The 72,089-nt window shown below is 41.2% G+C and overlaps 2 long non-coding RNA genes across 2 annotated transcripts in view; both read right to left on the bottom strand.

Moving 5' to 3' along the window:
* The window catches only part of LOC137162883 (uncharacterized), a 5,365-nt gene extending 4,555 nt beyond the window's left edge, over nucleotides 1–810 (bottom strand). Inside the window, exon 1 of the long non-coding RNA XR_010922547.1 lies at nucleotides 721–810. This is a non-coding gene — a long non-coding RNA (uncharacterized lncRNA). The remainder of the gene's footprint in view (nucleotides 1–720) is intronic.
* A 28,938-nt stretch (nucleotides 811–29,748) lies between these two features.
* Nucleotides 29,749–69,690, bottom strand: LOC137162882 (uncharacterized). The gene is made up of 3 exons (XR_010922546.1): nucleotides 69,267–69,690; nucleotides 31,062–31,250; nucleotides 29,749–30,719 (listed from the first exon to the last, which is right to left on the bottom strand). It is a non-coding gene; the product is annotated as an uncharacterized lncRNA (long non-coding RNA).
* Nucleotides 69,691–72,089: the final 2,399 nt, after the last annotated feature.

Below are 72,089 nucleotides of genomic sequence, written 5' to 3'. Positions count from 1 at the left end.
ACCTCCTATAGAAGAAGAAGCAGCAGGCTCTGCCTTTTGTCAGGCCACTCTCTAGGCACTAAAGAAATTAGCAAGCCATGTTTCTCCCGGAGATGATTAATGTTAAATTGAGCTTCTCCTCTTTTGAACTCTTCCTCCATGGAAGACATGACTTACAGGTGCAGCAGGACAGGATCACTGGAGCTCAAAACTACTCCTTAACCCTTTCCTGCTTGGTGGAGGGTTCATACATCCACAGTGACATATCAGAACGCATGCAAGAATAAACTGACCATAGTGCATTAAGAAATGTTTGTAATGATCTTATCTATCTTTATAAGGACAACATTTAATGAAAATAAAGTTGTTAAACTAGCCAATGCAAACAGAAGGTATCTTCCCGCTCAGAGATCTCACCTGGTTCTGACTCCCAGAAGCCGGAGGGAGGGTCAGGTCAGTCAGTCTCTCCTCTCCCCGCCTTTCTGAACTAATGGGTTAATTAGCCTTGTAGCTCTCTCCTGCCCATCCCCAATCTGTCAATTAGGCACAGCTTTGCCCCTCTGTTTGCTCTGGGGTGATTTAATTGAGCCAGAATGCTGGCCCAGCTGCTGTTGCCCAGTGGTGTCACAAGATAGACAAAGCAAATTTGAACAAGTTTTTTTTTAAAGTAAAGATTTGGAACTTGAACAGGCAAATGGCAGTTTTATTTATAAACTGATAGAACTGGTCAAAAAAATCCACCAGTCTCATTGAAGCTTCTTGCATTCAACTTGGTGCTTCTAAAATGGTCTCTTGGGAAACATTAACCCAGACACCTTCCTCACTGCATCTAGAGAAAAAAAAATCTCCACTTAAAAATGTCTATTGTGCTAAAATTGACATATAATGAAACATGATTTTGTAATTTAACCAATCCGGATTTTTGTTTCTTTGCCTGTGTTGTTAATTTTGTGGCTCTCTGGAAAGAAATCGTTTTACTCCTTTCTTAGTATTTCTGAAAGTCCTTACCTTGATCTAATAATCAGAACTGATCCATTACTATCAACCCAAATTCATTATGTCTTTTAATATGTTTTAGTTAATTTAGCATCCATGAAAGGTATCGGTTTAGCAGGCTGGAGATTCATTACCCCACGGTGACCAGATAATGTGCTTCAACTCTCAGATGGAAGGACCACTCCTGTTGATGAGAGAATGCTTTTGTTCCCATGACTATTTATTCCTTAATACCTCTACTGAGGCTACCAATTTGTGTCAATTGTGATGTGTACACCTCTAAACTAGAAATTGAACTGAAATCATTAACTTATTTCCCACAGATCAATGAGCAGATGGGCTAATTTTGTACTGGTACATTAGAGGGGAGAAGCTCTGAATTCCACTGTAAGCCCAGGAACCATTCAGGGTCCAATGTTACCAGGTGCTTTAGATGGACTTTTATGTACAATAGTTCTGAATGGCTTGAATAGCATAAGCACATTTCACTGGAGGGTGGCGTCATTCCAACATTTATTGCATTAAATCTGCACTAACATTGAAGAAGCTGGGTGCAGCAGAGGCAGGGGGATGCGGGGATCTGTGAGGGAGTCAGTTGGACCCAACACATGCTGGAGGAGTTTAGAAGTTGATATAACTTGAACCAGTTGGCTATGGAAGTCGGAGGCAGTTCAGGATAGCCTGAGCAAAACATGCTCTGGCCACTCCCTTTTCCCTGACATGCTCAATACATTGGTGTCAGAAGAATAGAAGCTGGCTACAATGGTTTTACATACACTGGGGACTTCCCCACAAAGAGAAATGTCCTACCTTCATTAAGTCCTTCTGCACTTGCCTGAGAAATAACCCTATAGATGCTATAAGGAGAGCATTAGTTGAAGCTACATTGAATTGGAGTATTGCTCTTCATTTAAATGGGCATGTAATAAAAATAAAGGCCTCTTCCTAACCCATTGAAGTCAGTATGAGCTTTTTCATTGACTTAATGGGAGTATGACTGGGACCTATGATTTCACCGACAACTATTCAAATGTTATCTATTGTTAGAGTTTAGCCATCTTGTTAGAATGTTTCTATAATCATAGACTCATAGAAGATTAGGGTTGGAAGGGACCTCAGGAGGGCATCTAGTCCAACCCCTGCTCAAAACAGGACCAACCCTTACTAAATCATCCCAGCCAGGGCTTTGGCAAGCCGGGCCTTATAAACCTTCGAGGATGGAGATTCCCCCACCTCCCTAAGTAACCCATTCTAGTGCTTCACCACCCTTCTAGTGAAAATTTTTTTCTTGATATCTAACCTTGACCTCCCCCACTGCAACTTGAGACCATTGCTCCTTGTTCTGTCATCTGTAATAATACATAATAATATAAAAGGTTGCAGTTTCCGTTAGTCTCTTATCTTAGAAATCTGCTTAGTACTTCCTGATAGCTGAACAAAGGGGTTATTATGCAATGTGAATACTATCTATAATTGGGATAGATCTATAGTTGGATTACCACTTATGGAGGTTTTCCAATTACATCTAATCAGTTATGCCAATTACTGTCATAATTGTAAATGAATCAGATAAAGCATCCGCAAATGAATCAAACTGGAAGTGGTACAGGTTGCTTTGCTAATTATATTGTGCACAAAATAGCTGACAAGAGATGTCTTCTACATGCTGCTGCTGTGTGTGTGTGGGGAGGGGTCTTTATGCAAATAGTGATTACTATTAATAAAAAAGGGTATTTAAAAAGAAAAACAAATGACATTGGAGAGTGATCAAGAGTGGTTGTTTTAATGTACAGAAAGTTCTCATTGTGTTTTTTAGAAGAGTTAAAAATCATACATTTGTGAAAACACTTTTCAGCTTGGTATCTGAAAACACTGAAGAAATAACTATGGGGCATGTGTACATGGTGCAGAAATGTGCACCAGAGGGATGTGAATTCTAATGCGCACCAACATGTTAAACAGTAACTAATTGATCTGTGTAGATCTGGCTGGTATGCACTAAAAGTTCCCTGCTGCATGTTAACATAGTACAGTTTCAAACAGTCCGGAATGACTCTAACTAGAAGTTTCAGACAATACTATGTTAACATGCACTAGGGAACTTTTGCTGTTTGCCAGCAGGGTTTAGAGTTAGTGTGCATTAGAATTCACACCTTTTTGGTGTGCATTGCTGCACCATATAGACAAGTCCATTTATGAGTCATTTTGAATCCTTTCTAAATCAAATTCCTATTTTTTCATTTTAATTTTTCTGATACCTAGGATAAGTAGGATATAGTGGGGTAGATGGCAGAAACCCTAAATCAGGATGTTGTTATGAATTTATTCCCTAGTCTGTTACAATAAATGAAGAAGATCCTTAGATCATCCCCACCAATATGTCTCACACCTAAAAGATTTTGTTCCTTTTCATTGATTCTTTATTCATAAAGACAAGACTTCTAAAGGAACTGTATGTAGTTTATTTGGGATAGGTGTTTGCTTTAGACAGAATACAAAAAGGCATGGTCTGATCATATGAAAGTCACACACATAGTAAATAATGTCACGAGTAACAGTATTTTAACCAAAATATTCTTGATTTTGCAATTAAACCTGTTTTAAATTATTTAATAACATCTAATAAATTCAACTAATTGAAAACTGCTCTCCCAATGCTGGCTGATTCAATCCCATATCAACAGCAGCAGGAGGAGGAGGGGAGACAGGGCTACTGCTGCTTCTTTTTCAGCATTGCTTGCCTGCTTTAGCCTCTACAGAGGTAGCAGAAGCAGCAGTGATGAATAAAAGTCTTTTAAATCAGCTACCTAAACTCACTGACCTTCTCCCTTGGAAGCCAGGCAAATCAGGATATCTGTAACTTTGCTGCCATTACTGGTGACAAACCTGTAGCTCAGAAAACAAGTTTGTTTGCCATGATGAAGGGTGCCAACTAGCCTCTTTCTTTCTCACCCTCAAATAAATCAGGTTTATTTCACTCAGCTGCCAATACCAAAGACAAAATCTAAAATCAAATTTTCTGCTGGTGTAAATAAGGCATGATTTTAAAGGAATTTTGCCTATTTTCATCATCAGAGAATTTACATAAGAAGGGCCATACTGGATCAGACCAATGGTCCATGTAGCCCAGTATTCTATCTTCCAACAGTGCCAATTCCAGGTGCTTCAGAGGGAATGAACACAACAGGCAGTCATCGAGTGATCCATCTCCTGTCATCCACTACCAGCTTCTGGCAATCAGAGGCTAGGGACACTGGAGGATGGGGTTGCACCCTGACTATTTTAGCTAATTAGTCTGCTAGTATGCAGAAGTGTGGTCTTAAAAGTAGTTAATGGGCCAATTAATTCAATAGAGTTAACCAGGAATAAATATGTCCCATAGCCTTTTCCATTTGTTCGTGTTTTGAAGACTCTAAAAAGGGGAAAAATTGGAAGGAAAGAGAGAGATTGACAAAAAGATGGGAAGAGTTCCAGAATAATTTGACTTGTTCGCAATCTAAATTTGCAAATACTTAAAAATAAAAACACTGAAATTAATATTTAGCACTTATCTACTGCATACAATCTAAGGATCTCAAAGTGCTTCACCAGCCTTAATTATAGGGGGACACTTAATTTCAAAATATTTATTCACAGAATCATAGAAAATTAGGGTTGGAAAAGACCTCAGGAGGTCATCTAGTCCAACCTCCTGCTCAAAGCAGGACCAACCCCAACTAAATCATCCCAGCCAGGGCTTTGTCAAGCCGGGTCTTATTAATTACTTATGATTTTTTCCTGAATTATCATCCAAAATTCCAATAAGGCTTAAGACCTCCTTTGTGCTACGCACTGTTCAGACATATTGGAGGGTTGGTATTTGCCCTGAAGATTTTACTGACTAATCATATAATATAATGTGATAAAACTACTACCGCTAAATTCTCAAAAATAGTCCCTTCATTTCTGCTTATCCCTAACACTTTAATAATTGAAAGTATCTCTTTCCTCTTTCGTTCTTTCTGCATCTTGCTTCATTGTCTTTGGGCATACTTCTGAAAGCCAGTAGTCTGCCAGTGGAATTTTAAAAGCATCCACATACCACAATACAGTACTGCTGGTTGTTAAAAATCTCTTGTTCTTGTTTATTTCCTTATGTTGCTAAGGAAGCCTAGTTCTGTTCTGGGAAAACTTCCTATGGAGCATTTTCAGGAAAGAATGACAAATCCAAGACAACCCTAAATCTACTGTCTTTGTAGACAATATTAAAATATTGACCTTATGTTACCCTACATATCCCTGCAGTTAAAACATAACATCTCTTGGTTAAGTCACACCTTCTACACCAAACTTCCTGCAGCATGCTGTCTGTGGCATCCATGTGCTGAAGACCAGTGCTATCTTGAAAGTGAGGGTATGTTTACATTGCAGGCGCTGCATTGGGCACCATGTATCGATACAGCAGGATCAATTGAGCAAGCAGTGGAGACCTGCTCGATCGATCCCGGAAGTCCTCTCCACCCGACGCAGTAAATCCACCCCCTGGAAAAGAGTAACGCTGGGTAAACTGGGGGGCGTTTCTGTCAACACAGAGCAGTGAAGGTGCTATGGTAAGTGAAAGTTAGTAAGTCGACAGGAAATATGCAAGTTTAAGTATGTAGCTTGCATATCTCCTGTCGATGCCGCCGTCAGTGCAGACCAGACCTCAGTCACAATAGGACAAATTTATTATCTACTTAAAGAGAAAAACTTAAAGCATAGGAATTAAAAAGAGAAAGAACCCGGAGTTTGACAAAACACACATGCAAGCCTGGGCTTGAAGCCTTAGGGAGAAAGGCGCTCACTACAGTCACCTGTTGTGAAATGCAAGAAGAGCAGCCCAGCGCTGCTTCAGAACTGCAGGGGGCCAGGAGCGCCATTGGCGAAGGAGCTCTCTGCCAGCAGCTGTTGGAGATCAAGGGGAATTGACTGCATGGGCCAGACATCATTTGCCTTTCAGTTTTATATGAGCGTTTGGGGTATTCTGGTTAAAGTACAGTTAAATTTTTAGGGCAATAAAATACAATTGGCCTTGCTGAGAAATAGAAAACAAGACATCAACATTGAATGCGCCTAGGGTCTCTGTCACTGAGACTGCTGTCAGGCATAGCTGGTTGAGGGAGCTTGGACGCAGCAAGAAGAGGGAGAGAGAAAAGAAAAGAGAAGAAGAATCCTACAGTCTGCTGAGAGCATTTCTCCGGTGCTTAGGACTCTCCCTCCCTAAATGACTAAGCTGAGACTGCGGCAGAACAGCGGACAGTGTAAAGCTGAGGGTGGCTTTGAGGGACCAGATGGCACAGTGTTGGTGGTGGCAGCTTTGAGGTGACGGCCCAGAGTGACGGGGGCTGGAGCAGAATGAGACAGCATGGGCTAAAGCCACAGAGAAAGCAGCAGCTTACCTCAGGGACTCTTCCTGGCAGTTACAGCTGAAATCTGTTCCACCCCTACGGCAGGAGGTAGAGCCCCCAGAACAACCCTGCCAACACTGGCCTCCCAGAATCCTTTGAATTGTCCAACCCAGGGCAGCTAACTGAAAAGTGTGGAGCTGGGAGGAGAGAAGTGGCCAGAATGCACCAGCCACACACAGTTGCCAGCAGGAGTGAGGTTGGAATTATTGTTAAGGCCTCCTGGGGCATTGGAGTCTTACAGCACAGAATTTGTTAATTTATTAACTGCTGGTTTTCCCAAGTTTATTCTTTTGTCCCCCTTGACCTCCTCCTCTCACTTAATAAAGTTCCCTTTGTTTTTAACTCCTGGACTCAGGGTTTGCAAGGGTTGAAGTATTGTCCATCAGGACACCCCAGGCGGTATATATAATTTCCTACATTTCTAGCTGGGGTGGGGGCTTGAGCTGGTGTTAGCTAAGTCTTTAAAGAAATCCTAGAAAACTGAAACCTTTTTGCTGCTGTCAACAGCTGGTAAAAAGGTTACATACAGTAGAATATTTTATTTGGAGCGAACTCTTGGTCCCCATTGAAGTCAATGGCAAAACTTCCATTTTCTTAACTTAGGTATCTCACTTTCATCTGACCTTTTTCACCAGAGAATGATGCAGTCTGTTTCTCTCTAGATAGTCAATGATATAAACAGCCGGAGAACTTCCTGTAATTGTCCTGATTTCAAATGCTGTTGCCCCTGGTAACTCAGTCCCTGACACACAACCAGCATCATGTCATGATGGATAGTCACTCTTACTTGTCATCATTAGAGCCTAAATAAATAAAATAAAATAGATTCTGTAAAAACCATTTTGGCTAACTACTTTCTTAAGTATCCTTCACCTTACTGAAGACAATATTTAGCTAAATGTATTGTTTCTACCACCTTTTTGTGCCTCCCCCTTTCCCCCCCCCCATATGAGATTGTATGGGGAAGGGAGAAGGATGCTGATGTAATCCACTGTTCCTAGGGCAGTCCTGGCACCCAAGAAAATAGCAGAAAGAGGGGAAAAGAGGGCTATAAAAATAAGTGATGACAGGGGTCAGCACTAATTAATATGGGGGGCACAGCAGTGACATTAATTGATTTTGGGGCAAAGGGAAGGGGAATAAGTGAGAGAAAAACACCTGGGATGAGTGAGGAGCAGAATGTGAATGAGAGGAGGAAGGAGAATAGGACCTTGTGAGAGTATGTCCAGTCTCCATGGAAGCTGAAGCAGAGACTTCAATTTCAGCTTTAGTGAGTCCGAAAACTAAGATCACCTTGGCCAGTAAGTAGTTATCAGTATTACTATGGCCTGCTCTTGCTTTACTTTCTGGACCACCTGCCCTGGGAGCGGGAAGGGTGGAAAGCCATACAGGAGTTCCTGCAGCCATCTGTATGATAAGGACCAATGGAGTTGGGGGTTCTATCTCCCCGGTAAAGTATTTTGGTCTCTTCACATTTGTATAATTCATGAACAGGTGGGCTGAAAGGAGACCTAACATCTTCACAATTAGGTCAAAACCCTCTTGATTCAGGCATCTCTAGAGGTGTTGACCCTGCGCCTTCTGAATCAGTCAACCTTTTGGTTCAAGTCCCCTTTTATGTGGATCATTCTAAAGGAAAGCAGAACTATTCTGCCCACCTCACTGTTTCTATTGCTTCTGCATGTACTGCTGGGCTCTTTGTTCCCCCTTGGTTGCTCACATATGCGCTTGCAGCTGTGTTGTCTGACTGAACCAGGATGTGGCTGGAACTGTCGCAGAGCCAGCTTGACCACTCTCAGCTTAAGAAGTTTTATTCTGTGAGCGCTTTCTTCTGTGTTTCAGAGGCCTTGAGCCATTTGGGTCCCCAGTGCACTCCCCAGTCTTCCAGGCTATTGTCAGTTGTGAGGACTATTGGGTCTGGAAAATATGGGCATGCATCTGCAGACATTGCCTTGCAGTCTCACCACCGTTTTATGGAGCTGAGCAACTATGTTGGGACCAATATTGAGCTTTCATGTATTCCAGGTACATGGATGAAGATGAAGGCCTGTCTTGTCACCCAGGTGAATGTATGTCTGTGGTAGGTAGCCCTTAAGATCAAGAATTACAGCAATATTCAGGTTACTCCTACTCCCAAGGGACCAGTCACTTACCACAGGTCAGTTGTGCCTTAGATCTCACACTAAGGACAGCACTTGTAGCCAATTCTATAATAAACTATACAACGGTTTACTAAATAGGAAAAGGAAACTAGAGAGTTATTTACAAGGGTAAGCATGCAAATATGGCCAGACGAATGAGTTACAGTCTTTGGTTTTAAAAGGTAATAGAGACTTCTCTATCCATTTGTCCTTCAGGATTAAGCCAGGCTAAGCAGCTGGGGCTCTCTTGCTTATGCATAGAAAACTCTCTTCCTCCCCCACACCTTCAGAGTCCCAGCAACATAGAGATCCTTAGTTCATTTTGTTTGGGGTTTTTATCCTGCCACGTGCTCTCGGCTACAAACTCAGTTGATGAGAAGAGTCCACTCACATGACTCATCTTCACCAGGAGGAACACAGAACAATAATAAGAGTCTTTAGTTCTTTTGCTGACAAATCCTTAATCCTTAGGGCGTTTCTAGTTGTAAAATCCAACCATAGCCTGGCTGATATTGATGGGTCTCCCCTTCAATGAGGGACATAATTTCTGTAGACACTAATTAATGTCCCTCTGCCACATGGCAATTCATAGAGTCACACAGGCTCACATTGCACCTGCTCAGATATTATATTACAATATGGAATACAGATATTACAGATAAGACTAATGCGTGCAATAATTCACAAGAATTCAAGAGATTCAAACACTTTCTTATAACTCTAATACCTATTCTATCAATATTAACCCACAAATGAGCCAAACAGATTTCAGCTATGTTTCTGACAGTGATCAGCTGAGACACAGGGACTTTGGCACGAGTTGGCAAATGGTATACCAGGATCACACCTTTGTCTTCTAAACTGAAGAACATGTTATCAAATGTTCTTTTCTATAGACTATGATCCCATAGACTATGATCAAGTCACCCCTTAATTTTCTCTTTGGTTAGCTAAATAGATTAAGATCCTTGAGTCTATCACTGAAAGGCATGTTTTCAATCCTTTAATCATTCTTATGGCTCTTCTCTGAACTGCCTCCAATTTATCAACATCCTTCTTGAACCGTGAGCACCAGAACTGGACATAGTACACCAGTAGTGGTCACATGAGTGCCAAATATAACCTTCCTACTTGTACTTGAAATTCTTATTTTTATACATCCAATGATCACATTAACCTTTTGAGCCACAGTATTGCACTAGGAGCTCATGTTCAGCTGATTATCCATTATGACCCTCAAGACTTTTTCAATGTCATTGCTTCTCAGGATAGTGTCCTCCATCCTATAAATATGGACTATATTCTTATTTCCTAATTGTATGACTTTACATTTGACCATATTAAAATGCATTAGTTTGCTTGTGCCCAGTTTACCAAGCAATCCAGATTGTTTTGTATCTGTGACCTGTCCTCTTCATTATTTACCACTTCCCCAATCTTTGTGTCCCCTTCAAACTTTATCAATAATTATTTTATGTTTTCTTCCAGGTCATTGATAAAAATATTTAATAGTGTAGGGCCAAGAACTGATCCACACGCAATCCAACTAGAAACGTACATGCTCGATAATGATTCCCCACTGACAATTATATTTAAAGATCTGTCAGTGAGCCAGTTTTTAAACCATTTAATATGTGCCATGTTAGTTTTTTTAGCCAAAATATTGTGCATATTTCTTGTTTCCGGCTGGAAAGTTTCCTTCAATTTGCTTTTTAACCCTTCAGAAAGGATTCATTTCTTTTTCTTACAGTGGATCAATGTCAACAAAAGAAACCAATTTTAGAATACACAGTGGATGTCACAGAAGTTTCTTTTCATTTGTCAACTTTTAAATTGCTGAAGCTCCGTTAGTGACCCATGAAACAAAATGATTCTGTCCTCTAGCAGCCTTTGATTAGCAGAGCCTTTGAAAATGAATTCAAGATCATAAGCAGAATGAAGAAACCTTAACTTACTATATGTCCGTTTCCCTGACAGACAGCAGATGCCTGCTATTGTATCTTTTATCTGTACTGCTTGTTGATGTGCTGAGCCCGGACAAACAGGATGCCCAGTATTGCTTCTTTATATTTTTTAGGCAAAAATGAAAAAAAATAAGATAGCAACTCTGTGAGGATGCCCATTTTTCTTATTTAATATGTTGCTACCAAACTGTGAATTTCAAAGGGGCTTACCTTTTTTTTTGCACACCCTTAATTAAGAGATTTTTTTAAAGTTTAGTTACAAATTCTGGATTTTTTTAAGGAAGTGATGTTTCTGGGAATCCCCTTTATTATTATCATTTGCCACCCACACGACCTCAGCATGATCATTTAATTCACCATTCCCACTGGAGCCCTTCAACACATGGCTGCTTCTATGATATATCTCTTTCTCTCCACACTTTGTCTTCTTACATTGCTCAGTCTTCATCTGTGTTTGGCAAGCCCTTAACACATTTTGAAATCTAAATAACAAACTACACAAGAGAAAACAAGGTAAAAAGAATGTTAGGGTTTCAAAGTTAAGCACTCAAAAGTTAGGAAATGCCTGTGCAACCTTTCTTCAGCCTCCTTGTGTATATGCATTATAAAACTACCTGTAGTTACATAGTCACATGCTATTTTTTCCACAGTACTCCGCCTCATTCATGATCAAAACAATACATTTTCCCCTAAGCTCATTCTGGAAATGTCTAAGCCATTTTTGCTAAAACTTTCAAAATTAAAAAAATTAAAAAAAAAAAAAAAATCAGCCTTTGGCAGTTACCAACCATGGTGTTAAACTTCAGATTTTATGGTCAATATTCACGTTACTCTATACACTGTGGAAGTAGAGAAAGTAATGGACTTGCTTGAAGTAAAAGCTTTGCCCCTGCAGTAGAGTGAAACCCAAAGTTTGTTTGTGCTCTTACTACAACAAACACAATATTGCTTTGTAACCTCAAATTTCCTTCAGTTTTTCAATCAGATCCAAAAGTTTTAGTAACCTATTGCATTTTGTACTGTAGTGCCAAAGAATGTCCCTTGTTTCACTTCACTAGTAGTTTGAAAAATTTGCACTACCTGCTATGGAGGATAACACCAAATTTATTTACTGGATGTTGTTTTGGTTTATGGTGAATGTCTGGAACGAAAATCCTGGGATGCTAATGTTAAAGTAACAAAGCTAAAACAATCTCTAAACACATTTAAAGAGATAGCAACTGGTTTGGCAATACATGTTTTGAAATCCAATTGTTACAGAACTGGGATAGTAGAAGGAATTGCATGTATGGTTTGTTTAAATTCATTGATTTTGTTTTTCATTTAACTGATTTTTTAAACAAGTGAAAGCAAATAATGAATGATTTCAGCTCAGCTGGACAATTCCGCAGCATTGCTGAAAAACGTGGAAAAAATAGAAGCCCTAAAACAAGCTAAACCACAGAGCAGAGCTGAAACAGAGCCTGACAATGTTTTTTAAACTTCTCACCACAGCCTGAATTCCATTAGCATGAGATTTGGAAGGGCACATCTGTTATTCTTTAAGGAACTAAAACAGTTGGCTACCCTCCTAGCTTTTGAACAAAGTGTTCAGAGCTCACATGGCAACACTTTGCTGCATATAATGAATCTGTTTAATTTAAATTATTTTACTAAAGTTAAAAAGGGAAAGAATAATGATTGAGAAGGATCTGTGTAGGATCTGCTGTACTTTGCATTTTTTGCAAAGTCTGTCTCCCATGTATTTTCTTCATCCATCATCTAGAGCTATGCTTTGGTTACTGGAAGCAGTACAAACATGTGGAAGTGCTGTAGATAAAAATGCAATGTCTGGAGATTAGTCTAGCTTCCTGTTTTACTAAGTTTTACATATGAATGGACAGTTACTGAATATCTCTGTAAAATGCTATGTTTAAAAGAGGGCTGCCCTCAATGGATTGCTAGACAGCGACTGAAAACGTGAATCAAACATTCCTAGTCTACACCACATTTCTATTGAACTGCTGTTGCAGGATGTACAGCAGGATCATGTTTTACTGTTGCATGAGAGTTTAGTCTAAAACTTCCCCAAACTCATAAAATCGAATGTACTTGGGGGATGATATCTGTAGAGACAAATGAGAGGTTAACAGAAACCAGCCTTGTTTGAAGTTATCCACAAAGCACTGTACCACAAAAACCACAATAATAAATCTTATGTGAAGAAAGATTGGAAAGACGTAAGGCTGTGGTTCATACATTAGCTGAAAAATGTATGTGTATCTATATATGTGTAAGCCAGTGATCTGAATGAGCTCTCTCCTTTAATCTATTCATGAACTGGGGGAAAAGACCTCAGGAGCAGACTGTATTTGCAGAGACACACCTACTTTTAAGTGATCAACACACATACCTGCTTTGCCAAACTGATCAGTTTTGGCTGTTTTGGATTAAAGTTCATTTAAGTGTTGGATGAAGGGGTAATGAAATGCTATTATCCTTGTTGTATGACTGAAGAGCAGTAGAACTGTACTTAATATGCCCTCAATGAGGACACAATTTCTTGTACATGGTAAGTTGCAGGACTGCTTCTAGCAGGGCAAGCTTTTGTACTAGATATGGACTGACTGCAGTGTCCTTTTTGGAGAGCTATATCAGATGTGTTCATATATGGTTCAGCATTGTCCCTTAAAATTATTTGTACTGGTTCACCTTTCAAAAGCCCAGTATCACCAAATATTCCATTGAATTCTTCCACCTTTCTCACTAGGACCATCAAGATTGCTACACTGCAGCTCAGAAGGCTATTGTTCTGTGACCCTTTGATCATATACACTCTGAATGGCTCATGCAAGTCCAAGTACTTCCAGGGCTAGTCTGACAATTTTCCCTGGTCCTTGAAATGTCCGGAGAAAATATGCTCTTTTGTAAACCACATTTCTCTGAGGTATAAAGTATGCATCCAACATAGTCAGAAACTCTGGCATAGTATCTTATGGCTGTCAGAGTCAAAGGGTTTAAAGATATGCTCTGCCTGTTTCCCCAGAGCATATTTTAAAAAAACCTGTCTGTATGTCTTCAGTGTCCTTATGGAGTTTTGTAGCAATTCGAAATTCTTGCAAAATACGGCTTCCAGTCTGTGCCTTGTGAAAGTTTGTCAAAGCTGAAGTTCTCTGGGACACTGAAGGGTGGCATGTTGATAAGATCCTGCAACCTTTGTTCTTTCTGTCTGGAGCCTTAGTTCCTGTTTTCCTTTTGTTTCTGTTTTCCTCTGGCCCTAGTTTACTTCTGACACCATGCCACTTACACCTTGTACATGGTAGATTGCAGGGCTGCTACTAGCAGGTCAGGCTTCTGTATCAGATATGAATCGACTACAGAGCTTCCTTCTCAGAGAGATATGCCAGAGATGCATCTTCCATAAGATCCTTTCATGCTCTGCCCGCCCTGGCTGAGGTTGGCTTAAATATGGTATATCACAGACAGTGCCACCTAGTGGCTGAACTGTATAATACAACCTTCTCAGTTGCAGTGTGGCAGCACCATCCACTATACTAGGAGAAGGAAGTTGAACGGGGGGGCTCTGTGCCCGTGGGGCCTATTTCCGATTCCTCCTCAAGGCATGTCACCTTGCAAAATTCCTCTGGATTGTGTCCATTACACTTCCCTGTACACTTTCGAGGATCAGTGGGCACTGTCTGGGATTCTTTGCTTGGTGTCTCCCTCCCTGAACCTGCCACCTTGAATCCCTGATTTTATCCTTGTGACCTTCACTCTTGTTCCTATTTCATTTGTTGTCCCCCAGAATTAATTGATGCTTGGGTCAAGTGGCTCCTCCCCTCAAGCTTTAGTAACGAGCGGGACCACACCCACCCATATGTACATCAGTAGGTGCAGTGTGGCAGACATAATGAGCCTACTGAGAAAAATGGAAGAACTCGATGGAGGATTTGATGATACTGGACTTTTGAAAGGAGATCCAGTACAAATAAACTTAGAGAGGCAATACTGAACCATATACTGTACAAACACCTCTACCAAACAGACCTTGAAAGACACTAGCTGCAGATTTATGTGAATTCAGAGGACATCATTACCTTGTCATAGTGGACTACTTTTCCAGGTGTCTAGAAATAATGTACTTGAAAGACATAATATACCACAGTTATCAAGAAACTCAAGTGCATTGTTGCTTATTTCAGAGTTCCAGAACAACTTGTGATTGACAGCGAAGACTATTCTCTGCAGCAGAATTTAAGTCATTCTATACAAAATATGATTTTGATCACATTACCCATAAGCAAATAGAGAGGCTGAGAGGGCGGCACAGACAGCCAGGAAAATCCTACAGTAGGAAGAGCCATTCCTTGCTCTTATGAGCTACAGATCAATACCAATAGCAGCCACTGGATATAGTTGAGCACAGCTCTTGATGGGATGACCACTCAGAACTACTGTTCCAGCTTTGAAAACAAAATTATCTCCAAGGTGGCCAAACATGAAGAGAGTAGCCAAATGTGCTAACAAGGCAAAAACAGTTTACAAACATCTTTACCACAGAAGACACCCAGGTCTAGAATCTGGTGACTGCATTTATGTCAAACTGGATAGATAAAAAGGATGGATAACTCCAGCTGTAATAAAGAAAAGGAATTCAGCACCCAAATCATATGTAATTGAGATTGACAGTGGAGAATTCAGCAGAAACTGTTTGTTCCTCCAAAAGAACAATCAACAGAGGTAAGTCTACACATGGCAGATACAGAACAGGAAGACGACAACTGAAGGATTCCAAACTGAGTACAGCCAGTTGTTGCAGCTAATAGACAGCCAGATGACCAAGTTGTTATGTGTTTGGGTCATGTAATTAGAAAACCAGTGTGATTCAGACACACTTGACAGACTGATCTGTATTGACTCTCAAAGACAGCGCAACACTGTCATTGTACATTTTGTAAATGGTAGGAATGTAGAACTTAAAAGGGAAGACGTCATGGGCTGGTAAACTGCATTATGCTGTTTAGCCATTATGTGGTGCTGTGTGTAATATACGTTACTTAATCTAACCTCTGCCATACCCGGCAGAACATGAAAGGATTTTATGGAAGACACAGTTCTGGTGTCTCTCTTTGAGAAGGAAGCTCTGTAATCAGTTTGTATCTGATACAGAAGCCTGACCTGCTAGTGGCAGACCTGCAACCTACCATGTACATGACAGGGTCACCCTAAATTAAAGGACACTTGCCTAGCATGGGGTAAGTGAAGTCAAACACAGTGAGAAGTCAGAGGGTGTGGGACAGATGTTCCTACCTGGTGATGTAGATTCTGTTTAAAGAATTTCAGGTGCCATTTGACCCTCCCCCTCCCGTGTTTAAAGACAGAGTTAGAGTTCTTGTTTCTTCTCCGTGATCACTAGAGCAAAAATAATTGCTAAGCTGATCTGGGGAGCTGGGCTTATACCTGGTGTGGGGACAATGCTATGGTGAAAGACAGTGTAGAACAGGCAGCGGCAGTGAGGCTACCTGCTACCCAGGGAGATCACTAAGAGCTGAAATCACTAAGGAGTGGTCTAGATGGTGGAACCTGAGAACACAGAGGCAAATAGCAGTGAGGTGTGGTGGCCGTAGTGGCAGCAGTAGAGGCGGAGGCATTAACTCAAACCACTCCTCCTCCTAGACTCTGGAACAGCACTGGCCTTGGACAACAACTGTGCATGGGGTGGAGGGAAAAGGGGAGTGCCACGTTAAAGGGACATTTGTCTGTTGGACTTTTACAGCGCAAGATGGGAAGCTGAGGCAAAGGACTGGATTGCCGAAGACCCTGTGGGGCAAGTGTTTACTTATTGTTTGCATACTTCTGAGTCAATGTTGCAGTGTTTTTGCAAATTAATGCCATGTTCCCTCTCCTCTTAATATAGGTTTTCTTTTGGTATACACAGACTCAGTGCTTGTGACTGGGGACGTATTGTCTCTAAGGTCATGTCTATATTTGGATCTAGGGATGAGATATGTCAGCTCGTGTAGACATATGGTAGCTTTCATTGAGTTAGCTCACTAAAAATAGTCATGTGGACATGGTAGCATGGATAGTGGTGGCATAAGCTAGCTGCCCTGAGTTCATACGCCAGGAGTCCAGGTGGGGTTTGTATTTGATGCTGTGCTGCTGCTCATGCTGTCGTGGCTACACTAGGGCTTTTTTTTTTTTTGGCATGCTAACTAGATAAGAGCTAGGACAAGTGTGTCTACACAAGCTGGGAATCACACCCCTATGTCCAAGTGTAGATGTAGCCTTAAAGGCACCTAGGGGTGTTGTTTTCATTTTTCCAGATTTCTGGGTTCTGTTTTGTAATGTTAAGAGGAATGCCTAGATATTGAACCTGGCCCTTGTTCCTGCTGACACCCCCTCGCAGAAGGGTTACAAGTGTATGGCTATGTATTAACCATAGACAGATATATATAGAGATACAAACTGTATGTATACACACCATATGTTTCTGTTTGAAAAGTATTAAAAATTTAAAGTAAAGTATAAAGAGAGTGGATAGGTGATAGGCTGAGTATCTTAAGGATTCAGCTTGCACACTCAAAATATTCTGCAATAATTCAAGTCGTGTACTATCCTCGTAACTAATGCAGTCTGTAACATTAAAAAAAATAAAGACTACAGGATCATATCATTCATCATATCATATGATTACATAAAAGGATTCAGGATATGACGAAAGACTAACTGGCATTCTCTAAACCTCTAAAAAGCCTCTTTCATCATTTCTTTATTAAACATAGTACTTCCACTTGTTTGCACTGTTTCCAGTAAGCAAAGCATAACTATAGATGATAGATAAAGCATAACTATAGATGATAGATAAAGCATATCTCACAGAGATGAATGCTGCAAAAGTGCCCATATAACAGAGCCGATATAGATGCTTCCAAGTCATCATCATTCATTCCCTTTTTTCTCCTTCAGAAAAATCATTGAAGTTACCATGTACGTCATGTTTGTTACTGTAGTATAAGTGGATATAAATATTAGTATACTATTTTTACCATGGCATAAGTGGCTCTACTAAACAGAAGGATAGGGTTACTATTTCTGGAGTGTCACCTGCACATTTGAGTCTTTAATTTATTTATTAAAGAAAATACGTAAATGTGGACCTACTTAAGGTGCAAGTCTTTACTTATATTACAATTACAGATGAGCAGGTGTATGACTGGGTATTCTACAGCAGCTTGGTGAAGAGATTATTAAGGAGAAATAATCTTTGTATCTGATCACCCTTTGGCCAGCATCAATTGTGTGTGTATTTTCTTCCTTCATGCAATGGAAATTTAAAAAAAATCATAATTTAGTTCCCTTACCATCATAATGCATATTGGTCACAAAAGTATTTCACACACTATTTAAAGTAAACCCTCCAATTATAAAAATACTGTAATCATAAATGTACAAAGATATAATTAGAGCAGTTCTGTCTATTTTAGGCAGAACAAAACTTGACTGAAAAATTTCAAGAGTGATTGCACCCTTTAATAATAGACACTAATAGATTTTTTTGGTAAGAACCCTGTAATTAAAAGCTAAAAAAATGAGATATTAGCATGGATGGACTGGGCTCAGGGCTGGAAACCAGGAATTCTGCAGTTCTAATACCATTTCTGTCACTGATTTACTGCGTCTGGAATGAGTCATTTAACAGCTCTGTCCAAATTGTTCGGTCTCTAACTTAATTCACAGGTGCATCATTAGGGCTGATGTTTGTATAGTGCAAAGTACTAGACAGTTGTTATGTATTAATTAGCACACCGTTTTGAGTTTACAAAGAGTGTCTCTGCACTCTGCCCAGATGTTGAATTGTAAACTGTAACATTACAGGATTTTTAATTAATTTGCTGACAGTTTCCCAAATGTAGGTTCTTATAGCCCCATGAGTTTACTCAATAAAAGATAAACAGGTAAGAATTACTTCTTGGGGCAGATCCCTGTCTAGAGTAAATTGACATAGCTTCATTGAAGTCAAGGGATGTGTGAGCAGCCTTCCACAGATTCCCACCCCCTCTCTTCCCTTCAAGTGGAGATACAGGGTTTACTCTAGTCTCCAAGGACAGTAATCCTTGTGTGTTCTAGGAAGGGTGTCATTGGTGGTGAGGAATGAGAAAGCATAAAGAGGGTCCTTTTACAGTATTCAGTACAAAAATAGCTTACACATTATCAGTGGGAGAGTTCAAGGAGGTAAATGGTTTGATGTGTATATGGGAATTCTAAGTGGTCTCACTCTCCCATTCACCCTGATTGCTACTGAAGGAGACTCATCTCAATAGGATCCTTTCATCTCTCTCCCTATCAGCTGTAACTGCACTTTCTGGCCCACATGGGACATTCAAGCTGTAGCTTGTCAGTCCCACACCCTCCAACTCTTCACTGAAGTGCTAGGGATGCATTGGCTCCTGTGATATCATCCTCACCTCTGTAGCCATGGAGGAGGGCACAGCATGGAAGGCCCAATAATGCTGCACTCTGGACCAGGCTTTGGCCCATTGTTTATTTTCAGCAAACAATAATAACTAAATGATTGGCTCGCTGTAGTGCCTTATCTGACTGGAAACCACATCACTAGAATGTTACAGTAGTTGGTATCTCTCTGAATGGTTATTATTGGCCAGTTGATTTTTTTGTTACTTTGCGCCAAAGCGCTATGACATAATACGTTATATCACAAACCATTCCTTAAGTGGAAAAATATGACTGGGGGAACTGGTGGGGAAGATGCTGTAAAACTAACACGTGTGCAAACTTCTGAACATCTGGTTATATTCAGGAGGCCTCAAATGCTATGGGTGACTGACTGTTCAATTTATTTCTAAATAGTTCAGCAAAACTTGTAAGAGAAACCAAATGGATTTTCCTTCCAAGAGAGTTCAGAAAACTAAGAGGAGATTCCATTTCTCCTTTGATCGCAACATCACATGGCAGACTGATCACCTATGGGAAAACTCCCAGAGAAATTATTTTATGAAAAACCTATAGGATTTCACGGATGATTTTCAACTCATCGTCATTGAGGCTCCTAAAGCAGCATAAGGCAGTGATAAGACCCCTAACTAGAAGTCAAGAGACCTGCTTTCTGGTCTTGTCACTGACTGACCACACCTTTCGCACAATAATGCTTACTTAACTTTGGCCCCAGTTTAGCAAGATTACTGAAGCACATGTCTAACTGTAAGCACACAAGCAGCCCCAATTCAATAGGACTATTCACATGCTCAAAATTAGTCACAGTCTTAAGTACCCTTGCTGAATCAATAAGTTTGAGAGCTACAGATTAAGGCTATGTCTACATTGCAAGTGAAGGTGTGCTTGTACCATGGGCAGGCATACCTGCTCTAGCTTTAAATTTAGCTAGTGTGAGTAACAAGAGTAGAGAAGGAGTAGCAGCACGGCCTTCAACTCAGGATAGCAACCAAAGTACATAAGCAGGGTTTCCTGTGGACTTGTACTTGGATTGCTAGTGTGCGCTGACGTCCGTGCCACCTCCTATCGTTACTTGTGCTAGCTACATTGAAGCTAGAGCAGGTATGCCTACCCGTGCTACAAACATGCCTTCACTTGCAGTGCAAAAATACTGCAAGAGTGCTATTTTATAGTGCTGTGAATTTCACAATTGGCTTGTCAACTCCATTCTCACCTGAGCTCTGACTTTTGGAATTAGTGTTGCCACTACTAAATGTTTTCATTCTGAGCTTCCCCTCTGTCCTACCACTGAAGCTCTCCTCTTTGGGAGGCTAGAAGGCTAGCCAGAAGATTTATAACCATTCCTGGGAAAGTATTGGTATCCCCAAGATGCATTTAAGTCTTTCATACGTAACCATGGATCTCTCATGCATTGTTTATCTGTTGCCATTCTCTGTCACCTGCTGAAGCAGATTTGATCGGTCAGTTACAACCAGAAGCATCCAATTAAACCATTGTGCTACTACTGTGACATCGTCTCTTATGTGTTGATGGACCAAGTACTAAGAAATATGGGTTTTGTCTGAAGATGTGTTACAAGTGACTCAATGGAAAGGCTACAACTGTGTGGCGGGGGGGGGGGGGGGGGAGAATGGAGAATGCTTGGTTTATTTCATTCTACTGCACTTATAGTGTACTCTTTAAAGAGAGAAATTTGTATTGATAAACATTCATTCAAAATATATATTTTACAGTTTTGGTTCTCCTGGGCTTTTAAAGTATGCAGACAAGATGGTTGACAGTATCGATACCTACCAAGTATTAAATAGATTAATGGATCTATTTGAATAATTAATAATAATAATACAAAAACTTGCTGAAAAATCGGCTTCAGGACTTTGTGTAGGAATGAGAAGTGTGTCACAGAGCACCATCGGGGTAATACATGAATATTTTAATTACAACTGTATCATATTTTCCAAGTGCCAAATTAATCCAGGGCACTGTCTAACAGAGGTCAGGCTGGACCATATTATTAATCTCAATATCAATACGTATCTGTGAGAGTGATTTTGTATTATTTTTATATGTAAATAATGAGTACAGTGGTAGAAAAACAAAGCTATTATCCTATTATCATGATGCTAATATAATTTACTGTGTTTTATTATATCCTGAGCATGTCTTTTTAAGGGAGAAAAATGGATTACAGAATCTTAACTGTGATGTCAGTAGAAAACATGAGCGTTCACATGGGTCACCACTATCTATCTGTGAAAATTTTACTGCTTATTTGGTTTATTTGTGGCCTAATGGATAGCAGATAGATGTGGGACTCTGAAGACCTAGGTTTTAGTCCTAACTCTGCCCTTGGTCTGCTCAGGAACCTTGGGCAAGTCTCTGTGCCTCAGTTCCGCCCCCCCCCCCCCGCCACTCAATAAAAATCGGGCTAACAATACTAACCTCCTTTGTAAGATCGACTGATATAAGAGGTAGATATTATTCTCAACATTCACCTTGTCCCCTCTTTTTGTCCAATTTCATTGTCTGAAAGAACCTTCCGTACTCCCAAGCCACTCATTTAAATCTTCCTGGTGTGCATTTACTTTCTCTATTACATCTTAGAGGTACTTTGTCTCACGCTTTCCAAGCAATGTGATTATGTTTCTAAAATTGTGTTTAAAAAAAATTACCTCTGGGTTTAAAGCAGCACAAGAGTATGTAATCAGCTCAGTGTGCTTTTGACAGATGTTTAAAGCGATTTTATGCTACCTGGCTCCCTTGGGTCTGGTTCCTGAGGTGCCAGGATACATTAGTTACAATTTAGGTATTCTTACCATGTGTTGCATTGTTTGTCATCAGATAATCAACCTCTGTACCCTACATTTAAAAAAGAAACCCAACCATTTGTGTAGGTGAGGTTTGTGCTTGTGAAAGGTGTCACACTGACAGCAGTGGAGAATGGAGTCCTCGGTTTACGCACAGAGAGAAGAATATTAACGGTCTCATGTTGCTTTGCCCCTAACCTGGGTCCTTAGCCCACAAAGTACTTAAAATGTGCTTGGTTTTAAACATGTGAGGAGTTCGACTGTATCCAGTCACACTGCTTGAAGCCAATGGGACTAATCAGATGCTTAAAGTGAAGAAGATGCTGAAGTGTTCTGCTGAACTGGGCTCTAGTGGTCATCTCTGATGAGCAGAGGATAATTTGGTCTCTAAATCCATTTTATACATGGCTAGAAATTCAAGTCATCTGTGCTTTGGACAGCTGTACTCTAGTAACTGGACTAAACACACCAACCACATCAGTGTGGTGATGACTTTTATTCACTACCATCCTAGGCTGGATTTTGAGCTGGTAGCCTAGAAGGCTCAGTGTTCCCCAGTCATCTGCTGAATCATCCATTCCCCCCCCCTCATCTTTAGCCATAAAAGAAATTTTTAATCCATGCCCTTTACTGAAATAAAAGTAAAATGAAGGGAATTAAATGCATGTACATTAGTACACTGAGTCAAGGAATCACTATAGCAACATTGTTTTTCTTCACAACATTAAATGGCATATGAGCAATCATAATCAGAAAGTTCCCCTAAAGAAGGAAGCAGTAAGAAATCAGCTTGGGTGATTATACCAATGAACTTATTAAAATACAAATATAATAACTTGCAAAGGAATTGGAAATAAGATTAGCAGCCTTAATTTAGCATTTAGATAACTCAAAGACCCAAAGGAGTATTTTGATTATTTGAGAGCAGATGCTACGAGGCATAGTCTACTACCCCTGTTTTCTTGGAGCCAGGTTTTGTCAAAATGGATGGCATTTGTTTTCTGTGCCTATAGCAGAGATTAATATTGTTTTCTCCCACCTTTGAAGATGTATGTTGATAATACCAAAAATAAGTTGCCAATAATTATTTTAGGAATATTCATCATGGGAAGATAAACTTACAAAATATCTATTTAACACCCCTCAGACCTCACAGTGTCTACCTGGGAAAAAAAATGTTTGAGCTCAGTGGAGGGGGAAGGGCCCTATATGACCAAGTCTACACCACCAACTTTTCCTGGCATAGTTTTGTCAGTCAGGGATGTGATACAGTGTGATCCTTGATTGACATACCTAGGCCAGCAAAGCATCTAGTGTAGCTGTAGTTATACTGGAAAAACTGCACTTTTGGTGATACAGCTTTTTGGTGGTTTGTTTGAGTTCCTTTTGTTTTGTTTATTTATATTTTATTGAAAATGTTGGTACTTTAACAAAAAAGGGGAGAATAGAAAAAAGAGAAAAGAACAAAAATGTAAAGGATTGGAAAAGGAAAAGAAGAAGAGGGTGGAAAGTGATATTTCAATTGCCATCTACTAGCAATTAAATATATCTAAAAAGCTAGACCCAATTTTTTAAAATTTGTCTAAGGTGCCTCTTCTCCATTATCTGTTCTTTAGTTGAGTGTGCTGAAACAAGTTATATTGGCAAATGTGCAGTTTGGCTGGTTAAAGCTGTGTGTACGTTAGGAGTGCATTGCCAGTATGGTATACCGGTATACTCCTGGTGTAGACCTGGCCCATGACAGGGTATTGAAGGCATCACTGGGAGGAGGAAGACACATTGTCATGGATCCAGGGAAAGCATGAGCGGATCAGAAGCCTTAGTTACAGCATTCTTCATTCCAAGCCCTTCCAATAATAAACCCCATTGAATTCCCTTTCTTTTGAGGATGGTGTGGGCCCCTTAGTGCTGATGTACTTCAGTCTTCAGGCTGTGTTGTTCTAAGGGTTCTACTCTCCTCTGGATTTAGCAGAAGCAACTAAGGTGGTTGGGGACTGCATGGGCCTCTAATTATAACCACTGCAAACCTTCATGCTGTGAGGAAGAGTTTGTGAGACCTCTGTGGGCACTGGTTTTCTAGATGCTTCTTGAAGCTCAACAGCACTAGCGTGGTGCATCCCACCAGTGTGACTATTCACAAGCAGTATTATTGAAGAACCACAGTTACTGGTAAGTAATCTTTTTCCTCAAAATTATTCAGAAAATAATTAACTCAGCCTATTAAATAATGTATTAAACCCAGACCACAGCAATAGTAATCATTTAAATTAAAACTGACAACATTAAAAAAAGAGCTGCTCACAGCAGTAAAAATGAGGAATTTTGAAAACTAAATCAGGAAGAAATAATTAAAAGAACTACTTCAATAAGATAATTTATCTAATCACCTTGTCAGCAACTATGAAAGTGTAGTTAAATTAAATGAAGCCTCCATAAGAGACAGGGGACAATAACTGAAAATGAGATAGAACGTCACTTTGCAGGAATTCAGAGACACCAAAACAGGCAGAGTGTTCTCAGAGGAGTGGTCTCATTTCTTGCAGCTCTCTGCCAATGTTCTCAGGAACATGGGTATAAATTAGAGCACATTGCAGAAGAGGCAGCTATATAGCAAGGATGCAAACTTCATATTTTTGGAATGATTGTGACAAATGTGGGGATGCTCAGTGGTGTCGGTTGATCTGTGCCCAAAATATGATTTATGCATTGGATTTCTGAGATGTGTTGGACTGTCAGGGGGAGAAGACAGTTATAGAACACTGCCCTGAGTACCAAGGCCAGCAACTGGAAATAATTAAGGCTGAAAGGGGCCAATTGCCAAACAATGGAGCAATCATCACCGGGGCATGCTCCTAGATGGCTTAAACCCAGTCAGGCCTGTTTGGTAATAAGTGGCTGGACACACAGGGTGTTGTACCCAGATCTGAGTCTATTGGTGAGAAAGATATCACCCCAAGACAGGTGAAGGCATGATTCCAAAGACCTGAAGGGGCACACGCAGAGATCAGAAAAGGCATGGCTAAACCCGAATAACTGTAACAGTTATCAAAAAGATATGCTGATGTTTATTGACAGAAAAAAGGAGTCTTGCTCTGTCTCTGTACATCCAACCCCTCCACCTGTCCATTAAGCCCATTCCATCCTGAATACTAAGTTACTTTTCTCCTGTCCTCATTCACTCTCCATGTCCCCCTTTCTTCTCTTATTTTCTGCAGTGTACAGTCTTGTAGACTAAATCCCCTGGAAAACAAGCCAGGACCCCACCTGTATCTCCAACTACTGTCCCAATCTCCCACCTTCCTCCCTTCACCTCTAAGTTTCTTGCACAGGCTATTTACAGCAGCTGCCCAAACTTCTTCTCTGATAACTCCCTCCATTCAAGATTTCAGATCTCCACTCCACTGAAACGTCTCTCACCAAGGTCACCAATTACCTCTTCCTGGTCTCTACTCCAACCTCCTCCCTTGTTCTTTCTTCAGCCTTCAACGTTGCTAATCACCCCCATCCTTTTTTTACACTCTGTCTTTCTCCTGTCTTTCTGACCTCTCTGGTGACTTCTTCTCTCACCTTCTGACTACTGGATTCTCGCTTGGACCCGTGTAAGTCCCTCCTCTACTCCCTCAACACTGTCAGTGTGCATGGCTACAACTATCATTTGTACACTGATGACTCACAAGTCTAACTTTTTACACCCAACCACTCTCCACAACCATCGAGTCCTGTGTATCTATCTTGGACTTATTCTGGTTAGCCTACTACCAATTCAGGTTCTGAACAAACAAATTCGAATTTCTCATTTTCCTTCTCAATCCTCTTTGCTTCTTTCTTTTTCTGTAGGAGTGGACTACACAATCAATCATTCTCCTTGCTCACAATGTTAAGGAGGTGCCAAAGAGGATCCTATCTTCCTCTTCACGTCCACGCTGTTACCAAATCTTGCCACTTCCTTCTCCACAACGAAACAAAAATTCAATATTTGTTTCATATCCTGACAACTAACGCACTTGTCAGTGCCCTGATAATCTCCCACTTTGATTACTGCAACATCTTCCTCTCAAAATCTGACTGTCAAAATTATCTTCCTTGGTTGTCAAACAGATCACATCAGGCCCCTCTTCAGATACTTCCATTTGTTTCCCCCTTGTCTGTCATGTCAAGTTTAAACTTTAGTCATCACCTTCAAGGTTCCGCACAGCTCACCCTGAGCCTATAGATCAGCTCTTATTTCTTAGGTCCTTCCTTTGGCCTCTTCGCTTTGTTAATTATACCAGTTCTGTTTGAGATGGGATTATGTTAACATGAACCAAGGAACTTTTAGATCACGCCTGCATAGTCCACACAGAGCAGTCACAGTGCAACACTTTACCATGTGCTGCAACTCTCATCCCCATAGTAGTACTGTAGAGCCATGTAGACAAGCTATAAGAGTAAGAAGCATTACAGGGATACTATAATTATCACAGAGCCAAGCATTATAAACCTGGAAATTCAGAGTTCTGGATACACTGAAAAGAAAACCAAACATCCGTTAAGGTATGGAAATGGATACTTAAGGCATCCAAACAACCTTAACTTTGCTCAGGAGTGACCCCATGAGGAGAAAAATATGAAAAACCCTATTGTATATTTAAAAGTCAGTTTAATCAGGGATGACAAACAATAAAAATGCCTTAATCATAATCACAAGGTCATTGCATGGGGTCATTACAGAGCAGAGTGAAGATTGTTAATTCCCATACCTGGCTAGTTTAGAAATTAAACCCTCTCATTTTACCAAGTGCACTAGATATCATCTCATGCCCATCGCCAATAGTTGGGCTCTGCAATCATATAGCTCATCCCATCATCATCTGGGAGCGGGGCATGCACAAGGGGGGCAAGCAGGGACATGGCCCCCCCAGTAATCATCAGGGACACAGAAATCCTCTGACCCAGGGTCAGTGGGGGGAGAGCAAGCTCCTGCCGGGGCTGAGACGGGAAGAACAAACTTCTCCCAAGTAGGGAGGCAGGGGGAGAAGAGCAAGCTCCTTACAGGGAGATAAGGGGAAAGAGTGAGGTCCTCCCAGGACCTGGGGTGGGACAGGGAAAGAGCAAATCCCTCCAAAAGGGGGCACATTTAAACTCCTGCGCACCCCTCTCTCTGAGGAAGACTTTGTTTCTACCAAGCGGTGTACAAAGGGGGCAACCAAAATGCTCCTTTGATTTTGTAAAAATCCAGTGATTACATAAGCATTCTAAACCTGATTCTTCCATAGAATTACTTAGAATTGACACCACTGCAAGTGGAAAAAAAGAATGATGTCCATCTGTCTACACCTAGCAAGATCATCTGAAGCTAGTAGCACAAATTAATCCTTCGGTGAGAGAATTGGAACAACATAATGTACCTGGCAGATTGTACAGTTGATGAAAAGTTTAAAAGATTGTTTTAAAAAGAATTTGTTCTCAGTAAGATACTACCAGTATTAGTGGAATTCCCACACCAAATATAGGGAATACCTGATCAAACCAGTCAGGATAGGGAGACTCAGAAAACTAATTGGCTCCCTGTACTCATTATATGCACTACTGCATAAATCTGAGAGAAAAGGGAAAAGAGAACATCTCAGCTCTGCACAACATCCTATTAGCACAAAGGCCAGCACTGTGATGTCAGTGATGAGATCAGCACTATACCTGAGTGGAAGATAAGCCTAGCATCTTTCCAGCAGGGACTCCTGAGTGTTCACATCAGGAACAGAGCCACTTGGTGTAGTCTCCTGGCCATAGAGACGCATAGGGGAATGTGAGGGAGAGAGAAAAAAGAAACAAACAGAAAGAGGTTCCAGAGGAAACAGGCTGAGAAAAGAAGAGGAACCTAGACAAGTCCCTGAGAACAGGCAGAGTAAGTGCCCATTCTTCTTGTGCTGTGCAATTAACACAGTGAAGGACAAAAGTGCATGGAGGTACGTGATCAGGGGAACGGATTGGGGAAATTCTAAATCAGCAAGACAATGAAACTTTGTATAAATGCCAGTAATGTGGTGATGAGATTGATATTGTGACAGGGCATGGACACTGAGTTGGCTGCTAGAATAGGATTGCAGAACTCCCAGATCTTAACACCATTGACCTCCAGCATAACAGAGCAAACAAGCTCATTCAGAACTGAATATTTTAAAAGCTAAAGCAAGGCCAAAATAAACTATCCACTGGGGAAGAGATCAGAAATCAAAACAAGACAGATCACCCCTTACCCAAAAATTCTCACTAGCTGATCCTTCACAACCATGAGATATGGAAAACAAATCAGAGCCCTACAAAATATAAAACTAGTGATTACAAGCTGGAAGAAAGGGAATTGTAGGTAGGAGGCAGCGTCTCCCACCTAGCAGTTATAGCTCACGGCGGCAATAACACCCAACAGTTTGCCTATGGCAGCAACTTTACCTAGTGGGTGCTGCTTTCTAAGGCAGCTCTGCCTAAGGAGTCAAGTTCCTGGCAGCAATCCTGCCTAGTGGGTTCAGTTCACAGAGAGCAGTTCTGCCTCATGGGACACAAAATAGAGTGGAAAACCAAAGATGAATGATTGTGCAGCACTGAAATGCCCTCCTTTATCCCATTAGTTTCACAGAGATGTCATTATGTCAGCAAAAATGCCAGCATTGTAAAGTTAGCACAGAGGTCAGCACAGTACCTGATAGGGAGATGAGGGTTGGCCTGCCTTAACAGACTAGTACAAGCCCTGCTAGCCCAAGTCAGTTGACCCAGGCTAGGAGGCACACCCACTTGCTCCAAAATGGAGTGTAGTCATACCCTGACACACTCAGGGAAAAGTCTGGCAGAGAGAGAAGAAACTTAACAGGCATCATAAGAAGCAAAGACAGAACCCAGAAAAGACTCATGACACAGGGTAAAGGAATAAGCTCCGGGAAATCCCTAAAGCCAGGGAGACTATGAAGATTGGTCCCATGGCTGAGAGCTGGAAACATGGTCCTGTGAGCTCCAGGGTGTTAGGAAATTAAGGTCTGGGATTTTTAATTGTGCTGAAAGGCCAAAAATGATATAAGGTATTAAAGAAGTGCTTTATCTGCTATGATTTAGAGGGAACATTAAAAGCTTTTCCAACACAAGAATGATACAACACTGACGTCCACTTCTACTCAATAAAACTTTACCAACCAACCAAAAATACAAAGGAAGGAATAAAATGAAAAACTCAAGAACAAAAACCCTTCCCCCAAGCACAGTGTTGACCCAGAAAAGGGAGAAGTGCCAGAGACTCCATGAAGTCTTTTAGGATCCTGGCTGTTACTACTGATTTTACATAGAAGACATTCAGATTCTGTGGGGAAGGGAGTTTGGTGCAGAGGGTGCAGGTGTCCCATTAAGTTTGGCTTAAATAGTATAGACGCAGGATATGTTGAGGACTTGACTGAGTCTGAAAATGTTCTATTGAACCTCTGCATTGCACTGGAGAATCCCCCTTTCTCCTTTTAAATGGGAATTAAATGAGGTCACCTTCCAAAACATGGAGAGTTTTCTTTTCTCCCAACCAAGCTATCAGATAATTCTGGGGGAGTGAAAGGCTTAGGTCCTAGCAAAGTCTAAGACCACAGGAGACATTTGGCAGAACATTTCCATAGAAATTCCAATAGCAAGAGTTAAATTAGCACATGCTTAAAACAATATTTCTTATTGAATTCATTCACACTCAATGTTCTCTTAATGCACAAAATCCTGCAAATAAGACTAGTGGGTAAAGGATGAGCTCTGGGGGTAAAATATCCTCACTCCACATAAGATAACAGTTCACCATCTGGCAAACATTCAGTCTGTACCAAGAGGTTGACAGTAAGAGGGGGAAAAGAGTATACCCCTGTAAACAGCCATGTCTGGTCATTCAGAGCATTTGACAGGGGAGAGGCCATGCTGTAAAATGTTATGTTCATGGCATACAAACAAAAATTAGATTAAGTAACATCATAACGTACTCTTGCTGGAAGATTGCAACAACACTATTTATTTCTTCAAATTCAGAACAATAACACACAAGACCCCAAAAATAGAGGGTTTTTTACTTTTAAAACACTTTAAAAAATTAGTTCAGAAACACAAAGCAAGAAAATAAATTACAAATTCAAAATTACAAGTTTCCAATCCTCAACAGTACAAAGTGCATTTCCAATAGCTCATCGTTGAATAAATAGATTCAAATTGCTTATAAAAAAAGAGTACAATATCTAAACTCCAAATGAAGGCATAAAACCATTAAAAATCTAACCCACCCTCCCGCCAAAAAACCCAAAATCCTACCAAAGAAGAACTCCAGTATTAAACACAGTCTAATTTTTTAAATGGCCATCTTTGCTTGACCCAAAATAAAGTTTGCAAGACATCCCACAGAACTATTTGTGAACCTATACTTAACAGTAAAATTATAGTAGGAGAAAAGCCAAAAAAATACCCTTAAGTAAAAGAAATAATGGCTGTACCCTGGAACAAGAAAGAACCATATGAAAAACAAACAAACAGTCTCCTTTATGTTACAAAAAAAGACAACACGAACACCTCTGGAGTCACATGATGCACAAACACATTCATAAAGAATTCTCCACTGGAGATCACCCATCCTCTTCACAATTGGAGGCTTGTATACAGTTCACCAGGCTGGGCGGATGGAATCCACCACCAGAAACAGTCTTCTCCATGCCATACTCGGATAATCAATAAGCATTCGAAAATGACAAATCTTTACCCCAAGCATATACAATGACTTATGGCTTAAGCTATTCAAAGTAAATTCAGAAGACCCATTGAAGACAAGTCTGGCAGCTTGCATGCCAACATCTCAATCCACAGCAAGAGCTACAGGCAAGAAAATAGAAACGCTAAGATAGTCAGGAATGGCTCGCTCAAGGAGGCAACTGTCCAGACCGGCAATACTGCCCCTAGAAAGGGCTGATTCCACCTCTGATAAAAAGAGAGAAACAGTGAACGGAATGAAAATCAAGTTTGTCAGCCAAGATATCCAACTGAGACCCATGTGAAAGTTGCAAAATCAATTCAATTAGTTAGTTTTGTTACACCTTTTGCAATAAGGGAAGAGACAAGAGAAGACTAGGAATCCTTACAGCAGGGTAATAAACCAGGGATTCAGAGAGCAGCCCTGGGAACTCCAACCACCTATCCTGCAGCCTCAGCTTAAACAAATCTCCAAGCATTAAAAAGGCTTTGATAAAAAATGGGTAACACCTCAAAACTGAGGCACCCAGGGTCCAACAAAAGTTCCCAATTAAAACCCAAACCCCTTACCTGCCAAAGAAAAGCAAAGGTCAGTTGCTTCCAAGGAACAGGTTCATCCACAAACAGCTGCTGTAGAGATTGTAACCGAAAAGTAGCAACTCTGCTCAAAAGATCAATGAGACCTTGTCCCTCTTCCACCCTGCCTCAGCCAATGATGAGCATCCCAAAAGATGTCCAAAGGAACCTTCTGAACTTTTTCTAAAGAGAGTGGAGAGGATCCGAATCAAAACGCTTATGCCACAACATAGAGGCAATTAAATTATTAATGACTAACACCCACCCTCAGAAGAAGAGTGGAGGCAATCCTTCCCTCCAACTTTTCCATAACTCCCTCCCGATTTTAACCAAAATATCACCCACTCCTAGCATAATTCCCAATGCATTGAAGCCAGTTTAGCTCCACAACATCCCCCTGACAAAGTCGGGGGCCAGGCGACCACCCAAGCCCCCAGCAAGAGTGTGTGTCACTCTTTCTCCATTTTATGTGAGCTGAGGAAGCCTGCTCAAGAGTGCTGACATTCAGTCAAAATCTGGACATCACAATCATAAGTAATAAACAAAGTTGCATCATCAGCACATGCAGAGACTTGCACCAGAGTACAAGGTGGAACAGGAAGAGAAAAGCCAGAAAGGTGCTTTTACAACATGCATAACAGAGACTCAATAGAAAGAGCATACAATAACCGAGACAGGAAACAACACTATACACACCACCATTCACCCTAAATACATTATATATCATTATACAGTAACTGAATGCAGAAGACAAACCTGGGCACAAAACCAAAAGTACAGAAGGGTGCAAAACAAATATCTATGAGCTACACAATCAAAAGCCTTCTCTTGATCAAGGGAAATCAACCTAATGTGAAAATCAAACATTTTTTTAAAGGTCAAAATTATATTCTATTGTAGGAGAAGGTTTAAAAAAAAAATTGACCTGTTGGAGATGCAATAGGTCTGAACAGGGTCCATGACTGAACCAATTTGCCAAGGTCTTTGAAAAAAGTTTATAGTCTGAGCAAAGCTGGGACCCAGGTCTCCAATTCTTCACCTCCCCAAAATCCCTCTTCTTAGACAACAGGGTAAGAACTGCTTGACGACAGAATGGCAATGCCTACTCTAATGCTCTCCTGAAAAATTTGGAGCAGGTCAGGTCTAAAAAGGGTCCAAATGACCTTATAAAACTCAGTAGCCAAACAATTAATACAGGTGCCTTCCCTGAAGCAAAGCCATTTAGGGCAGAAGTCAATTCTGAGAGTGTCAGGTCCTGTTCAAGTCTGTCCACATATAATATTGAGATCCTAGGAAGATCCTCAAGGAGCCACTGAACCGCATAAGGACACAGGCTCTGCTGTCTACAGGTCTGAGGGGGAAAAAAATACACGGGAAATTTCCTAATCCCCGTGGGATCTGAAAGCACTTGACCTGAAAATGTCTTGAAGAGATTAATCATGTATCAATTTATAAGATGTATTGCTGACAAAAACATTTAATATTATCTTTACCCACCTCCCTTCATTTTCTCAAGGAGGGAAAAAACATCCTCTGGGGCAACCCAGGCTCTCCAAAAATAATTGAAAGAGTCCTGAAAGTGAGCATCTTGTAAAAGGTGAGTGTTAAAATGCTAGTATGGACAAAGGTCTTGAATAGAAGGAAGAGACGATGCAAAGAAGACGCAACCATGATCTGAAATCTCAGTCAGGACAATACAACTAAAAAGCAAATGAGACAAATGATGAGTAGATACATAAAAACAGGCCATAGAGAAAGAGCTGGCATTAGCACTTAGCTAGGTGTACTACTGCGCATAAGGGTGAAAATGTTGCCACACATCAGTCAGGTCAGAAGCCTATAAGCAGGGCAGGCAGTGGATGCAGTTCCAAATGATTCCTATCCAGTCTCTTACAAACAGTACCATTAAAGTCACCCCACATAATTCAAATATCTCTTGTCAAACAATCTGTCAAAAGAGCACCCAAACTCAAAAATACACACCCTCTTTCTCTGCACTAACATAGACATTAATAAAAAAAAAAAAAAAAAAGAGGATATTGCTCAAAAGTAGCTCTAACTGTCAATAAATGGCTTGGAACAACTTCCTGCCCAGCAACCAAATTAGGCTTCACCTGTCCACAAAAAGAATGACAACCCCTGCGCTTGCAGTGGAACCATAACTCAGAAGAACCTTGTGAAATGCTGTACCCAATGTACACCCTTATAGAGTGATTTGTGTAGCGTTCATGTTCACTCTTGTAGTGTAACTGTGTATTGTCTAATGGAAAGTATGCCATGTAAGGTGTTTTTGGAATGCTCATGACATACTGCACATTAATGTTATGGTAGAATGTTTCCTGCAATGTCATACATACGTGCAGTTATGAAACTCAGCAATGTCATATCCCCAAACATGTGGACAAGCACAAAGCTGTGGTTCCATGCCCAGCAGAGGCATGTATAAAGGAACAATGGACTGGCCCACGCACCTTTGAGCACTTTGGCTTAAGAGGGAAAAATCCATTGCCAGACATGGACGATCACCTTACCCTGGGGGAGGGGGAAGAGAAGGAGGGAGGAAACTTGTTGAAAAGAAAGAAGCATCTTTGTCTCAGGGCTCTCCCCTAGAATCTATCTTCCAAGCAACATCAAAGACTGGCAACTACCCACGGGGGGAACCTGGTTGCAAGACGCATCGCAACCAGCCTGCGTGGTAAACTGACATCATAGATTGAAAGAGACTGAAATATTAATCTTAGTTTAGGATACGAGTTATCTTTTAGTAAATTGTGATTAACTCCTTGACTCATTATTAATCTTTTGATTTATGTTAATCTGACTTAGATTCACTTAAAATCTTGCTGTAATCAATCAACTTGTTTGTTTTATCTAAAACAGTGCACATGGATTGAGTGTGTGCAGAGACCTCACTTAGAGTGACAGAGCTGGTGCATATCAATTTATTTGATAAATTGATGGACAAATATAAATGAGCTTGCAGGGTGCAGTGTACAGCACTAAACCCTGCAAGACAGCAGTTCTCGGGGTTGCATCTGGGACTGGGGGTGTTTGCCGGGGGTCTATCCCATGAGTGGCTGGTCAGAAGCGCTCCTTCTCTAGATCAGGGACTGGATTACTCACAGGAGGCTGGGCGTGGGCTGACCCAGGAGTGGGTGGTTCAAACAGCAAAGCAGGATAAATTGGGGTCCAGGAATGAGGAATTGGGGTGACACAGCTACACAGATTGGAGGGGGAGAGGGAATGACACAAACCTCCCCTCTCTAATCAGCAAGTCAATCAGTTTGGTTACTTGCACCTGTGTGTGTTTCTTGCAAAAATGAAATGTCCACCTTTTTCTGGGACAAGTACTCAAAAAGAGCCATGCATTTTTTAATGTCTCTGCACCCATGCACAATCAGAGAGCCACATACAAAATATCCACCAGACCAGTACTCAGAAAATTTTTTTTAAAAGGACATATTGAAACTCACACCCTCCCAAAAAAACCCATCAAACAAAAACACCAACTTCTGCTATATCAATTAACCCCCAACGTTTCAATTGGTCAAAGAGACATGCACTTTGGCCATCAGCTTTTTTCAATCTATACTGCTTCTGTCTGTCAAACTCAGACATGGAGACAGGGCTAATAGCATCCTGAGTAGACAACAAAAATAGATTAAGGTCAGAAAACCAACCTGTCACCTCTACTCTACATTTCCCCTTCCTCTCATCCCAAAACCTGCCCATAGCATCTGGGGTGTATCCCCCTTCAGGGAGTTTAGAACCCAAAGATTTGAGTTTGTCACCTCCCACACTCTCAGACTTAAAGTCACTACTGACCTCTTGGGGTGCGAGCAAATTAAGAGAGATTGGAGGGAGAGGGTTGCTGGGACCAAGAGGGCAAAACTGCTACCTGAGAATTCTCCATGCCCACAACCAAAGCACCATTCTCAGCAGCAACCTCCACAGTGCTTCCCAACTGCACTGACGAAACTAGCCTGCTTTGTAGCACCCTCAGAAACTGGAGCCCCCTCTGCCTTCAATGTCCATTCTTTACTTTGGGCTTTGCCGGCAAGCCAAGATCCTCAGCAAAGGCCATGGAGACCATAGCAACGGGTTCAGCCTCCATTTTGCCTCAGGATCAAGCTGAGAGGCCATTGAATCAGGAGCCCCAGAACCAGTAATGGTATCTCCCCCAGCTTATAAAGGGGACTCTAACCCACCAGAACCAACATCCCCAGAGACTTTTGGATCCTGTTGGGACCCAATATCTGCCACAGCCACCACACCCTGTGCTTTACCCTCAGAAAGTCTCACATTCCTAGGCACAGGGTCACCATTTTAAGGGGAAGCCTGTCTCTTTTTAGGGCACTGATTAACCAAATGTGTCTGACTTCCATAACAAAAACAGGCTATATCCTCAGCAGCAGCAAACACAAACCACTCCCCAGTCCTGTACTTCAGGGAAACTTGAAACTTTGGAAGCATTTAATATAAGTTTAATATAATACACATCTACAAACAAAATGACAAGACATGCTGAACCTCTGGGGCTTTACAGCCCAATGGCATCGTCATAATAGGGTTCGTGATCTGACCATAACTCGAGCAGCTGGCTAGAGACCTGGCATTTCCTAAAAAAGAGGAACATTTGAGACAGCGACTTTAACAGCAGGCACTGAGAGAAGCACTACAGGGACAAAGACACCCTCCCAACAATCCCCTCCATAACCACCTGCTCAACAAAGTTAAGTGTGGCAACAAACACAAACACAAAAACAGCTGCTTTGTGAAAAATGTTCAAAAGATTATTTTCGTTCCAGTGTGGAATGAAAGATATGAGAACCTCAAAAGTTGTAATGAAATGGAATCATCATCTGGACAGCTCTAATTTTTGTAACACAATCAATTCCACATCATCTGAAGCTTCCTGCTTTAGTGTGTTTGTATACAATATTTTGGCTCTTTGTGCCATTGTCTTGGGCCCCGGCAGGTATATGAATATGCTCAGAAGAGCACTGCCAAAGGCTTGGGGACAATTTATTAAACTTCTCACTTACATCAGAGCTAAATTTGACCCTAGTATTTACAACTTATCTGTCCAAAGCCCATATAATCTCAAGGCATAGCCAAGATGCATGAGCCTGTTAAGCTTACTTGCCGGCGACTACAATAATCGTGTTAGGTCTCTGCTATGAGACCTTTTAACTGCTGAGTGTTTTCCTATTTTATAGTGTTTTCTGATGGGCAAGAGCCCATGAATCCTCACCTGGAAATCTCTGTAGCCTATATGGATAGTGAGACTGACTCATCTGGGAAATCTTGGACAGCACAGTGATGTCCAGAGCTAAGAATCTCAGAGCTGACAAATAGCTTAACTTATATAACCTTTCTGCCAGGTTGAGATGGCAGCAGCAAGGGCCAGGTTCAATATCTAACGGTTCCACTTCACAGTACAACACAGAACCAGCGTGAGCTCTCACCTAGTAATCTGGGAAAACTAAACACCACCCCTGGGTGCCTCTAAGAGGCAATACTTCCTTTCTCACTAGCACAGTGTCTGTGTACAGAAAAATAAAACGTTTAATAAAAAGGAAAGAGACCCCAGAATTAACTTGTGAAAACTCCACAACCATGACTCAAATCATGTAACCATAAGCACGCACCCACCCCACAGTACATTGGGTAGCGTCCTTTGTGTCAGTTTCCCACCTTGCGGTGTGAAAGTCCAATGCATTAATGTCTCCTTAACACACCACTTCCCTTTCCCATTCACATTTGATTGTCCTTGTTCAGCAAAGACCCAGAAACCAGAAGTGTGTTCATATGGACTCACCTCCCACCCCTGAAAGGTGGGATAGGGGTGGGGGCATCGAGCAATGTCTCTAATGCTGCTGCACACCTCTGCGATTGGCTTAGTGGTGCTGCTGTTATCTCTGCCACTGTTTTCTCTGCCACCATTGGTTGCTTGTTGCTGCTTTCTCTAGTCCCACTATTATATTTTCTGCCACTTGCTGCTCACTGCCATTTCTGTGGTTCCACTACTTAGCCGAAAATCACCAAAAGCTGGGCTCTCAGTGATTTCACTGGGTAGTAGGAAACCTCACTGCTCGTGCAGCCTCTGCATTGTCTTTCACTGCAACACTGTCCCCACGCCATGTTTTCAACTTAGGCCCCTAGACCCTGCCTCTGAGTGATTCAGCTCTGGTAATCACTGAACAGAAGCAATGGACTCTACGTTGACTTAAATCATCTCGGTCTTTAAAACACTGGAAAGGTAAGGGACAAATAGTGTCCAGGACTCTTTAAGCAGAGACTAAGAGACTACACCACTATGTAGGAACACCTATGTACAGTTCTGCTGCCCTTCAGTCATACAATAAGGATAACATTTTGTTACCCCTGCATTCAAAGTGAATTGTAATCCAAAACCAGTGAAAATTGATTTTGGCAAAGCAGCTCATCTGCTTGCCTAGGCTGAGTAAGTGTGTCTACACAAATAAGGTCTGCTCCTGAAGTCTTTTCCCGCCAATTCATCACTAGATGTCAGGGGAGAGCTCATTCAGACCTTGCTTACACTTATGCACATTCATGTCATACCATAACTCAGTGACCCCCAAACTTTTTACATTGTGCCCACCCTTACCCCTAGGTACCAGTTGGGGCTGGGAGTGGGGGCCGTGGTCAGGGCCAGGAGCTGAGGCGTAGAGCAGGGGTTGCAGTTGGGGCTGAGGCTGGGAATGGGGTGGGGCTGAGGATGCAGCAGCCAGGAACCCTGAAGGCCGCAATGGTCAGCGGCTGAGGCTGGGTGCTGGAGGCTGAGGATGGGTACCAAAGCCCAAGGCCGGGTACCAAAGCCCAAGGCCGAGGCCAGGTGCTGAGATTGAGGCTACGGCTGGGCACCATGGATAGGTGCCACAGCTGGGCCAGATGCTGAGGATGAGGCCGATGCCGTGGCCGGGCGCTGGGGGGCTAAGACTGCGTCTGGGAGTCGGCACCACGGCTGAGCCAGGGGCTGCAGGGATATGGGCCAGGAACTGAGTGACCATGACTGGATGCTGCTGAGAGCAGAGGCCAGGTGATGAGGCCATGGCAGTCGATTGGGAGCCAAGGCCGGATGGGTGCTGGGGTTAGGGCCATGGCTGGGGGTGGCAGGACTGGACCAGAGATCAGGGCAGAGCAGCACATCCTCCCCCTTGGTGGCTGGCCTGGGCCCTACCATGCCCTCTGAACGTTCCCCCCCCCCCACAGTTTGGGGACCTCTGCCATAACTTGATTTGTCTTAACTTTCCTGGGTTCCCCATTGTGGATATAGTCAGAGAGGACATTTAAGCAGCATTTTTCATATCCAACTGTTTTTTAAAAAGGTTTCTTATCATCTGCTACAATTCAAATGTATCTTCTTGGCAGCCCACAGTAGCTGCGGTTACCTGTGATTACTTTCCTTCACTCAAGAGTTTTAATCACAAATATCAAGAACAGGGACTGAGGGAGAAGGTGCTGTCAAAGCATTTGGCACAAGAGATTATGTCTGAGAAGTGGTGGCATTTGCACTATAATGTAGGATGTTCAATTAAACCCATCAGCAATCTAGGACAAATGCATTCTAAACCCTTAACAAAATAGGCATAAAAGTTATAGCATCATCAAGTATGTAGGCTGAAGCCCAGCCAGCCATGTCAGAAAACAGGTGTTGATCCTAATCTTGTGTGTTATAATATGAGCAAATGTGCCACCAGTCATTAATCCAACACTGATCTGGATTAACTTTCAAAAAATAGAAACAGCCCCTGTGGCAAAATAAGGAGAGTTTAATGGAAGGGTTTAAAAATCAAGCAGACTGATGTTAAAAGCAGAAGAGGCATTATTATGAGTAGGCTCTGTGAAGAGGATTCAAAAACAGTTCCACTGGAACTGGGCCTGGACTCGTCAGGGTCCTATATAGGCCTTCCCCCCCTTTCCCCCCCACCCTCATGCTTTTTCCTTCACTTGACCTCAACTGACATTATCTGCATTCCTGAGCTCTTGCTCATTATGTTTACCTGATAAAGCTCAAACTTTCACAGATATGACCTTTCACCGGATTTATTTCAGCGTTTGAGATATTGGTTAGATCTTTCACTACCTCACAGAGGGACTACCTCACAGTCACTTCAAGCCTAGCAATTTGTTCATGAAATTTGGTGGGTGAAATATTAAAGTCTACTATGATTTCTACCACGAACACCAAAAAAAGCAAGAGTGTGGCTCAAAAGTGGAAGCTGCAGCAGGCCTGTGAAAAAGATCAGAAAAGTGCAAGTGGTCTACACAATTTCTTGAAACGTAAGAGTTCAACTATATTCCATGGCTGGTTCTGCTACTCACACTTCTGAGCCTTCCTTAGCTAGTGGAGGCATTGATTTGGATTTGTCCAACTTATTGGGTGCTAGAGTCTGATCTGGGACAGAAAGTTGCCCATTGGTTGCTAGTGAAATTGCTATGGACATGAATGCTGAAAGCAGTTTGATTATTGAAAACATGAGGCAGAATTTTGACTTTGACAAGGCAGATCTGGCTACTTGGCCACAATTGATTAATTCTGTTTGGTGTTTTGCTAGAAAATGGTCCTGGTAATTTAGAACCATAAAACTGTATTCACAAACTTCTTCCACTTTAACATGCGAGTATGCCAACATGAATGTTTGACAGAACATGAGAAGGCAGTTGCACACTGGATGGAATCTGCAGAATGGCTGAAAAAGGGTTGTGCAATAGACAAAAGGTATGCAAACCTGCCATTGGATCCAGAAGGATATGTGGCACAATATTCTGCATCATATCTTGGCTATTTTGATCTTCTTAGATGGGAGGTATTCAGCTTTCAGAGGCTTCTACAAGAAATCGGACAGTCCTTGTAATTTTTTGGGTTTACTTGAATTGCTTGCATGATACGACAGGTGTGTTGTGACATCCTGTGGAAGCTATTCAGACTGATACCACAAAGGTCACATATGTATCAAACTGAATTCAAAATGAATTATTCGTAGGGTCACAAAAAATTAGGTCAGACTATTGTTGACAAAGTTAGGAAAGCTAAATATTTCTATTATGTTTGATTGCACTCAAAACCTCTCCTGAATGGGACATTTGTCTCAGGGCTTAGTATATGTTGAGGTTTCAAAAGACCGTTTAGATATTGCTGGTGGCTGGGCATAAAGCTATGACAAAAGAACTGACATGGCTGCAGCATACAAAGGTGTTTAAAATCAAATTCAGCAGGCAAATAAATACAAATCTTTCATCCCCTGTATTGCTCATTCACTGAATCTTGTTGGAGAAATGCTGCAATGGTTGTTCCTCAAGATGTTCTGGTTTTTCAGAATTGTTCAGAGATTGTATACCCTGATTTCCACTTCTACTGGTCAGTGGGATGTGCTGAAAAAGCATATTAGTATTACATTAAAATGCCAAAGCGTGCCAAATTTGTCAGCAAGGGTAAAGGCAATCTGTCCACTACAAAATCAGATTGAGGGTGCTTTGATGTGTGAAGACCTGATCTCATCTAAAACAATCTTACACCAGAACTTAAGTGGGAAGCTGATCGTTTGCAACTGAACATCAGATTTTTTTTTTTTATTTTGTTTTGGTTGAGATATGATATAGTATCTTATAAAAAATTAACATTGTAAACAAAAAATTGCAGAGTCCCAAATCTTGACATTCAAAATGGCTTGTGGTTTACTTGGTAGCCTTCGAGATGCTATATAGTAATTATGAACTTCTGGGTTAACTGCATGTAAAGAAGCTTCAAAGACTAAATGTTAGGAATATCCACGCAGTTCAAAGACAAAGGATCACAAAGGAGGAAAGTAACGCCGGGTGAACTTGCAAAGGACGAAGGTAATCGGATCCAAAAAAGTTTTTGAATGTAAGGTTTTCAATCCTGTTTTAGACACAGTGTTCACACAACTGAACAATTGGATGCATAAGTATAGTAGAGCTGGAGAAAAGTTTGCTTTCTTTGGATGGGTGAGTAACTTAGAAGTCGCAGAAGCAAAGACTTAAAGAAGCACAAACTTGAAACTGCTTGAAACTTAACAAGCAGCTACCCTAAGGATTTAAACTCAGAGATTTGAGAGTCAGATTGAGTTTTATATCAGTTTTTGCAAGTGAATTGTTAAGGATGACTTGGAAACAAAGGTGCCTATTGATCTCCTTCACTACATTCACAAAAGGTCTTTAGATATGAGTTTCCCATCACAGAAACAGCATTGCATATTTTTTGCTGTCTTCCTGTGAACATGATTGCTAATAAAAGGAATTTTAGCATGCAAAAATTAATCAGGACCAATCTAACAATGCCCATTGGGCAAGAAAGTTAAGTGATCTGTCAGTTATTTCAGCAGAGAACTCAGAAGTAAGGTTGAAAGACTCGGATTAGCTAGTTAATGAGATTGCTTTAGGAAAAAGCTAGGAAAATCCCTTTGAAAGAGTACTAAGTGGTGACTCCAGGACTGTTGTTTTTCTCAGGGGGCAGATTTTTGGCAATGGGAGGGGGGGAAGCTTGAGTCAGTCTCTGAACTGGGCCCAGATCTGATCATGACATCTTAGAGATCTGATTTCAGTGACACCACTATAAATCCAGCATAACTCCACTGATAGCAATGGAATTATTCCATATCATTGGTCCAATTTTAAAAGGGACAGTAAGAATCCCACCCCCACAAAATTGTCTGTCAGCAGGGACAGCTCTGTCTTTGCTCTCTCCCAGCCCATAACTTCAATCATTCTATGGGTGGGAGAGAAATTAAGTAGTAGATTGAGAAGCAGGGACAACTTGTCTGATGTCGCTTTGCACAGCAGTGCTCTACATATTTCCTCTTCCTGTAAACTTCCAGGGCTCCCAAGCATCTGCTGAGATCCCAGAAGCAGCTTTAATAATTATGAAGGCAGTCAGACAGGCAGCATAAAGTGTTGCTCATTTCCTACCTCTAGGGGACATTATGTCCACTGTCTGACCAGAGACCTGAGTTCTGTAGGTCACTGGCCTGGATTGTTTTCTGACTTAGGCCCCTCTTCATCTTCCATTGCTGTCTGGAAGCCTGACTGTAGAATAAAAAAAGAGGAGCCTAATAAGTCAGGGAATGTGCTGAGATCTTTGGAAAAGGAGATTCAAATCCTGACTTCCTATAGGATAGAGGAGCTGGTGAATATAGAGGGAAACAGAAAGAAGGCAGAGTAGAAGGAGGTGAAGACAGGGAAGCAAAGGAGGACCTAGAATTCTCCCTTCTAATCAAGTTGTCAATAGGCCTCATCTACCCTACTGAATTGACTGTGTTAGCACTTTCCCTCCCCATTATGTTTCTTACCCTTGGATGTGTGTGTACACACACACACACACACACACACACACACACACACACACACCCCCATCTGTGATTTCCATTTCATGCATCTGACGAAGTGGGCTGCAGCCCACGAAAGCTTATGTCCACAGAAATGTATTAGTCTTTAAGGTGCTACCAGACTCTCGTTTTTGCTGTATACGGACTAACATGGCTACCCCTTTGAAACTTTTAACCATTCTTGAAAATTGTGTGGAAGTTCATTGGATTTGTTTCAGTCAAAATTGATTTTTTTGGGGCCAAGCACAGCAATGTGCTAAATTCAACTTGATGACTTTTGTTTGTGTGTAACTTTTAAAACACCACATCTGATCAATTCCAAGGTGCTCTAGTTATCAATGGGCAGAACCTTATTGATTTTGGTGAAAACTAGAAAAATCAGGAGGGGAAAAGGAGGCAGTCCTTGGCATCTGATGAGCATCCTCAGCCATCTTTGTAATTGACTCTCAAAAAATGAGTTGATGACACAACTACGCTTCTGTTTTCAGAACTGCAGTGTTCCGCTACCAGAGCCTTTCCCTGTTGGAGTCTTTCACTGTGGTGGGGAAAGGCTCTGGCACAGGATATTACAGTACTAAAAATAGCAGTGTAGATGTGGGAGAGACATTTATACCCATGCTAGTTGGATGTGCACTATCTATATGCCATTGAAAGCATAGACCTATTTTAGAAAACAAAAAACTACTTCTGTGTGTCGGGTTAGGCCCCAAGGGTCAGATCTGTAAGTGCCATAACATGGAGGAAGAATGAAGATTTGCATTATATAAGTCAAATGCAATGGTGGGAGATTGTTTTTTTCATGTTATGGGGAAAAGAGGTAAATCGCATTAAAATCTAATATTTCGTATAGCTATGCATAGCATTCTCACAGTGCAACTCCACATTTCCATTTCAAAGAGCCATGCTTTGCCACTGTATTTATAATCCAGTGCACTGCATCATCTTTGGGTACTAGCCACATTTTAAAATAGAACATGTACTCCATTACAAACCTGTGGGGCATGGTGCTAGAGCAATACCTCTGTACAAAAAGAGGAAAAATGATGAAAGCCCTGGAGTGCATGCAAATTAGTAAGTCTGCTGAACTTAGACTCCTTTTAACATTTCATGCTGATCTGGATCTAAAGCAGGGAGAACTGAATACCTTCAGTACTCTAGAAAACTCTTGACTCTGAAGTTCAGCACAGTGCATCACAGATAACTAGAGTAATCACAATCCCACTGTATAAAAAGTCCGTTCTTCCAGGCATAAGATATTTGCCACTAATTACCAGTTATAGTAAGAAGCACAGAGACTGTTTTTATCCCTGACAGATTCTTCTGACAGATGTTCTTTTTCTCTTTATTAGTAACTGCCACCCCGTTGCCCAGTTTTCAAGTTGCTGAGATTTCCCCCAAGACAAAAATTTTGACAAAATGTCTAAGGGCCTATTCCATCACTCAGTGAAACCAAGGGAAAGATTCCCATTGATATGGGTATTGGACAGGACCCCCATTGCTTCAGTAAGCAAGCAGAGGTTTAATGTCATCTGTCATCCGTTCTGCAGCAAGACTTTTTATCCCCAACTTTTTATCTGAGGCAGTCACGTCATTTAAAGTAAATGACAGGTGTGTGTGACATGGACAGCTGAAGGTTGCCTCAAAAGAGGAAATTCAGGATGGTGCTGCATAACAGGGAAATGTGACACTAAGCACCCCTGTATTCACACTCTACTCACTATCGTTATAATCTGTATCTAAACAGTGTCCTGAAGTACATCATTGGAAAACTCACACAATGATACTAATAACAAGTGAGTAACATAGGTGCAAGGAACTGGGGCAAAGTTATGGATATAAACTGAAATTATAATTCTTAAAATGTATTTCCAGTCAAACAGGAGTTATCCTACCTAAACAAAAGGAATGGAATTTCTCCACCAGGCAGTTATTTCCAAAATATTTTGAAAGACAATGATAATTCATTTACATATCAGATAAAAAAAGCTATCAAGATAACAAAGTGGGGGGAAGAGACAACATGGTTGTATCCCAGTGGGGAGGAGAAATGTAATCTGAGATATAAAGAAGGGTGGGTGGGGAAGGGCCAAACCTCAAATAAGCAATTGACTCAACTGGTTGAATACAATATTAGCGTATCATGTAAGCTCTTTAGTGATTAATATCATTGTGAAATGTCCGTATTAAAACGCTATAGGAGGAATTATGAATCCTCATTGATATTATGTTTTAAATTGTGTGGCCAAACAAAGGAAGGAACAGTTCTAGACCAGACTGGGGAAAAGGGGCAGTTATTTACCTGTCTCCTATGTAAATGAAGCATGGCAGAATCAAAACAATGGAAGCCTTATTTACATATAGGGAGAGAAAAAACAGCATGACATCAATTTCCTGGTGGACACAGCAAGCTGAGTACACAGGAGGGCTTCCTATCTCCTGAAGCAAGGTCATTGGACTTTGGGAGATATAAGCAAGGACAGAAAGCCACTTTAGGCATTCATCACTAGACAGGGAACAGAGCTCTTGTGAGCTGAGAAAGATAAGTCCTTCAACCAAGGGGGAAAAGGGTTGAAGTCTCTGGAACTGAAAATAGGGGAGAAACCTGCTCAGGCAGAGTATTCACTTAAGATGACAAGAAAAGCTAGCATCTTGTACCTTTATGAAGGGTCCTGACTGAGGCAAAGTTAGACATGAGTGGGAAGAAGAATGGCTGGTGAAAGAAACCATCTTGAACACCACCTGTATCTTGCTAGATTAAGTTTTAGACTTTGAGATGCGTGTTTTCATTTTCTTATAACCTTTTCAATCTTTATTTCTTTTACTTAGCAATACTAAACCCAAGTCTTCTTATTAATAATTTTTTATTTTTACTATAAACCAACTCCATGAACTGTTTAAATGAAAGGGTACAATTACCCCAGTCAAGTTAATCAGCTGCGATTTGGTTTTGCCTCTTTACAGGAGCAACAAATCTTATTTCTCTGAGCTGTCCAGGACAGGGCTGGCCATTTCAAAACAACGCATTTTGGGAAAAGACAGATGGGGAGAATGTGGAGTCATTTTACAGTTGTTAACTCAGGCTGGTGGAGACCTGTGGGAGCCTGTGATATTGCAGCCAGGCTCCAGAGCATTGGATCAGGGCTGCCCAATACGTAGACAGAGTGCCTGCTTGTCGCTGGCTGTGGGCGTCCCGGGCACAGAGCCACAGTCACAAGGACAATGAGGCAGTCGGGTTTGCAGGGTAAGAAGTGACAAATCTTCACTGGTCTGGATTGCACCCCAGAATATGACAGGAATGGTTTGTTTGTTTTTTAAACTGTCCCTTTGGCCTATGTTTCTAATGGAAACCATTTTAAAAATACTCCCAGTTGCTCACAAAGGAACTACAGACCAAGAATTATTTGCAGAACTATTTAGTAAATAATTACGAGAAACAAAATCAGTATGAGAAAAATCAATCTGTGCCCAGACAAATCATAAGTAGACACATTTTGCTGAATACATTTGGTATCAATTATTCAGCCAGCTGCACTAGAAAGTTAGTTTTGGTAGACTATTGGCATTGGAAGGACAATAGAACATACCCCTTGCTTTTTCGTGAGGCCTGTGTGTCTGTCAGCAACTAAGCTGGCAGATGCTAAGAGACCACCTAGACTCTTTCCTGTATTTTAAAATATGAGATTTTAAACTTCACACCAGACCTAGATGCTTCTATATTCCTTCCTGTATAAAGATAGATGATACAGTGCAAAACAGCTCTGCTGGTTGCTCTGTTATGCAGCTCTCTGTGTAATAGAAAGTTCTCCCTTTCTATTTGCACTTATTCTCCATTTTGTCTCTACTCACTTGACCTTCATTTTGTAATTAACACCAACCAATAAAAATTAACACCCAGTGTTAGGTCATTAGGGTCCATAAAATGTCCAAGATACAGAACGTTACAGGCTACATTTTGAGAGGGCTTTTTATAAATATGTGCAAATACCAGCTCACACATTGGTGATACATGCATACGTTGTACATGCCTAAACTGGTGCAATTTTTGCTCTCTGTACTGATAATTCTTACCTAATAAAATTGTTGATTCGATGGCTGGAGGGAGGAAATAAGCATCCATATCAGAGAAATAAGTTTAAGCAAAGAGGTTTTAATTAGGCCCTCTGGGAGCTCATTGCTTGCTTGCCAGACAGGTTTCCTTCATTTCCTAGTGCTTTAATTATAAAGCATTCAGGGTGTTGATTGTTTCCCCCAAAGCCTAATTTAGCCTATATTTAGTATAACATTTATTTAAACATAAAATTTGCACCAGAAGTGCTGTATTACCGATGCATGGATTAAAAACCTGCTACCAGAGGGTTTATAAACTGAAAATACATAAATACATACAAGTGAAAAATATTTATTGCTTAACTTTTTTTTTTTTTTTAAATGTCTGGAGGGGCTAGTCACCCTACTTACTACACAGGCACAGGCAGAAGAATTAAGGCAAACATTTGAGAAGTAACTCTGTATGTTCTGATTTCTTTGAAATTTTACTAAAGAATAAAATAAAATAGCATCCATGTAGTCTTTTGCATTATCAATATGTTTTACAAACATTATCTAAATTAATTCTAACATGCCTGGATTGGTAGCATCAGCTTCAATTTTGGCAACAAAGATCTGTCTAAGCCGATCTGCCAAACTTCTAAAACAACCATTCTCATAGTATTTAATTGCCCCTCTGGGAATGACTTCCACAACAGCTCAAAAAGTTAATATTCTCCCTAAATTTACATCAGAGTGAACAAAGTGCATCTAAGTTGTATTAATATAATTCACATACAGTTCACTATACTCCACTTAATCAGATGCACTAATCAGGGAATCTGTTTAAATGGGCAGCATCCCAGAGAACCAATTTAGCCTAAAGAAAGTGAATGGTATTGACTGCTGCATAATCAGGATAGTACTGACAAACATTTCTTCTTAATGGGTATCATTCAGCTGGTGACAATGGCTTAGGTCATGTTTAGCCAGATGGTAAATAAGCATGAAATTCTAAATTTCTGTTTAATATAGAAGTAGTCAAATAAAGAGTAAAATAAGAAATGAAAGTAAAACAAGTGAATATCATTTTTATTCTTTCATGTTTATTAAATAGAATTGTTTGCTTTGAGTCATTGACCACTTTTAAAATTACTTCAAAGACTATGAGAGGTTATTGATGGATGCCAGCTATATCTGTCAGCATTCCAACAGTATACAGTTCACTGACTCAAATTTGAGATGAATGAGTGTTTTACTTGCAAATTACCTCAGTGAAGTGGATACTAAATAACTGGATCAACAAAATAATATGCATTTGTGCTGCTTTCTTACCAATGGTTTAAAACATTTGGAAAAAACGGAAGCTAAAGAAGTGTTTGATTAAAAAATGTACATGTGCAGCTATATGGTGCCCAGAAAAGGAGTATTCACAAAACAATCACAGTCTTCAAGGTTAGCATGCAAAGGGCTGGAGGAGGGAGTGAGGGTTACAGAATCAGTGCCTTTGGAAATAGAGGATTTTGAAGCTCTACGGGCAACTGTGAGGGTAAGTTGTTTGTTTGTATTCTTGACTTAAACCTTGCTCTGCATTGCATTGATTTTTACTGGGAGTTTTGTCAGTTTTGTAGTAGGAGGAGAATTGAACCTATAGAAAAGCATTTTCAGATATTAAAAGAATTTGTATAGTATAATATTTTAATGCATATTACAAATGACATATACACATCAGATACTAGATGTGAGATTCATGTGGAAAATTGCAGTGCCATAGGAAAATTGATATCATGCACCACTTTTGCTTCCTCACCTGCCTTCTGCCCTCTAAATCATCCAAGGGATTTACTCTAATATTCCAGGTACCTGAGCAGCTTTAAACTGTTACCTCTTTTTAAAAACTCCAAAACTGCTAAAGAAACATTTTTCTCCTTCTCCCCCATACTTCCCTAAAAAAAAAAAAAATTACACCTTCTGCCCCATGCACAGGACAGGCAAAATTCAGACCTATGTACAGTTTTTCTATAAATAAAATGTCATTACTTCAAATTTGATTTCTTATAGGCCATTTATACATTCAAAAGGGAGGTGAAACAGTTACTTAATGTAACTGTGGTTCTTTGAGATGTGATGCAGGTGTGTATGCCACTTAAGTCTGTGTGCGCCCAGAGTATTGGGGCTAGATAATTTTGCCTAGAGGAGGAGTGCTTGTGGCCTTAGCCCCTCTCCTGGCTATATGAAGCGGCACTGCCCCAAGCCCCCTCAATTCCTTCGCACTGGATGTCCAGAAACTTGACTCCAGTACAGAGGGATGGAGTGTGGGTCATGGAATACATGCCTGCATCACATTTTGAAAAACCACAATTACAGTAATTGTTTTTTCTGTGAGTAGATGCAGCCATGTGTTCCACTGAGGTGACTCATGAACGGGACCCACAGGAGGTGGGGCTTGGAGTCTATTTAAAACAAAGGCTGCAGGACTGTCTTCCCAAAGTTTGTATCTGCTCTGATAATGGCATAGTGGTTTGTAAACATGTGTCAATGACCCCATGGCAGCTCTGCAAATATCCAATATTGAGAAGTCACTTCAGAAGGCTGTTGATGTAGCTTGTGTTCTCGCAGAATGAATTTGCAACAGTAGAGGGGGTGTAGATGAAACAGTTTCACATGCAGTCTTGCTGCAGGGATTATCCACTTAGGAGATGTTCATGAGGAGGCCTCCTGTCCCTTCATACGGTCTACATAGGATATAAAACACAAGGCAGAGTCTGAAAGGATTTAGTCCTGTCCAGATAGGAGGCCGGACATCTGACATCCAGTGTGTGTAGATGCTGCTCCTCTGGAGATGATTGTGGTTTAGAATAAAGACCACAGGCAAATATGCCACTGGCTTCAAATGAAACTGAGAGACCATTTTAGAAATAAATTTCAGATGTGGCCGCAATGTCACTTTGTCTTAGGAGAATTGCATATAAGGAAACTCTGCCATCAAAGCCTATAACTCACACACTCCTTGCCAAAGTTACCACCACAACATATGCAGTTTTTTGACATGAGAGGAAAGGGGCAGGATGCCAGAGGCTCGAATGGAGGTACCAGCAGAGCTGCTAAGACTGTTAAGATCCTAAAAGGGAACTGGTTCCTGCACTGGCAGAGATGCAGGATTCCTTTTCCGAATCTTGCCACGACAGCATTGAAAAAAAAACACCGACTTTCCATAAATGGAGGGATGAAAGAGTAAGATTGCCACTACATGCTCCCTCAATGAGCGGAACACAAGGCCTGATGACTGAAGATGTGGCAAATACTCCAAGATGTTTTGGATAGTAGCCAGCATTGGCTGAACACTGTGGTCCAATGACCACATTGAAAAACACTTCCACTTTGCTGAATAGACCATCCTGGTAAAGGATTTTCTACTATGAGTAGAACCTGGTGGACAGCCGCCAAACATCACTGTTGCTCCTCATTCAGCCATGGAGCAGCCATGGCACGAGAACACAGGAACGCAGGAAGCTGAACACAGGACGCAAAGTTTGACCATGATTCTGTGAGAGCAGCTTAGGATGGGGAAGAAAGGATATGGGAAGCTGAATCAACAGCACAAGAAGGTCAGAAGCCAGCACTGCACACTAGCTGCTCCAAAAACTTCAGTGCCATAAAGTGTGCTGTGTAAAAATAAATTTACTCCAAAAAAATAGTAGAAACAGTGTATGAATTAAAAGGTACTTCCTGTTTACATCAGTTATAAGTATGAAAAAACATAAGATCAGATCAAATGCTGAAATACAACCCAATCCCTCCAACCCTTTAATTCTGGAATTCACAAAAATGTTAATGAGGCTTTATAATCGAACAGCAGTCCTGTCACATGTCAGTAATCGCTTCCCTTCTCAAAATAGTAGAAATAAGAGAATTTCAGTCTCATTGCATTGTTTTTAGTAAAATAGTCTTTCCAAATCCTTGTGTTCTCAGTGTCTGGAAAAGTATGGTATAGATTCCCCAGTTGTTTTGCGTGCTATATTGGTGTGAAATGTTGAGAATGAAAATAAAAATGCTTAAAATGTACATATTTGAGTCTGCAGAACCTTCACAAACATGCACTAATTTACGTCAGCTAAGCATTTTACTGAACATCTGTACGCCTGCAAACAGTTTTGTACAGCTTTTTACTGTGCATTTCAAAATTTGAGCTGGAATTAGACACTCCAGCCCCAAATCCTGCAAAACAGCTCAATTTGGGTGGAACTCTTCCCATTCAGAGGACATATTTGCATCTAGTGACCATAACAGGCCTTATTGTTGAAGTCACCAGCCACAGTTTCTGCTTCCCTGACTGGCTGAGCCTACCATTCCTGGTGAAGAGGATTAGTCAGCAGACGCTATTAGACTGTCTCAGTGGAAATGCTGCATTTTGTGTGTTCTCTTTGATTGAGTCAGAAAAACATTAGTGAATTAATTATTGAAGTAATGTTTAAGAGCCTCAATCATGGATCAGGATCCCGTTGTGCTAGGCAGTGACCAAACAGAACAACAAACAAATAAACAAACAAACACAGCTTGTGCCCCAAAAAGCTTAGTGTGCTATGGTCATTTTAATGGGATTTAGAAACCTATACTGAGCATAGGCAGAAAGGAGAGGTGAGTCTTTCCTAGTGATGGGGTGTACCAAATCTGCACTGGAGAGGCAAGGGTTAATGAACTGCACTGGGCCCAACAGGCCGCCCCCTAGCCCCTTCAGGGAATGCTCCCAGTGGAGGGAGCTGCTCCTTTTTGAATGCTCAACTCTGGGCTGACTGACGAGGAGAGAGGGTCAGTGCAACAGTCTCCTGCCAAGAAGCCGCTGGAAACCCAAGCTGTTTGAGTCAAGCCTCCTAGCCAAGCCGCGGGAAGCCAGTCAACCGTGGGAACTGAAGGGGATGATTCGCTGTTTCCAGTGGAGGAGACTCCAGAGATGAATCAGAGAGAACACAAGAGGGACCTCACGTCCAACCCCGAGATGATGCTGGAGGGACTGGAATGAATAGGAAAAGGGAACACACTTGGGGTTATCAGGACCTGAACCCTGTGTCAGGGTACAGTTTCAAAGGTCCCTGGCTCGGAACCAGATGGAGTAGGGTGGGCCTGGTTTCCCTATCCTCCCATCACTCACCAGTTGGTGGCACTATCCTGTGATATTGCCACTAGGTAAAGCAATCACTCGACTCTCACTGTTAAGCAATATATCCCAGAGCATCACCATTAGGTGGTGATGTTGGCCTGGAGCACACTGCCTATAAGCAGGGCTGGCTATCAGGCTGATCACTCTCCCACACAGCTGCCAGAACTACAAATCATGGCGACATGCACCCACCACTCTGACCACTAACGGAAAGAAGCCCAACTGTAAAGGAGGAGGAACAAAGGGAAAGGGAGGCAGATGGGCAACAGCTCCATGTTAGGCTGCCTCTGAGAAACCAACAAGGAGACAAAAGGAGACTGTCAGCCCTGGACTTCAAGGGCTGATAAACTCTTAACTTAAATGGAGTCTATGGACTGATCTAATTGCAGACAAATTGCAGGGCACTAGTTAGGAAAAAGCTGGGGGCTCTGGAGAGATTGCACCAAGAGCAGTTGACAATGCAGAACTAGAAGTGGTATTGACTTTAACTGTCCCTGTAGAAAATGGAAGCTTTTAAAAAAAAAAAAAAAAAAAAAAAATCTCCCCCCCCCCCCCGTCTTCTTTTGTATAGACAAGAGCAATGGAGGTGAATTAGCTCCTGCAATGGCTGGCTGATGCACAAGAGCAACAGAGACAGCAACAACTGTTCAAACGGGTGGTATCACATCAGAAATAGTTGTTACAATGGACAGCAGAATTTGTACCCAGCTATTATTCCTCAGGGTCACCCCTGTGGGCAATGCATCTACCATAATTCAGGGAACCACCATGATCCCGATGCTCCCCAAGATGATAGATGACCCAGAGCAATTCTTGGTAACTTTTGAAAGAGTGGCCGTGGCCTGTCAAAGGCATCCAGCCCCAGGGGCAATTCAGCTTGCTAAACTTCTCATTGGGAAAGCCCCAGCAGCATATCAGTGACTTAACAGTGCAGCAGCCCAAAACTATGAACAAGTGAAGGTGGCCATATTGGACCAACTAATGCTTTCTTCACGAGTGCTTACCCCTGTCCTCCAAAGCCTAGCCACTGGCAATTGCCCAAAGACTTAAGGACTTCTGCGCATGGTGGGGAAAGTCAGAATTTTAAATAGGACCCCAGATAGTAAAACTCATAGTTATGGAGTAATCTGTATAGATTTTTCCATCTGCAGATTGAGACTGGGTTTGGAGACTCTGGCCAGTAACTGTAGCTGATGCCACCCACCTCAAGGAGGACTATATTGCCATTCAAGCTGTCTGGGAACCCTCTGCCATGGAAGTAACTGCTCCATCTACATTGAAGAAGGAAACAGACTGAGAATCCAAAGCTGGTGGGGGCCCATGTTGGGTAAACCCCAAAAGAATACAGGCAGCTGACTGGTCGGCAGGCTGAATAGGTGACAGGTGGCCATTTCAGGGTCTGATTTACCTGAGACAGCAGGCCCATGGCTTTAAGTGCCCCACCAGCCCCTAGCCTACATGGAAACAAGGGTCTAGTGAAGCTCAGAAAGAGAATGATCCAGCCACTAGAAGACAAGAGACAGATTCGATAGCCTGTTACTCCTGTGGAAAACAGGTACACAGATTCACAACTGCTCCTACAAGGAGTGTAATTTTAGGCAAGTCTGGACAGGAAAGACTAGAGCACAAAAAAAGGCCCACAGAAACTGTTCATTCCAGTAGAGGTGAATGGTCAAAAGAACAGGCCCTTGTAGACTTGGGGTGTGGTCAGGCATTTCTCTGGGATTGGATAGTAAAAATGTAAGGAAGTGCATGAAAAGGGAAATCCCCATTAAATGCATCCATGGAGATGTTTTATGGTACCCCAGCATGGCAATAAAATTGACTGTTGATGAGAGCCAAGACCAGATGAAAATATGCGTGGCTCTGGATCTCCTCTACCCTGTGATATTAGGCTGAGACTGGAAATATTTTTCTGAACACTTACAGAAGCTTCCCTTAATGTGGGAGCCTGAGGAAGACACCCGAGAATAAATGTTAGGGGTCTTATTCTGTTTCAAAGACCCTGATGTACTTACCTCCCAGCCCAAGAGGAAAGAGCCCCAGAGAGAAAAAGTGGATTGAAAAGAAAGAGTGGAGAGAGAGAGAGAGAGGCATAACCCCTCTGTAGGTACAGCCTCTCTAGTCAATACAAGCAATGCAGAAGGTGCCAGAGAAGTGCCTTCCACCGGCCCAAATAAAGTACCCCCTCTGCAACTGGACCTGGAGAAGCTCATATTTCCGTGTGGATCAAAGAAATGAGACTTTGAGCCAGGCTTTGAATAAGTAGCAATGATAGATGACAAAGAAGTGGATCCCCTGAGGGCATGGCAGTACCCCCTTTTTGCCCTTAAGACAGACTTGTTATAGCATTTGAAATAGGACAAGCAGGCACAGAAGAAACGGATGCAACTACTAGTGCCCTGTGTATATCATCGTGAGCTCCTACATCTAGCACATGCAACTCCATGTGTGGGACATCTTGAGAAAGATAGACAATGTAGGATCCAGGCCTAATATTTTTGGCCAGGGGTCCTTAAAGAAGTCAAGAATCTGGGCTTCATGTCCTAAATGCTAGCTGGTGTTCCCTAAGGGAGGCCCCACGAGTACCCCTTCCCTTGGTGGAGAACCCCTTTGAACATATAGGAATTGACCTTATAGGCCCCCTAGAGAAGAGTGCCTCCAGACACCAGCATATACTTGTTATTGTGGACTATGCTATCTTATGGAAGCCATACTATGCTGGTCAACTAATGCCAAGACTATTGTTAATGAGCTGTTGAGTAGGCATTCCCAAAGAAGTCCTGACAGACCAAGGGACAAATTTCACATCCCAGCTGATGAGAGATGTCTGGGAACGACTCAAAGTCAAAGCACTAGCATCTGCAGATCAATGGCCTAGTAGAAATATTCAATAAGACACCAAGACATTCAAGAGGCTGCTCAAGAAATTCATTACCAAGGATCCTCAACATTAGGACCAACTGCTCCTGGCCCTACTCTTTGCCATAAGGGAAGTACCACAAGCCTCAACAGGGTTTTCACCATTTAAACTTCTACACGGGAAACAGCACCATTAGACCTGGTACAGGAAACATGGGGAAAGCCAGGGGCCAAGAGCTGAAAACATAATGCAATACGTTTTAAAGATACCTGAGAGGATGGAGGCTATGGGGGCACAAACTAGTAATAATATTATGGCTTTTCAGCTGGGTGAATGTTCTATTACTACTTCCAAATTCTGAATCTAAGATACTGGCCAAGTGGCAAGGCCCTTATGAGGTGGTAAAGAAGGTAGGAACCATGGACTACTTTATCACACAACCAGGGAACAAAACAATGAACAAATTTACCATGTAAGTTTGCTGAAGCTCTGGAAAGCTAGGGAAAACATCAAACCATATCTTGAGGAACTGGAACGGATTCTCCAAATTAATGACTGCCTAAAAGAAAGCTCAGTACCCCTGAGAGAGAACCTAAACCAGAAACAAAGGAAACAGGCACTCCAACTGGTAGCTGCTTTTCTAAAGGTATTCTCAGCTCTCCCTGGGAAGATGTCCTTGACCCACCATCAAATTAATATGGAACTAAGTAAAGTAATACAGGAAGAGCTCCAACCAATCCCCAACACACGGAGGGGGACTGTCAAGGAAAAGATAAGGATTAGGTTAGAACTCTGGGTAAGAGAGGAATCTCAAAGTGACTGGAGGATTCTTATTGTGCTTGTTCCAAAGCTGGATGGATCACTATGTTTCTGTATAGGCTTCATAAAGATGAATGCAATTTCAAAATTTGATATCTACCCCATGCTGTGGGTAGATGAACTCTTAGACCAGTTGGGACAAGCCTAGTACATCACCACTCTGGATTTGATGAATTGGCACTGGCAGATCCCCTTAATGCTGGATTCCAAGGAGAAGACTGCATTTTCTACATTGCTTGGCCCATTTCATGCTAAGACACTACCCTTTGTGTTACATGGGGTGGCAGCTACTTTTCAACATGTGATTGACCAACAGCATAGTCAATATGTGGCAACATAATCAATACTTGGACAATGTAATCATCAGTAGCAAGAATCAGGATTCCTACCTGGAAAAAATAGCCAACATTCTCCAATCACTGACGGAAGCCAGTGTGATGGTGGTAAACCAGGTGCTAGTTCTTGTCAAGGTTGTATGCATCAGCAGATCACTGACAGATTCATAGCTAGAAAACCAGACCAGCTCACCTGTATGTTAGTATTGTTCAAGATGGCTGCTGAACTTGTAAGAATGTGTTTGGTGTTTAGACTATAAAATCCTTATAAGTTGTTGCATGCATTAATCTTACTTGTGATGTCTGTATCCCATGCTATAAGGTCATATGCAAATTTTGCCTTATAATTGTAAAAAATGCCTGATCTGAACTTGTGAACCTAGGCAGGAAAAGTGGTTCCCCTGCCCATCAAGAACTATCAAGAACTAAATGGGCCACTGTGGAACATCATAACACAAAGGCTTGCGAAAAGGTATACTCGGCAATAGAAAAGAAATGCATGGCTGCCAAGTGGGCAAAAGAGAGCCTATGGCGCTACCTCCTCAGGAATGAGTTCACATTAGTTACTGATTGTGCCCCCGTGAGCTAGCTGAATGTCATGAAGACAAACCAGAGGATCATGATATGGTACCTGTCATTACATCCTGAACACAACACCAGGCAAGAAATTTCCACAAAGCCAATCTTCTGTCAAGAAAAGCAGCCTTCACCAGTCAATGCCAGACCTTGGTCTTGAGGGGAAAGATATGTAACAGGGTTTACAAACCTCATACTGAGCATAGGCAGAAGAGAGAGGAGAGTCTTCCTGTAAGCAGGGAAATCAGGCTGATCACACCCCTGCACAGCTGCCAGAACTGCCAGTCATGGAAACATGCACCCACAGCTGTGACTAATAAAGAAAAAAGCCCAACTCTGAAGAAGGGGGAACAGAGAGGGAACAGGAGGCAGAGGGGCAATAGCTTCTTGCCAGGCTGCCTCTGAGAAACCAAGAGGGAAACAAAAGGAAACTGTAAGCCTTGGAGCTTAAGGGCTGAGATATTCAATTTAAGTTAAGAGTTTATGAAATGATCTAATTGCAGACAAATTGAAGGGGAGCAGTTAGGAAAAAGCTGGGACTGTTAGAGAGACTGCACAAAGAACTGTTGACAATGATGTTTTAACTGTTTTACATTTCTCCAATATTCTCTTTATCCACTACTAATGAGAGAAGTATTCACACAATTCAGTTCCAAATAGCTGTGTACATTTTAATGTGTAACTTCCCATAATACACACAACTACAGGAGAGGGAGTTTGACCATCAGTGTTGACATTCTTACTGCATTTTTATTTCCAAAGGGAGAAAGATTATTTATGACACTAAGTCAGATTTGTTCACTTGAATTTGTTGGGTTTATTCCAAAATTTTGAGTGAAAAGTACTATTAAAAGACTGAGAAAATGATTAAATCATGAAGGAAATCTGTTCAATTTGCTACATTACAGTTAAACTCTAATTGACTAGAATCAGCTTTCCAATATATATAAAAAGCCTAAACTTGTAAGGGAAAAAAAATAAGTGCTAAAATTTTGAATAAAATCTTTATTTTATTATAGCAGATGAAATTAGATGAATGGCATTAAGAGGGACTACGTAACATACTAGAAAAATAATGTGATATCTATTGTATTTCACTATTTTTCAGTAGACTAAAGCATAAATACTGTTTGATGGATTTAACCTTCTTTCAGTAATAAAAAACGAGGGCTCTCTGCTGTACAGGATTAGTTCACAATTTCTCCAATTCTTATGCTGAGAGGCACTTACTTGTGCAGGTAGACCTACCAAAGCTACTGTTAACGGGTTCTGTTCAAGCAGAACAGGGATTTCTCTTTCTTTAAAGGACAAAATTTGACTATTCCATGACCTGTAAGGCTGAGAGGCTAGGGACATTTTATTACTTGATCAGGAAAAGTGACTCCAAGCAGTGTTTGCTTGGCTGTTTTGCCAGCAGTAGAAAACTTCCTATACATTAAGTATCAGCCAGTGGGAAAGGTTCTGCCTTAATCTTCCCATGTTCACTCAGAAGATAATTATTTTCTCCCTAGGGCAATGAGCACTTTTCAAAAACAAATCCAGAAATGATGTTTCAGCCCAGAGATTAAGCAAACCGTTCTCAGATTTTTAAACAAGGGGGAATCTACTATATTTGGAAGACACAGACAGTGCAGATGGATCAAATTAATTTTCTCTTAATGGCCATGTGTTCTCTTATTTTTAAGTATATTAGTATATGATACAAATACATATCTATGCACATTATGGCCTTAAAGTTGCATTCATTGTGCAATCAAGTCTCCCATTGAATCCCTGGTGCACAAGGAATTCAGTGTCAGGCCCAGAGTACTATGTGCATCCCAATAGAACTATTCAACCCTTAGCACATATGTGATGCTGTATGATTAAAATGTGACATTGAATAATTACAGTATGACCATGCATATCATTACTACCACTGTTATATACTTGCAACAAATCTTATACAAAGTATGTCATGTAAGAGTAGAAAGGGGGCATGGCCTACCTCAGAGGAAGACAGGGAGAAATCCTTGCCCACCTCCTAGTGGACAGAGCCAGGACACCCGCATCTGCTGTGCCGGAATCAGAAGGGAGGGACAGGAAGGGGAAGTATAAAAGGTGAGCCCTCTAGCTAGTTGGGCTAGAACTGCTGGAGGAGAAGGACATCTCTCCTCCGTTGCAGGTGCCCAAGCCTGACTGCTGCAGCACCAAGATCCTGGAGATGCAGCCGGAGCTGCCTGCCACCTGGGACACTGAGAAGCTGCCTGCTGCCGGGGATGCCAAGGAGCTGTTAGGGTTACTGCTTGATGGTTATCTGGGAGAGACAGACGATGACCTGAGGTCCAGGCACCCCAGGGAAGGGAGGTAGGAAGTAGCCTAGGGGAATCAGATAATAGTCTGGTTGGGCTGTGGTCTGATATGAAGTCAGCGTGCTTTGGCTGGGACCCCGCTGACCCAGTGGAAGAACCCTCCACCACTGTTAGGGCCCTGGGCTGGGACCCAGTGGAGTACAGTGAGGCTGGGTCCCCCTACCTCCTCCCCTGCTGCTGACCTCACCCTTGGGATGGTAGCTACCTCATCACCGGGGCCCGAGGCTGCTCACCAGCCCTGTCCCCTGCCACAGGGGTACAAACCCAGCTTGGTTCCACCCGAGGGCCAGAGCTTATGAATGCTAATTCCCTCCTTTGAGCTTTTGTCCCCACAGGAGCACTATAGCAAGGGGACATGACCTCCTTCACAGACAGGGTGGGGTGACCCAACGCCTTACAGTAAGGTACCAATGGAAAAAGTTATGATTTGCGGAGTATGATTATCCTGTTTACATGCATGTATCATCTTTGTGTTTGAAGTTATAAATATGACTTTCCATCTGGATTTCAAATGTGTTTGCTCCTGGGATAACAGTTCGTATCTAGTCTACCTCCATTGTGAATGAACAATGCCAGTTGATGGCCTATCAAAGAACATTTATCTCTCAAAATGGGCCATAGAAGGAGCTTATCCCCATCCGATGAGCCTTCCTGTGGATTTTTTAGCCAGAATATGGGTAAAATGGGTAATATTCAAAAATGGTAATATGCCTCCATTTTGTCTTCATTTTTTGCTTCATTTCTCTGGACTGGATTTCTAACAAGGAACCTCTAAACAAGGATTGATTTAAGTTCAGCATTATTGTGGGCACAAGAACAAATGGATCTAAACTGGCCATCAGGAAGTTTAGACGTGAAATTAGACGCAGGTTTCTAACCATCAGAGGAGTGAAGTTCTAGGACAGCCTTCCAAAGGGAGCAGTGGGGGCAAGAAACCTAGCTGGCTTCAAGACTGAGCTTGATAAATTTATGGAGGGGATGGTATGATGGGACAGCCTAATCTGGCAATTGACTGATCTTTGACTACTAGCGATAAATATGACCAATGGCCTATGATGGGATGTTAGATGGGGTGGATTCTGAGTTACTACAGAGAATTCTTTCTGGGTGTCTGGCTGGTGAATCTTGCCCACCTGCTCAGGGGGTAACTGACCGCCATATCTGAGGTCAGGAAGGACCTTTCCCCCAGGGCAGATTGGCATAGGCCTTTTTTTTGGGGGGGGGGGGGGGGATTCGCCTTCCTCTGCAGCATGGATCATTTGCTAGTGGATTCTCTGTACCTTGAAGTCTTTAAATCATTATTTGAGGACTTCAATAACTCAGTCTTAGATTAGGGGTCTATTACAGGAGTGGATGAGTGAAGTTCTGTGGCCTGCATTGTGCAGGAGGTCATACTAGAATGTCAATGTTTCCTATAGTCTGAGACCCCCAAGCTCTAGGGTAATTTCCAGAGATCTTTGCAAATTAGTTTATTTCACCACTGCTGAAAGAACTTTTGCAGTTAAGCTTAAGATCACTACTTTGATTGATGGACTTTATTCTCATCTGTATGTATAAGAACTTTTAATCATTATTCTCTGTTTTAATAAATATTAGTTTAGTTAGTTAATAAGCATTAGCTTTAAGTATGTATTTGGATAAGATCTGAAATATTCATTGACCTGGTTGATAATGTGTCCAGTCTTTTGGGATTGGTAGAATTTTTTATATATGACAGGGATTATTGAAAATCTTATCTATCGTATTTGACATGGCTGTCTAGTTGGTAGCCAGAAGGCTGAATGGCTTTAAGGAAACTGTTTTTGGCTTCTAGATAACCAGTGAGGTGATTCGAAGCTGTTTGTTGCTGGCTTGATATATCTTATGGAAGAATAACCATCATTATTGGGGGTTTGCCTGCCTCATTCTTTGCAGTTTTGCCCTATATAAACAATCTCAGCATGGTTCCCCTAAAGGCCAATGTCACAACATAAAAGGTAGAATATAATTAGCTGTGTAGGACCACAAAGAGAAGTCTCTTCTCATTTGGCCTCCACAACTGATGCCAGTCTTGACCTGGTTTGTCTGCTTTTCCCTCTATCATTTGTGTGTGCATTTACACGCATGCACACACACACAACTTTCTGGGATGCAGTTAAAGATGCTACATATATACATACTTAACACAAAACAATAAAAGCAAGGAAGTGAAAAGTTAAGCCATCAAGCAGTACATATCCTCTACTTCTCCACCTACAGGCAGACATCTTGCCAGTACTACTACTACCATACAACACACACCAGTCTGAACTCTGCTCCCTCAACTTTGCCTTCTACATGCAATCATTCCCTGTGCTACCCTCTCCCAACACCAAGAGGTGAATGTTTGATGAGTTGGCAGTGGTTGTTTGATAAAGGGAGTGGTAGAAGGCTGGCATTCCTAGGGAGAATGAGCTAAAATTGTGAGCTGAGATTTTCAAAGTTGCCTAAGGGATTTATACACTCAATTCCATACAAACAAATATTCCAGCACAAAAACAATATGTTCTGTAACAGCTGCTATTGTTTAAGTATTTTCACCAGCAACCCAAACAACAAAACACCACATGGAAATCAGGCAAACGGTTTATGAAAAGTCACAGCCTTAATCCATCTCCACTCAACACATGGAAGTCATCCAGCACACTCTATGCAAAAGCCCCTGCTCACTATTTGAGAGACTTGGTCAGAAGCTATCCCCAGAACAATTGGGATACACAAGAGCCCTGCCAGAGCTTCAGTCCCCTGAAGCAGCCCCAAGAACAATAAAGAAGCTGATGATGAGAGAAATCCACATGGACTACAAGCAAATAAGGCATTTTATGGTGGGGAGGAAGAATTTTGGCAAACACTGGTTAGTGGAATCTCTGGGCTCAAGAACTTTGAAAACCACTGCACTGGAGCACTGTGCTCTCTAGGCAACTCTTAGTTTTCATGAAACAGAGGACAAAACCCCAAGGGTTTAAATTCCTTTTATCAACATAAGTGAATTTTTCCTCAGCCACACATATATGCTTACAATATTGATCTAGGTACTGCCGGCTAGTTCTGTAACAGCATTGTTTATTTGTATGAAGCACACATTTTAGCAGCACCATGTACTCAGTATATTTTTCCCGTAGCAAATGAAAAATGTTTGGGGCATGTGGAGGGATGACATTTAAGATAACACACTTACAGCATTGTTTTAAGAAACAGAAAGTGCCTGTCCCAAGGGGGAATGGTATAGTAAATAGGGAGCCTCAGTGGATTGAATTAGCTTTTCATTTTCACAATTTTTTAAAATGTTCTCTTTCAGAAGAAGTACATGGTGCTTGAAATTATTAGAGGGTCAATGCCAGCATGAGTCTCTTATCTGGTGTGTGGTAATCATGGACAAGTACATTGGCACTCAGCAAATCACACCCCTTACTTTACTGCAGCTGTAGTGGACCACAAGTACAATTTAGCTTTTTCTGGTTTTTCTAAGTAAAGAAATCTATAATTAATTAAAATAATATAACAAAAATATACAGCAGAGATGAAAACATGCTGAATGAATGGGAAAATACCAATCCCTATCTCAGTGAGAAGGACATTTGATCAGACTAAGGTGAATATATTCTTACTGGAAGAGAAGTGTGGAGAGAGCCCAGACCTGGGAAAAATGCCTCCCTTCAGCCTTTTTAGATAAGGGGACTGTTCCTGAGTGAACCAAGAAAAATGGATGCGCTGCTCCCAGGAGAAAGGGGGAAGGAGACTAGCTGTGTTTCCAGGATGCTGTGGGTCTGACCAGTCACCTGTTTTTCAGAATCAGGAAGGAACTTTTCCTCTGGGGCCAAATTGGGTGAGGTCAAGTGAGGTTTTTCCATGTTCTTCACAGCATTACAGAGGCACAGCTGGGGTACAGAAGACTAGGATTTATAATCTAATATCAAATGAATAGGATGTGTAGTTTGTCACAACTTGTGGCCGATGTCAAGTGAAGATGAAGGTCAAAAGGGCCAGCTCCCATAGGTAAATGAAATCTGGGATTTTAGCTGGTTGACCTTGTGCCTATAAGGGGAAGGGGAGGCCTGAAGTCTACACAGACTGAAGTTCTGCCTTTGGTACTCACTTCTTTCCACACCTCCCTCACAGGTGGGAGATTCAGAAGACTCAAAAGCGAAATGAGGCCAGGGGTGATAGGCAGGAGGCATACCCCAAATTCTTGGTTCTATGGTAAGAGCCCTGTAAACCTGCACTGGACCCAGTTAAATCCCTTGTATGTGAGATGGGTAGGTGTATACTGCCCCTATCCAGTGTTAAATAAATAAAGTTGCAGCCTGCTGCTTAAAGTGCATTACAATATCTATCTTTCATTCACCTGAGTGTCCTGAGCAATGCAGCCACCTAGCACAGCTACTTAAATGGGATAATATCAGGTGTAAAAAGAAGCTAAGTAAAAACCTGCTATTGCGAACATTTGGGATAATAAATGACATTCTAAAGAGAAATCTCATCTTGATCTTGAATAAAAAGGTGCCACTATCTCAGGTGACATTTTACCGATAGAGTCATGATGCCCAGTTCCATTTCCTTAATGCAAAAAATCTCCCCGTGTAGTTCATGTGTAAAGAGTCCAAAATTGAGTCAATGGCTGCTCAAACAACATTATGGGAAAGAAAGCTGTTACTATTTGACATACAGAAAGCATGAGGTGAAAAACAGGTATGTTTTTAAAAATGAACTTATGAACACAACTACAAAGTAAATATTCTGACACAAACTATGGGCTTGTACCAAAGCCCTCAAATTAAACATTGAGAGAAACAGATGGCATTGGGCAGTACAAAAACAGGAGGTTAAAGGCAGTGCAGAGAAGTCTGCCACCACTAATTCCTGATCTTAGAATGCAGAATATGAATTTCTAGAATGGCTAAGTGTTCATGGAATGATATTATTACTTGGTATCCTGTTTTCTGGCAAGGAAGCATAAGAAAAGACTAGACACATTTTCCATCCAAATAATGAATATTTCTGGTTTAGTGTCGCTAATGCATGCAGGAAAATAACTGATGGAAAGGTGAAATAGCAATATGCGTGTAGAGAAGCAAAAAGCTAAGATTCAGAGAGAGACATTCATCCAACTCTTGGCTGATAGAGCATCCTGGTCAGCTTTTATCAGCTGTGTTCTTCTGTTCAAAATGAAGACCACACTTAGACTCACAGTGAAATTACACCGAGATTAATCAAAATGCCAGCTGCACCATTTATTGAGCTGTGAAATACTTCTATTCCCTTTTCAGCTGTGTGAACCTGAACGAATCTGCGGGGCAGGTCATCTATAGGAGAGCTCAAAATAGTTTTATTGCAGGCTGTTTGCTTGAGTATTAAATACTCCCTGCTCATTTAAGAGTTCTGATCAATGATTTTCTCTAAAGGAATAGGAGAGCTATGTACAGAATAGAATGTAGTTTTCTGGTAGCTTTTCATAAACTCAGAGATGGGAGAGATCTATTAAAGTGTCCAAAGGTGCAAGGTGCTGAGCATCATCGTCTCCCATTGAAATCAACAGAGCATGAAAGTGCTCAGCATCTTGCCTGAGATTCAGTTTGGGATTATAGGATCCTATATTATAGGATTGGGCCCCCAGTTCAACTTCCTGCCAAAGAAAGATGGCATTTGAAGTCCTTTATTTCCTAATAAGCAGTATCCATCCAAAGGGAAAAAACACAGATAACTAGTTTGTGTTTTGATAGATGGTAAACAATAAAGCAGCATTAAAACCAGCCAGCCAGTATAAAGTATTTATTCTAGTGTCTGTGCATATATATGCAGCTTTGGGACTTATGCTCTAATTAACTTAGAGCATGTAGCATCTCTCTTTTACCTATATTGGGAAAAGTAAAATGAGTGCAGCAGATTTGAGGATGAGTAACATAACGCCACTGATAATAGAAATAAGAGAAAAGATATGGGAATATTCTAAAAATGGAAGATGTAGACTCTGCTGGTGACATTTTTAAAGCATATTTGCAGACATATTTTGTATTGTTATTGACAAGGACACTTGTATCAGAAAGTGCACGGTTCACCAATTCATTACACTACTTTTCCTCTGTGAATAATTGGACATCTCTAAATTACCTATCTTAAAGAGAATAATACAACTCCGGGGAGGACAAAGTCAATGGAAAAAGGAGTGAACTTAGCCTTTACTTTAATATATGTATAATCACCAACAGGATCTTTTAAAGCAAACATTTTCCAGATTTGATACAATTCTTGTTATTTATCCACTATTATTTTGTGCAAATATTCATGTCAGTTCATGATCTACCAATATTAAAATACAGAGAGATGAGGCGCACTGACAAATAATGTAATATTTTTTACTTTTTTTTTTAACCTATATAGTGTAACTATTTGTTTCCTTGCCAGCTGTTTCATTCTACAACAATTTTTCCTGCTGTGTGATTGGAAAATGGCTTCTGGTATTTTCATAAGGGCTAATTCTATACCCTTACAATATGTAGTGAAGTATTCCACAGTAGTCCAATTGATTTCAATGGGACTACACACAGGGTATGAGTAAAGGTGACAACATCTGGGCATTAAAGTGCGGTGATGGTTAGAAAAGTGATTTTGTTTGACATTTTGGGGAAAATCCTCTGTTCCTCTTACTCACATGAGTAAAGAGCAGAATTTGGCTGTTGGTGTTATGAGTTTCTTTTCCACCAATGACTTGCAAATATGGGACATGATTCTACCACTTTTACTTAGTATGAGTACCAGAGTACGCTGTAAGCAATCTCATTGATTTTAATGGCACAGTGTAGGGAACTGCCCCATATAAGTGAATGGAGCAGAATTTTCATATATTGCTGAATTCAAGACAAATTAAAACTCGTCTAATGATACCTACTATTAGCTCAACCTGAAATCTGTCAGTGGAGCTGTTTGTCAGAATTTAGGACTCTCTGCCAAAAAATATCCATAGTCTAAGATATGGAAAGCACAGAATGCTATAGATATTATCACCTTAGGAGGAGGTCTATGGATCTTCTGTATGGAGAAGATAATTTTTGTAATATTGGGTCTTTAGCTGGAAGTTTGCCACTGATTAATATTGTTATGGGTGGACTCAGAAGTTGAAGCTGTTAGAGTCTCATCAGTTTTTTCATAGCATGCCAGCAAGTTTTTAGTCTTTGAAGAGAGTCTATTGTTAGTTTGGTTATTCAAGGTTTTTTTGAGAGAAGCTGCAGCATGTATCAGGAGACTTTGCTCACTCACTCACCTCACTCGAGAGAATTCTTGGGGCAGAATAGCTTCCTGGGAACCAGGCATTGACCTTGGGTTGAGATTTCGGAATGAAGTGATTGCCTGTTAGATATTTTAAAATATGTGAACCAGTATGGGAATGGAGACAGTCATAAATAGCAATCGATGCAACTTGTGAGCTGGGAGAGAATAGGAAGAGCCAGCACCATCTGACCAGCCTGTTCTCTGTGGACTCCAGCACAAGCTTAGTGGACCATGGAACACAGCGCGGGAACTACAGATGTAGGGGATTTATTGCAGAGGAGGCCAATCACAGAGGCACATATCTATTTCCAGTGAAGGAATGGAAAATAGACGATGAATTCTTTGTATCGTTTTAGACTTTCTGCATAATATATAATTGTGCTTGTACATCATTTCTCTTTCCCATCTCATCAGGATAAAACTATTACACTGTACTGTATGACTTCATCCACCAGGAAGAAAAGACAATTTCATTTATCCTAAAGGTCATATTGGCTGCTCAGGAGAGAATGGACAATGGGTGGGGATCTTTACAAGGAAATTTTATTGGAAATTTTCTCTTTTGAGCTGCTGCAGACAGAGTTCATTGCTGGACAGGATGATCTGGGCAAATAACGGTACAATACTAATACAATGCCATATTCATATTATATCATGTTAAATATAGGCTGCTTATCCAAGTTTAAAGACTACCATAGCTAAATATCCACTAACCAATATGTGACCTGTCCGTGCGTAGGGTAGCCACCTGAAAATGCCAAGGTTTGGGCAGCCTGTAAAAGGAGAGCAGATTCTCCCAGCACTGGTGGGTGACACTGAAGCCAGACTTCCCAACCAGCCACAAACAGTGCTTCTGATTCCCCACACTGGTTGTCAAGAAGCCAAAATAAAAATATACACAGCCCCCTTTACTGCATTTCAGTCTCTGGCTTCCGTTAAGCACACGCTTGTGCTGCAGCCATCCTGTCTGGGGTGTCGCCCAGACACAGCACAATTTGAAATACAAATATATCAACCATATCCATAACTTCCATTACACACAACACATGAACATAAACATCATCATCTTACTTAGCACATTATAGCCTTTCTAACAGTAGCTGACATGGCATATTTCATATTAAATTTTATGATTTTGACACTGATGTTAAACAATAAATGCCACCCACACCATCCAGCCAGCATGACAAAATATAACAAAGTTACTCTTAGTAAACATAAGAGAGGGGGGTTATTAAAGGTCAAGGGCTCATTATTCAGGGTCCACTGGTGGTCTAGATATACTCTTGCTTTGCATTTGGGTTTTAGCGCTTCTTGAAAGGTTTGGTGCTCCAGGAATCTTCAGCTGGAGAGATCCAGCCAGCTGAAGCAACACAAAGGGACTGAACTGGGGGGACTCGGGGGACTGATGTTTATCTTTACTGTTTTTTAAAAAAAAAAAAAAAAAAAAAAAAAAGCATTCAGAACATTTTAGGCTTTTGTTGTGAACACTAAGCCTTGGTGAAGATTTGGCACTCTCTTATGCTGTCTTCCTGCCAGGATATACCCAGCTAGATTTGTTAATGCTGAACGATCATGGTAGTATCACATAAAGCAGGAAGAGTGTGATTTAGTTCAAATAGGTACTATTATTGCCAAGTCTACATTCAGTTTCAAATCTGCCCTGCTTGGTTATGTTAGTTTATCTTTTTGTAAGAGCTGTGATTTTGGTTGGATGGGCAGAGGAGATTATAAGCAATGTGCTGGTTTTGCATTATTTTGCTATCACCACAAATTTGGCAAACTTACTGTATAGTTTGGCTTCATACAGGAGTAATATTAGTAGCTGATGTCTGATGACAAACTATCTCTAGGGACTGTACAAGGGAGGATGATGCATATGTAGGCTTGGAAGGATTAGATTTTTATCAGTAAATGTTGGTAAATATTTCACCATACCCACACAAAACAAAAAATATTTTTATTGGTATTTATCCAAATTTACAGATAGGAAAAATAAGAATTGCTGCTTGCAAACTTAGAATTTGATATAAGCCTATTTAATTTGTCAATATCACATGTCAAAATATTGAATGTGTGCTTTAACGGTCGCAAAACTTTAAGGTTTTGAATCTCATGCCCACTGTCATTAAATAATTATTGTTTGATTCCCTCATAATAGTGCGCAAGTGTGAAAAATTAAATGAATAAAAATTGAAAAAACGCCTAAAAATAAAACCGATTATCTGTCAATTATAAAAAGTTAAAAATCAGATTCTGCCAAGTCTACACATCAAATGTTAACCCAAAGGGCAAATGTCTAAATGCAATTTTTTTTTTCAAGATACAGACTATGGCACTGCACCTCTAAGAGCCATATTCAGTTGGGAGCTTGATTTGTTGCACTCAATGAACAGGCAGAATCCCCTTACTACACCCACCCCCACATACAAAATATGGTTATGTATAAATAAATATGCGCCTGGGTATTTCTTTACTGGCTTATTTCCAGAATAAAACCAGAAAGCGTTTAAACCAATAAAGATCTGTACATACAGCTGAGCTTGTGGTTGGGCATTCACTGGTTGAGGATCATTTAGAAATTGGCTATAGGATGTTCAGTTATGAGAAGCCCATATTTTCCCTATCACGTGTAGGTTGAAGTAAACTGCGGGTTATTTTCCTCTGTGCAGATTAGGGCCTGATACAAAAGCCTTTTGAAATCAATGGTGAGACTTCCATTGTGTTCAGTGCACTTTGGATCAGGCTAATAAGAAATCAGAATAAATTCTCCAAATTCCTTAAAACTGCATAAATAAATAAAACATTCATTGATAGCTCTTCTCGGAATGTTATTAACTAGATGGTCTTCATTTAGGCATCAGTTCAGCAAAACACTTAAGCCTGTGCTTAACTTTTCATTTCCATTGTGATTTATGCCCGTGCTTAAGTGCTTTGCTGAAGCAGGGCATTAATTAAACTGTTGATAACTTTACTGAATTGCATTTGTATACACTTTCATCCCTGCATTTTAACAGAGGGAAAAAATCTAAACAGGTGTTTTGTTGCCATGAGCACTCAAAATATCCTTAGAAATAAAAAAGTTACATTTTAGCTATTGAATTTTTAATCTCACACATTTTAGGTTTTTGGGCTGCTGGGCATAATGAGAGGAAATGCAATTAATTTCAGTAATAACTTCCATTTGCAATACATAATTCCATGCAACAACATTACATTAAAATGTTAAGGAGAGAAGGAAGGAATAACTGTAAGGGGAAAAATAGAAGTTAATTATCCCATGGATGCTAATTTTCTAGTTAACTTTCTAAATATATGCAGCAAATGTGTGGAGAGAGCAAGAGAGAAGGGAAACAAACACAGCAGAAGTTGCTGAAGGGAAAGCTTAATTACCACAAGGGTGAAAGCATTGACTCACCACTGGCACCTCCTCGTGGCCAAGCATGGCCGTTCTCTCTCCCCTGGGGTCATCTGCCAGTGGCTGCTCCACCTCTGCAGTGGCCTGCCTCATCCTGTGATTTGGCCCTCTGGCCAGGCCACTTCAAAGTCTCTCCCGTTCCAGAGTGGTCCATGAACAAAAAGCAAATTAAGTAAATCAGAGATAGAGGGGAATGACTCCCTGGCAGAATGTATCAGGATCTGGCTCTCCCTTCCCTCAGGGACGGGCCTTCACACAATGGTTGTCTGGAAAGCTTCTGCTTCAGGCACTGAGGGCTGCACATCTGCTCTCTTCCCTGGTCTACCCACCAGTAAGCTGCTTTGCTCCCTTTTAACTCCTCCTCCAGCCTGTGCATCTCTTGCAGGTGTGGCAAGGTGGAGCCAGCTGAGCCCAGAGCAGCTCATTAACCCCTGGTTGTCCAGTGTGGAGTTTGTGTACCCCATCACATAGGGAATAAGAGCAAAGTAAATCACTTTTTGGTAATCCAGTGAACTGCACAAAGTATTCATACAGGCTTCTGGCTTATACAAAAGCCCCAGTCATTACAAAGAGTTCTATTTTAGTAAGACAATCTATTACTAGTCTTACCTAGAAGACCTGACTAAGACTAGTCTTACTAAAACTAGTAATACATTGCTACAATTAACAAAAATTCTTTATAAAGAACCATTTTTAGTTTCCCTCCACCCCCCAAATTTTGTATGTAGAGTACTAATTACAACAAACCTTAATATTAGAGTGAAGGCCTGATCACTTGTCCCTAATGTAACTACAGTTCAGGTCTGTCATTACTTCTGACTATACTTCTTAGGAAATATTGTGCCTGTCACAGTTCCAGGGTAAATGCATCTGTATTTTCCCTTCCATGGTTCCCCAAGGGCACCCACTTAAAGATTTCTGGCTCCTGGCCATCATTTCTCTTGGGTGGAGACTCAAGACATCTCATTCCCTTCTAACCAGCAGTTTTAAGGCTGCACAGCTCTCTGATCTACACTGTGATATCACCAGCAAGCCAGTCTATCTAAAAGATCAGTTCCTGTGCTTTGCTTTTTCTCCAAAGGCTGATGTGAGGGTGGGAGCTGACAGCACCTCAGGCTGTGGAGGAGGCAAAGGGAAGGGGGAGCGCCAACTCCTCCAGCTGTGGAGTTGTAGGGGTATGTGTGAGCCAACTCCTCTGGCCATGGGAAGTGGGAGGGGGCACAGAACATGCCCCTCCAAAAGCAGTCAGTTTTATCCCTGGACATGCCCCTGATTGCCATCAGTTACCAGCACATATATTCTTAAGCATTATAAAAGCATTAGAGAGAAAGCATATCAAAACAATAAAAGAACTTACACTCATGCTAAAAAGTTACCAGAGGTCACCACCAACCAACCACAACACAGGGCTCTGGTTGTCAGTCCTTCAAACCCCACCACTGAATTCTCTGTGGTTATAAATTTATATCAGATTTTAGATCAGGAGCTAGAACGAAGACCCCGACTCAGTTTAAACTTGGGATATTTATCCAAAAGTCCTGTCTTTTTCTGTGGGTCTCTGGAAAATCTAGTTTGAACCAGAATATGCAAGACTCCCCAGGAAGTGGTATCTCTCTGGAGGTGGTATAGCTTAAGAGCTTTTCATTATCACCCTCTACTATTTTCACTTCCTGGAGAAGCTGTGGTTACCCTCCCCACATAGAGTGCATATAATCCCTTGCTCACAATGGTACATAAACTATTGATACACTTAATACAATATAGTCTTCCAAAGATATTACAAGACATTTTCATATCTACCACAGTGCCATCAGCATTTTACTAAGTAGTGAGTTCTACTTAAAAACTCATGGCACAATATGGTCCATTTTATTTAGAGGCTTTTAATTTACTACCAAATTAAATATGGTGCTCATTTTTAAATTATATATGTCAAAATATAGGGTTTGTGGGTTCAGATGCCTCTTTGTACTTCCAATGCCCAAACATTACTTCAATTAAAAAGTTTCTATATATAAATATAAATTAAGACACATAAAATATATATTTAAACCAAAGTAAGAGTGAATATATAGTGCCTTTGAGTGGTCAGTTAATTGAATGCTGGGTTTTCAAAGCAGTGACAGATCAGTAAATCATTTCTTTAAAATAAGGATTTTAGCGCTTACACATACAATACTATGTGCATGCAGGAAAGCTCTCTACATGGATTACACAGCATATTGCTTATGGAATACACAGCAGTTCTGAAGATTAAAGATCCATGAATACACAAGAACACATTGTGGTTTTATCATCTATTCTGCCAGTAATCTGGATTAAGGGTTTTTAGCAGTACACATTTGGACACGACAATCAATAATGACACCAAGAGGAGTGTTTCTCATATAGACTTAGCTGTGGACAGATGGCAATTGTAACCTAAACTACCTTTTATCATTTCAACAAACACTATATATTGTGGCAGGCAGCTGACTTCCCCATAGCGGGTCTCACGCTTTGGTTGCTTGTAGTGGGTCAGGGCGTCTCTAGTCACCCTGTCTTCCCTGAGGAGGGGGTAGGGACCCGGGCCCACCTGCTCCTCCGGGTCCCAGCCCAGGGGCCCTATGAGAAGCAGCTAGGTGCTGCTGGCACCATGTTCCCAACTGCACTTCTCTTCCCCTGGGCTAATTTTCCCCCTCCTTCTAGCTTCTTGAGCCTGGTACCTTTGTCCAGCCTCTTCCTCCACAGAATCGCTGCACTTTGGTCTGTTCCACCTTGCAACTCCTGCACACAGCACTCCCACTCCTCTCAGCTCATACCCTGTCTGTTTGGGGCGGAGGG

Source organism: Emydura macquarii, unplaced genomic scaffold (assembly GCF_026122565.2).
Source record: "Emydura macquarii macquarii isolate MOO-44397 ecotype Brisbane River unplaced genomic scaffold, CSIRO-AGI_Emac_v2 contig_2473, whole genome shotgun sequence".
Taxonomy (NCBI): Eukaryota; Metazoa; Chordata; order Testudines; family Chelidae; genus Emydura; species Emydura macquarii.
This window is presented reverse-complemented; position numbering and strand designations above follow the sequence as displayed.